The sequence below is a fragment of the Lontra canadensis genome, unplaced genomic scaffold (genome assembly GCF_010015895.1).
Source record: "Lontra canadensis isolate GAN:19392208 unplaced genomic scaffold, GSC_riverotter_1.0 scaffold44, whole genome shotgun sequence".
Taxonomy (NCBI): Eukaryota; Metazoa; Chordata; class Mammalia; order Carnivora; family Mustelidae; genus Lontra; species Lontra canadensis.
Window position 1 is genome coordinate 7496257 of NW_022631038.1, and position 60948 is coordinate 7557204.

Sequence of the window (60948 nt, forward strand, 5' to 3'; positions counted from 1 at the left end):
ACTTCAAGATCTATTACAAAGCTGTCATCATCAAGACTGTATGGTACTGGCACAAAAACAGACACATAGATCAATGGAACGGAATAGAGAGCCCAGAAATAGACCCTCAACTCTATGGTCAACTAATCTCCGACAAAGCAGGAAAGAATGTCCAAAGGAAAAATGTCTCCTAAACCAATGGTGCTGGGAAAATTGGACAGCCACATGCAGAGGAATGGAACTGGACCATTTCCTTAAACCACACACGAAAATAGACTCAAAATGGATGAAAGACCTCAATGTGAGACAGGAATCCATCAAAATCCTTGAGGCGCACACAGGCAGCAACCTCTTCGACCTCAGCTGCAGCAACTTCTTCCTAGGAACATCGCCAAAGGCAAGGGAAGCCAGGGCAAAATGAACTGTTGGGACTCCATCAAGATCAAAAGCTTTTGCACAGCAAAGGAAACAGTCAACAAAACCAAAAGACAACTGACAGAATGGGAGAAGGTATTTGCAAATGATATATCAGATAAAGGGCTAGTATTCAGAATCTATAAAGAACTTACCAAACTCAACAGCCAAAGAACAACTAATCTAATCAAAGAATGGGCACAGGACATGAACAGACATTTCTGCAAAGAACACATCCAGAGGGCCATCAGACACATGAAAAAGTGTTCCACATCACTCAGCATCAGGGAAATACACATCAAAACCTCAAAGAGATACCACCTCACACCAGTCAGAATGGCTAAAATTAGTAAGTCAGGAAATGACAGATGCTGGCGAGGATGTGGAGAAAGGGGAACCCTCCTACACTGTTGATGGGAATGCAAGATGGGGAAGCCACTCTGGAAAATAGCACGGAGGTTCCTCAGAAAGTTGAAAATAGAGCTACCTTATGACCCAGCAATAGCACTGGGTATTTACCGTAAAGATACAAATGTAAAGATACAAATGTAAAGGTACAAATGTAATCATCCAAAGAGGCATGTGCACCCGTATGTTTATAGCAGCAATGTCCACAATAGCCAAACTATGTAAAGAACCTAGATGTTCATCAACAGATGAATAGATAAAGATGTGGTGTATATATACAATGGAATACTATGCAGCCATCAAAAGATATGAAATCTTGCCATTTGCATCGATGTGGATGGAACTAGAGGGTAATGCTGAGTGAAATAAGTCAATCAGAGAAAGATAATTATCATATGATCTCCCTGATATGAGGAATTTGAGAGGCAGAGTGGGGGGTTGTAGGGGGTAGGGAAGGAAAATATGAAACAAGATGGGATTGGGAGGGAGAGTAAGAGACTCCTAATCTCACAGAACTGAGGGTTGCCGGGGGGAGGGGGTATGTGTGGAGAGGGTGGTTGGGTTATTGACATTGGGGAAGGTATGTCCTATGGTGAGTGCTGTGAAGTGTGTAAGGCTGATCATTCACAAACCTGTACCCCTGGGGCAAATAATACATTATATGTTAATAAAAATAATTAATTCAAAAATTACCAGGAATGCTTAAAAACAACAAACAACAAAAATAGGGCCAAAGGACTACAAGTCAGGCAATAAGGAAAAAACCCAATAGAAATGGATACAGATGAAGAAAATCTCAGCTGAAAAATGGAAACTATCAAATAGAACCAAATAGAAAGTGGAATCAAAGAATACCATTAAAAATTTACTAGCTAGGCATAACCAACAAACTGGAAATTGCAGATGGGAGGATTAGGTAACTCAAAGATAGATCAATGAAAATGATACAATATGAAGAGGTGAGAGAATGGTTGAAAAAATAAAGAGTTTCGATGATATTTAGGAAAGTATCACTCTAATACACATGAAATTGGAAGTCTACCAGGAAAGAACAAGAAAGGGATAGAAAAAGAAGTTAAAGAAATAATGATGAAAAATTTCCTGAGGTTAGCAAAAGAAAAAAAAAAAAAAAGATTTAGAGATCCAAGAAACACACAAAATCCAAGTAGGATAAATACAAAGAGAACCACACCTCAGCGAATCAATAATTGGACTACTGAAAAATAAAGACAAAGAAAAACTAAAATATAAAAAGAAGTAAGAAACAAAAGGAAAAATCTTAAAAGTGTGTGGTGGTCGGTAGTAAAAGAATTACACATAATTTACAGAGAAAGAACAGTGCAAATGGCAGCTAATTTATCATCAGCAAGAACAGGGTCCAGAAGAGAATGGTATGACATTTTAAAAGTAGTTACAGAGCAAAGGAAAAGGTCAACCTAGAATTCTATACCCAGTGAAAATATCTTTCAAAAACAAAGGGTAAAATGAAGATAGTTCTGTTAAACAAACATTGAGAGAATTCATTGCCTTCAGATTTACACCATTGGAAACATTGAAATGCAATTTTTTAAAAGATTTATTTATCTATTTTAGAGAGTCGTGGGAGGGGCAAAGGAAGAGAATCTTCAAGCCGACTCCCCCTGAGCACAGAACCCAATGCAGGACTTGATCTCAGGACCCTGAGATCACAACATGAGCCGAAACCAAGAGTCGACACTTAACCGTCTGAGTGACACAGGCACCCCTGAAATGCCTTTTAAATAGGATTTAGCTATTTTCAGTTTCAGTTAATTGTCCTAAACTTGCCAGGCTAGTCATATGTGCTGATAAGGTTTAGGACAACTATTCAAAGTTTATAACAAAGAGATTATTTCTGTTTTAATGATACTGGGCTAGGTATAATATAAATGGCTATTTTCCAGAAGTGGGGAAGGGAATTGACCTTGAATTCATCATAACGATTACCATAGGAACAGAGATGGTGACTTTTTTCCTATCCATTTAGGTGCAGGCCAAGAAGTTAGAATGTAGAGTGTAAGTATAGTTACAACTACTTCCAGAAGGAAGTTCCTGTTCAGGATGTGCTTACTACAAAATGACAGGAAGTTTAAGAGAAATGGCTGAGCATGGGTATATGAAATAAGAAAGAGAGGGTGGATGGTTTCTTTTGTCTGTTAGAAAGCATAAAACTGTGGCTCCTTGCACAACAGGGCATAACAAGTGTCTCAGGCAATCTGATCAAACACATAAGCAAAAAAGAAGTAACATTTTCCTTTATGCACCAAACATGTGGAGAAGTCCTCCCAAGAGTTACAATTCAACTTTACCTAATCGTGTTCCTATATTAGCATATCAGACAGTTTTCTCTTAAGTGAACCTTTCCAAGGCCATGCAAGGGAAAGCCATGTTCCCTTCCTCAGGATTAAAAGGCGAAGCCCATAAGATACACAAGTCAAGTCCCATAAATGGTTACCTGCCAGTGCCCGGACAGAACATCTTTGTTTAAGCTAAAGTAGTCCCCTGGAGAAGAAAGCAGTAAGCAATTCATTTGCTTCTGCTAAGGTTTCCCCCTGACAATCAGAAATAAATATTCTAAACAACAGAAAACACCAAGTAGAGGAAGTATATCATACTGCATGACAGCATGGATTTTGGAACCAAACGGCGATAAGTTTGTAAGCCGGTTCCATCACTTGGTATCTTTGTGACCTTCCAAGGTTCACCTTTGCATCAGTTTTCTTTTTTTATGATGCTAAGGTGCCTGCCTCACAGTGGGCTGTTTCAAGGATATAAAATATATGTTAAGTAAGAGTTAGTAGTACATACATTAGCACAGTTTAAGTTCACTATTATTTTACTAAGATAAACGATGTAAAATCCAGGTCTCCATTTTCACCTATTGATTCCAGGAGATTCCAAAACCCATATATTGCAGAGCAATGGATTCTTCTGTATTACAAGATATACATCCCTTTGTTTTCTAGGCAATTGTTACACCCCACAGCACTATGAGGATGGTGATTTTCTGGGGCAAATGGTGCTCACCACCTGGCAGCCACAAGAAAACAAGAATGCCAAGGTCTACAGTGAGGAGAGGGAAATGGTTTGTGGCAAATGCAGGAGGTAAACAAGTGGCTTGATAATGAGTTCTCAGTGGAAGAAGAGATGCCACCTCTTAAATTTGCTAGGGGTGTGCACCTGGATGGCTCAGTCAGTTAAGTGTCTGACTCTTGATCTCAGCTCAGTATTTCATCTGAGGGTTGTGAGTTCTAGCCATGCATTGGGCTCCAAGCTAGGCATGGAGCCTACTTAAAAAATTGTTAGGGGTAAGGTGGGGCCAGAGAGCAGATTATCTGCACAAAGGAAGAGACTTTCTCTAGTAAGAACCTTGGGTATATTTCCACACACATATATGGAAAATACGTACATACATACATACGTGTGTGTGTATATTTTTTTGAACGAGCGCACACACACGAGTGTGAGAGCAGGGGAGGGTCAGAGGGAGAGATCTTAAGCAGACTCCACACTCAGCACAGAGCCTATCATGGGGCTCGAAATCCCAACCCTGAGATCATGACCTGAGCTAAAGTCAAGAGTTGGATGCTTAACCCAGCGAGCCACCCAGGCACCCTTAATTCCATGTACTTAAGAAAACATTTTATAAATTCACTTGTGACCTAGGCCCAGGGCAGGATTTGATGGCCCAAAGTGACCTCTAGGCAAGACAGCTGGCCCTGTTGATAAACCATATAGAAATAACCCCTGCTCCGGCCAACCACTCTTTGGCTTTTCACTCTTAAGGAAGCCTTTCCCAAGAGGACGTCTAACTCCTTAGAGGAGGTGGCAAAGCTGCCTGGTACTAAGTAGGGAAAATGCAGTTGAAGACGAAAAGTGTAACCCCCGGAGTTTGGGTGCAAAGCCGGCTGTATTCAGAAACATACTTACTCAGATGCCACTACGACTGGGTTCTCTGCCGGCGTCAGGCCCAGGCGTTACTGCGCCATGGACTTTGGGGAGAAGGCTTCGGGGGGAGGGAGAGTGGGAACAGACGAACTGGTGTACATCACCCATTAGCAAGACAAGTCATGCAAAAGAAGAAAACAAGAGTCAAAATTTTTAAAAGATATTTCAGCACAACCTTCTTCCAGTGAAGTTTTATTACTGCACTCATTTTAAGTAGTCTTGGTCTCACAGATGTTCTGCCTGCTTACTCCCAGCTCTATGTTGAAGGCTTTCAGGACAGTAATTAACATTAGCTGATTACTAATTCATTTCACGTCTCCCACGAGCAAAGCTATTTCACTTTTTCCTAATTTTTTTTTTTTACTAATTTTGCTGGTCCCTACCCTCCAGTCTCTGCCCAGCTTATGGGGCATCCAGAAACTAACTAGTTAACCTGATTTAATTAAACTTCAGATTCTGTATCCAGGTTATTAAGTAGACTACAAGGCAGATCTTGTGAACGAAATTTTTATTTACACACTGTATCTAGAAGCAGATACATAAATTCTTATACAATTAATTTCCAAAAATGTGCAAGAAATTACTATAATTTGTTTACAAACCAAAACACATATTAAAATCAATGGACTTTGGATAATTCATTCTGTGGTGTTCTCAGTACAAATGGTACACACCTGATTTGAAACATACAGAAAAAGTGTAAACTACAGCAATCTGGATTGCAAGTATTAATTTCATGGCACTCCAACGACTATAAAATTTCTTTAATCCAACATGTATACTTATTACAAAATTCTATAAGAATTTTTCATCATCTCTGGATGTAGAGTTTGGATCACTTTTCAGAAACAGCAACTACACATTCACCATATTATGACTGATCAATAAAAAGAATGTTTATTTAAAAAACCCTTAATAGGATTTTTAAAAGTAGCAAAAGGAACCAAATTTGTGATTACTAACGTACCAATACTTTATTTTGGAACTTTAAAGTTATTTATGGAGCTGGTAACTGCTCCTTATTAGAGTTTTCAACAAAACTATCTATTGCTGGTAGTGTGATTTCATTTTCAAATTGACTTCACATTCGATGACAAGCCATTAGGATTTAATATATATTATTCTGAATCATTCATGAAACAAATTATCTCTCATATATAACGTGAAATGTACAATGATTAAAACTGGCATTTCTGAAAGCATTGTTAAGATATTTAGATTTGTAGCACTAGCAGGGGCACTGCGTATAACCTATTTAAGATTTTAGTAATTTTTATCCCGTTTCATTAATACTGGCTCAGAAATTATAATGTATACTTTGTGTTTATTTCCTATATGCCAATGACTTTTGTCTTTTGGCACACGATTTTCTTCAACAGCAAGATGGTTACCCTTGTAGCCGGTTTCCTTAAAAACTATTCTTAGTTCTATGATCATTTCCTGTGATATGTTTTTGACCTTCTAGATTTTCAGATTATTGCACCAAGTAGAAAGAGAACAGTTTTCCTTAGAAAGAGAAAGAGTGAGATATTTTTCAAGTACTTTCTATGTTTTCTTATTATTTATAAAAATGCCTAATAGTGTCCTAGTAAGCCTAGAATTAGCTTCTGGCCTCCATCGTGTTTTGTGACGAAATGTTCGATTAAAAAAAACGACTCTGATTCATTTACTATGGCAAAAGGATACAGCTTTCCTGTTTTCTCTTTCTTGCCTTGAGCTCAGATTTTTTAGAAGCACATATTTTAAAAATCACTTATAGGTTTTTTCCACGCCATCTAAACTGCTATTCAGTAGAATCCAGAAATTTACCCAAATGGTATCTAAGCCAAACTACAGGACAGAGATTTCTCTCTTTTCCCCTTTCCATTTTTAAAGACTATTTTATTTTAGGATCCTATAAAGCCAGTATCTCACATTATGTTGTGCTGCCTACGCCAAATGGTTCTCTCTACACAAAAGCAGAAAATATTCCAATACTCCTTTGTTGGTAAATAATTTCTTGGCAAATACTTTTATTTTTATCGGTACACTATCAGACCGTAGCAATTTCAAACTGGATTAGAATAGGGAATTTCACCTTGAAGTATTTTATATTACGACTACACAAAAGCACATAAAAAACTGGCTTTCTGAATTAGAACAGCATCAAGACTTGCCCTCCCTAAAACACAAAATACAATTTTAAAAACATTTAGATGAAAATCAAACTAATCTTAACTTGAAACTAAATAGCTAGATCTTGAACACGTGGTATCATGAGGAAAACATGGGGGGCAGGCTTTGCCCACATGACAAGATAGGGTTCAGGGCAGTCCAAAGACCTCTGTGCACCATGATCTCACAAAGAGTACATGTAAATGCTTCTAGAAACACGGAGAAGCCATTTCAACATTTATTATTAATACACAGTGACTCTGTGACAATACCTGCCATCTAATATAGATGCACAGGGACTTTTAACTCACCCTAGATATATTTTAAATTGTTTAAAAATAAATAGTTTTGCAAAAAAATAGTTTAAATGTCTTGCATTAATTTGATAAGTTTACAACTCTGTTATAGTTCTTAATCCAAATAGCTTATAGTGAACACTTAAATTATATTATTACAGTATACTCCATATTCCATCTTATTAGGTGAAAACGTATCAGAAAATGAAAGAGGAGTCTTTGCAACAAGGTACAATCAACATTCCACCAAAATTAAGTACCTTTTCCCCTTTAAGTCAAAATACCATAACACGGTATTATTGTGCCTTTTCTTGGTATTTCTCAGTTCTGACCCTAAAAAACAGAAACAACAATAAGAGCAACAAAAAACAGGGACACTGGCGTGTCTGAATGACAAAGCCATTAAGGGTGACCTAAGACCTTTACTCTTACTTTTAATTGAGGGGTAAGAGATAGGAAAACTGAGTGGCAAAGGAAGAAATGTCTTAAATTATATATTTCATCGGAGGTGGAAACATTTTCTAGATGGGGTGCTTCCAAAACACTCACTGAAGCGAATAAACACTGCATTTCAAAATAACCAAAGTACTGGGGATAACACACTCCTTTCTGTGCCCCAACCCAAGCAACTGAATCAGAGATAGAACAACTAATGCTGGCTGCCAATTTACTTAAGACTTAGCTAAATTTAAAACAAGACAAAACAAAAAACCGATTTTTAAATGGCAGTATATACGATGGGCAACAAGACTTCCATATACCTGATATGGTTTTAATATTCTTCTCACAGGAGGCTCCACAAGTTCCACAATTTTTCAACTAAAGTCATCAGGTTTTTTGGTTTTGTTTGGTGGAGAGAAGGAAGGGTCAAATCTAGCACATCTTAACAGTGACTACATAAAAGAAGAATATAAACCCAAATCTAAAACAAGGTTTTCTACTCAAATCAATTTAAAACTTTATATAAACTTAAATGTCGCAAGAGAATCTAGTCCTTTACGAAGGTCTGTTCTACATCAAGTTCACCCAAAGAAAATGTTGGCTAAACTAAAGAAATCACAGATAAAACACTTTACCAAAGGAAAGTATAATTAACACAACAAAATTACTATCACAGGAAACTATGATCATCTAGTATCTCTTCAATAATAGTTCTAGTCCCATAGGTCTTATGTTATTCCAATTTGTACCAGAGCTTAATGACAGAAAAGGCAACAATTTCTAAATTGGTGGTATACACTTATGATTTTTTTTTTCATGTAAGGCCATTTATTAAAATAGACAAACCACAAGATGAAAATGAAGGCAACAGAAAAATTCAACTTTTCACAACCAAAAAACAGCACAACCTCAAAAACAATTTGGAAATAAGTGTTGTAGAAGTTATGTTGCAGATCTGCATTCCAATACCCAAGATTATGTCAAATCATAGTTCTAAATAAATCCTTCTGAAGTACGAGATTAAAAATCATTTTCAGCGTATGTGAAAATTCTGCGTTTTTTCATATGGGTATGTTTATTCAACACGATCTTTGAAAACGGGCCATTTAAAGAGACATAACAATATTCATTCTGTAAGTTTCATTCAACTTTACTTAGGGTTGAATACACATGAAATGTGCTTTTAATGCATAAAAATCACAGTGGATAGCAGCAAAGGACTGGGGGGGGGTGGCTAAGGAGAATCTGATCATTCACATTGTGATTATTCTGCACATTTATGAAAGATAATTCACACTTCCAAAACCGCAAGACTTCCCTTTTTAAAGAACCAAAATAAACCCAAGACACCTTGCTGACACTTCCCCACCCCTGAACAAATTGATTACTTTTACACATAAAACTGAAATAGTATGGCAGCAAAAGATTTTGATAGCAATGTAAGTTTGTAAACTGTATTTCAATCTCTTTTTCTTATTCCCAAAGTGCAAGATGCAGGGTTCTTGTAATCTTTCAGTAGTGCTTCTCCTGTAAGTAATCCTTCATTTTGTTTGGCAAAGGCAGTTTCTGAATCAAGTCTATCCTAGTATACTGACGTATAACAAAACGACACAGGTACTGCAAAGAACGCACCTGCATGAACCGTGACACGGGATTGGTCAGTCTGACCGGGTAAGTTGCAGATCCAGGCAACCGAGACCTTGAATAACAAAAAGCTCCATTTTCAGAGTCCCTGATTGAATGCTCAATTAGATCAACGATGGACGTATGTCCTTCTACGTCCGGCTGTTCATAAAAGCTAAACCTACCATTGGAGTGTTCGATTCTCGTGTGAAGTGTTTTGCCATGCGAGCGGAAGCTCAAGCTCAAAAGGTAACGGTCGTCAGAACTGTCCCGAACAAGGAAAGAGCCATCTGGCACATTCGCCAGCTTCCCTTCTGCCTCCCAGCGCGTGATGGGCCCCCAGTACCATCCTTGTTTCGCCAGTTTTTTCAGCTCCTCTGTAAGGCTCGTCACAACCATGGGACCGCTACTCTGCACCGAGTCATACACTCTCGCCACCCCAGGGGCAGAGTTCGGGTCAAAATTCAAATGGCAGCGCATGCTTTCGGCCACGTGGGCGTCTGTGGCGGCCAGCGCACCGAAGTTCCTTTGGACTGGATTGGTCTGCATCGGAGGTAGCAACGGTGAGAGTGGGGGGGCGTCGTCGTGACCGGCTCGGGGGCTCTGCAGCATGACTCCGGTGGTGCCGATCAACAGGCCGTTCACCGCCTGGTCCACGAAGATCTCCGGGGCCACCACGAGGTCCCGGTCTACCTGATTCTCGTCTTCGGCGAAGGAGCCGCCTCCCACCTGCGGAGGGACCGCGGAGACCTCCATGGGCGAAGAGGTGTCCAGACAGTAGCCGCGCGGCCCCTCCAGCGGGTACATCCCCTCGTCTAAAGGCACGGTGTACTGAATGTAGTCCTGAGGCACAAGTCCGATAACGACAGGCACGTGGTCCTCGAGGTGCAGGTGCAGGTCCCCGTGCTGGGACTCGGAACCCTTGAGGGAGCTGCTCTGCTCCGGGCACACGGTCTCCGCCTGCAGGTCGTGAAAATCCTTCCGCACGCCGTTCAGGGCCGGGCTCGGGCTGGACGTGTGAACCAAGGCCTTGACCCTCACCTCCATCTTGATGCACGTCTCCTCCGAGGCGGTGGGCCGCAGGGGCCACGGCGTGGGGCTGTAGTGGTGGCTGCGGAGCGACGTGGAGCGGATGGGCCGCTGCGCGCGCACGTCCTTGAAAACCAGCGGCGCCGACGAGGAGGAGAAGGTGTCCTCGTCGGCCGAGCCGCCGGACGCCGCGCCGCCCTTGCCCTTCTGCTTCTGCTTCGCCGACAGCCGCCGTTTCAACGTACCCATGAGGCTCTCGCTCTTGGAGCGGCCCTTCCCGCCCTTCTCGTCGTCGCCGCTCAGGTCGCAGCCCGCCAGCTCCTTCCCGTAGCAGCCGCCGAACAAGGGCTCGTCCTTCCCGAAGTCGCCGGCGAGCGCCGGCTGCTGCACCACCATGAAATCCGTCTCCTCCTTACTCTTGCTCAGGCTGAACGACTTCCGGAAGGTCTTGAGGCTGATCTTCTTCATGGTGACTCGCTCCCGCTCGAGGCTCACCCGCTCTCCGCAAAGCTCTCCTCACACATCCGGAGACGCCGCGATGCCGCATCTACAGCCTCGTCCGGCCTCGCAGACCCTCCGGAGCCGTCCTCTAGAAGAATGAAACGTAAAATTGTTAACAAGTCTCATTACGGAGTATTTCCACACACGTTTTATTTTACTGTTTCAAGCCTTTAGCTTGTGGAGGAGGACGCGCGTGTGGCCCCCCCCCCCCCCCCCCCCCCCCCCCCCCCCCCCCCCCGCGGTCGCCCCCCCGCCCCCCGCCCCGCGGTCTCGGCCACGGCCCCGGAAGAGCCCGCGGTCCTCCGGCCGGTCCGCGTCTGACAAACACCTCGGGATGCCTCAAGAACAAACCCTACTCTTCCTCTCGCCTTTCCGCACCTCGCTTTTGAGAAGAGAGTCCAGGTTCCCGCCTTTCCTAACAACGCTCTGCCCGAGCGACGCTCGGCTGCTGTCCCCTGTGTCCCCGGCAGCACAGGCTCAGTGACGATGACACCAGGTCCAACTGGCAGAGTAACAAGCCTGGCTGATTCCTCAATGGTTTATACACACTTTCAAGTATTTAATCATCTGTAGGGACACATAAAAAGAATCCTATCATCCGCGAGAACCTGCAGAAAGTCTGGAGATGTCCCCGCATGCCTGCGAGTTCCCCAAGAAGGCTCCTGCACCCCAGCTTCCTGGCGCCCAGCACAGCCTGAGCCCCGCTCGCTCCGGGGCACACCCAGCCGAAGCCACGCAGGTCTAAGTGTCGGTCTATTTTGAAGAAGATTAGGAAGCATATTTCCAGAATTATTATTTCTTCCTCCTCTTCTCCTCCTCCTCCTCCCCACCCACCCCCGGCAAATTTTTACTTCTGTATCCAAAAATATGTTTTCTAAACTATCGTATAAAACATTCCATCATAGAAAAGACAGGATTTTAATTCTTTGTAAAGACCTTCTGAATATCATTTTATAGGGAAAATTTTGGGCCCCAGAAGTGATACTGGTAACAGTAGTACCTGCCTTGCAAAGACATTCTGTTTTAAGCTACACATGTTTTATTTCCTCTCTGTCCAAGCTCTGCAGTTTCTGCAACCATCAAAGTATAATATCCTAAAATAAGATGATTAGCTTGACTTGAGCAAAATGCTAATAAAACTAAGAGCAAGATTCTCCCCACCCATCAGTTTAGCACCACTCTGTTTCTTGGCAAAAGAAAAAAAGCTCTAAGCTTGATGACATTCACAAATTCACTACGCATTTGCTAAGTCCCTGCTACACACCCAGCACTGTATGGTCATACACAGATTAATAAATCGTTTATGGCCTCATAATCTAGTAGCACAGAGAGATGTATGAATGTATGTATGAATGGACAATTTTTAAGACAAACCTATTAGTAATATACTGATGATAACACAAAGGGAACTAAGAGGAGAGATATTACAAACGTTTACAGATAGACAGGATTTGGTTACTGTGTGCATAGAATCTGAATGAAATCATTTTTAATAAAAGCCACTCATATCAGACAATCTATCAGGGGATCAGCAATATCATCTCCATAAAGGAAAAAGCAATTTTAAAAAGCCTTACTGTCATGTACTATGTTTTCGAGCAATTTGTAAAATTAAAATGCATATATGTACTTAGAGGGCCAGTTACTTTTAAACATACTAAATTGTCTATTAGATGAACTCACTATCCAAGTACCATTATCTTCCACCTAAGCATAAACATGTAATATTTAAGTTATTAACAATTTTAATTTAACAAAAATATGACCACTCATAAAATGAAATGGAGAGTGTAACAATATACTTTAGTTGGCAAGTCACTCCTTCTGAGTAGACCACATAGGTTTTGTAGCCAAAGACAGATTCCAACATGTAATCTTTTCTGATAATAATAATAATCCAACTGTGGTTGTGATAGGTACATCTCTAAGTATAACACCGCCACGCAGCAGAATTTAGAGATTTTGTTGCTATATGATAAAGATGAATTACAACCACTAGAAAGAAGCGGATATGAAACACAAGTTAAGTAAAATAAGCTCTTCTCTTACACAATACGTGTAAATTATGTTGAAATTTTAAAAGGTCAACAAGAAAAAAGAACAACAGAAAGGAGCCGATATCCTATGTATCATAGAAATAATAAATAGTAAGTAAAAATGTACAAAGTGGCTTTCTGGTAAAAATCAGTATTGTGTGTTTGCATCAGATGAGCCCAATCTCATGGGCTTGTGGATGAGCAAGTCCTGGGCCAGGACCGTGACACCCTGCACCCCCAACTATGCAACCGCTCCGGGGGTCATCGACCAATGATGTCACAAAACCTACCACACTTAGAATTTCCATAGTAATTATCATATCAACTTGCCTTGCTACAGAAATATTTTAGGAAGGCAAGTGTATGTAGCTCCATGAAAATCTGTACGCTGCACGTACACATCCTTCATAACAGTATGAAGTTTTAAAAATGCCTGAAAGTCAGTCATACATTCTGCTGTAACTAAATACCACTCCAGAGTAACATAAAGTAATGTTGTAATACTACATATGAATGTGCCATGGAAATATCTGGAGAAATCTTTGCAAATAAAGAAACACTATCACATACAGAAGCAGGTCCATGCATACATGGAAACAGGGCACATGACAGAAGGCAAACCGATGGCAAAGGACACAATTCAGTCCTCAGCACGAAGACAACTGGTTATACATCTGGAAAAACGAGAAAACTGGATTCCATACCTCACACCAGCAGTGGAAATAAATTATGAGCAGATTAAAGATCTAACAGTGAAAATCTCATTTTAGTTGGAACAAAATATAAAATATCTTTAAGACTTTGAGATAGGAATAAAATGTCTAAGTGCTCGCTTTGGCAGCACATATACTAAAAATAGGAATAAAATGTCTTAAGGCACAAAAAAGGATAAAGAATAAAATCGGGCACCTGGCTGGCTCAGTGGGAAGAGCATGTGACTCTTGATCTTGGGGTCTCACATCAGTTTGAGCCCCATGTCAGAGATAGAGATTACTTTAAAAAATAAAAGCTTTAAAAAAATAATAAAACTTGTTCAAAAGATACCACAAAGGGACTGAGATGTCATCTGTCAAATTCTTTTGTGAAGCTAAGAAAAACAGGACAACGTAAGTATACCAAAGCATCCACTAACTTCTCTTAATCAGAGAGAACTTTTTTTTTTTTAAAGATTTTATCTATTTGATAGAGAGCGAGCATGAACAGGAGCGGCAAGCAGAGGCAGAGGGAGAGGCAAGTTCCCCACTGAGCAGGGAGCCCGATGTGGGGCTTGATCCCAGGACCCTGGGATCACAACCTGAGCTGGAGGCAGATGCCTAACGAATAAGCCACTCAGGCATCTTCAGAGACAACTTTTTTTTAAGATTTTTTTTTTTTTTTAATTTATTTGACACAGAGAGAGAGAGAGAGAGGTCACAAGCAGATAGAGAGGCAGGCAGAGAGAGAGGGGGGAAGCAGATTCCCTGCTGAGCAGGGAGCCCGATGTGGGGCTCGATCCCAGGACCCTGGGATCATGACCTGAGCCAAAGGCAGAGGATTAACCTGAGCCACCCAGGTGCCCCCCCACCCCCATAGAGAACTTTAAAGTACAATTCTTCATAGCAGTAGAAATTGCATTTATTTGTCTTAACGGACTGAAATGGTGACCTGAAGACTGATAAAACCTTCTGTGTTCGTGATCATTTTCTGGCTCACTAGCACAATGAATCCAATTTTGTTCATAAAAGAACTGGGCATCAATTCACACAGAGATTAAGAAAACTTAATTACCAATAGCTATAAAACATAAAACTAAAGGATGCAAACATGAGACAAAACAAACATGTTCAACCCCAGTAACAGGGATGTTGCAAAGAAAGTACTGTTTGCATTAATTCTTTAACCCTCTCAGCCACCCAGGCATCCCATGTTTGCATTAATTCTTGAAAATCAGCAAATTCTCCACGAACTAGGTAGGTCAACAGATCAACAACCAGAATGGCTTATATATGGTCTGTCTGGACTGTCCCTTCAACGTCTCTCAAAGCCAAACATGTACATCAACCTAAAATCTGACCCACAGGCTCAAGCCCAGTTCATTTTCTAGGAGTAGTATAAAGTGTCAGCTCAGTTTCGGTCTGAATAACAAAGGTTTTTGTTTTCCTGTTTTTGTGCCTGGTTATGCTATTCCCTCCTCCTGGCGAAAGTTCTCTTTATTTTTCCTAGTCCACCTTTCAGAGAATTCCTTAAGAAAATATTCCTCTTCCTGAAATCTGCTCTGATCACCCTCCAGAAGGGAGTTCTCTCTCCCTTCTCGGAACACAACCTGCATTTGCTTAATAGTATGTCACACGGTGACCTAGAACTGCTTGCATTCTATTCCTATCTTACTCCCCAGATGGTAGTGCTTGAAGAAAGAGACCATGTCTCATTCATTTTTCTATTCCTAACCGGGAACTACCACTACATATTTATTATAATCTGTTTAAAATCTTTGATACCAAATAAATATCCCTTCACTATTAAGTAAATGACAGGAATGATGGGATAGGGAAATCATAGTGTACAAAACTGGCTAAATCTCCTCTTATCAAAATGGAGCAACTGATCTACAAAATCAAAAGTCGTTATTACAAATGATGCAGGACTGGCAATTCCATCTAAAAAGGCCACACGGAAAATACCTGCCGACCGTGACAAGAGCCACCACACAGAATCCAGTCCCATACTTCCACATGGCATGTGTTCTGTGTCCCGTCATGTAAAGGCTACTGAAGAAATGCTACCAAATATACTAGTTAAGAGAAAGAAGTAAAAATACTAAATGCCACCCCCCCGTTACTTACTTCCACCCAGTTACAGAAGTACATCTGTAAAATAAAAAATTTGTTTTTGAAAACTGAGCATCCGCGGCAATATCAATACACTGAATTATGCTATCATCAGGAAATAAAAGTTGTACGAAGTAACCGAATCTTCCAGTAGGCACTTCGGACTTCCTTTTTGTCGTACGCTGTTATTCATGAAGCTCTCTATGGTCCTTCCCCCCACCTGCCATGTGTAAGATACTCTATCAGATCGAAGAGAAGTTCAACTGATACAAAACTAAGAGAGGACATCTGTGAGCTCCAAGAGAGGTCAAAGAAATGATAGGAAAAGGTTGGCTTGAGACAGTGTGATACAGTATCCTCAAGCAGTACACTTTGAACGTGACCAACAATTAAAAGCTGTCAGTCAGACTAGACTGTAAACAAAGAGACGGCGAGAGTATATGGTGACTCTTAACTTTGCTTCCCAGCTGCTCCCTGACTGCCCTATGTAGAGATGCGGGTGAAAGCCACCAAGCAGGTCTTAGTGGCTCTGAGATGCCCCTGAACTTGGACTAAACATTCTGTCCTTGTTCTTTTCATCACTATCATCAGATCCTCAGAGGAGTCTTGACCCACAAAAAGTCTGTCTTCAGCAGAAGGAACAGCCTCTGATAGCCACAGAGCCCAGTCCATCACGGTGGCCACTATATGGGGAGAGGCTGTCTGGGCAGCACAGACAGGAAACAAGTAAACCAAGGGAGACGTGACAATTAGAAACTGTGAGAGATACCCTGAAGGAAAGGAAGCAATCAGAGAATACCGGGGGTTCCTACTCTAGGTTCCAAAAACACTGAAGACCTCCAAGGCCTCTCTAACAAGCCAATATTTACGCCGATGCCAGTCACGCAAAGGAAGGTTGAGGCGGAGAGAACAACTTTCCAGACTGAGGGAGGGGCAAGCTCTGGGCTGAAGTAGGAACTGCAGATGCAAACACAGAATCTAGCTGCGCCTCAAGTGTACGGTGTGGAGTGGGGCATAAGATGGCACATCAAGGTATTTGGGTCTGACTCTAAGTGTGTTCAGAGGAATGAAAAGGTTTCCGGGGCGCCTGGGTAGCTCAGTCAGATAATGGCCTCACTCTCGATTTTGGCTCAAGTCATGATCTCAGGGTTGTTAAGACTGAGTGCCAGGTGGGGCTCCATGGTCAGCGGAAAGTCTGCTTGAGATTCTCTCTTTCCCTCTCTCTTTGCTCCTTCCTGCACCGTGTGCACGTGCAACCACGCTAAAAATAAATAAATCTTTAAAAAAAAAAGGTTTCAAGTATCAACATGTTCTAGTTTAAGTATGCATTTCCCAGTTGTGAGCCCACATATCATCCTCCTCAAAATACATGCATATACAAACCCACTAGGACTGTAACTCGGGATGGCAAAAACAAAATCAAAAACAAAACCCAGGGTCTCCCACTACCTTACCCAAAAAATGAATGAACACTTTCTTCATAAAATGCAGATGCTAAAACAATCAGTTGGGACTACTTGCGTAGTTCTAGGAGAACTACAGGGCCTCCCCTGGTAGACCACACGCTCCCATTTCTCATCAATAGTTGGGCTGAGAGAATTTCAGGTTCAACATATGAACACTGGAGAGAATCAAACATGAGTCAACTGCATACAAAGGTTTTATTAGTATCTAATTTCCATTTACAAGCCATTCTTGATAATGCCTCACTTTGTGATGTAATTTTAGTGACATTAACATTCAACTTCATTAAAAATTGCTAATCACTTGAAACATGATCTCTGACAGGAAACACTCAGAGCTGCAAACCCTTCTGGGTCCGCAGTTATGAATACACTAGTCATCGTGCGAGAAACATGCGTCCGTGTGTGCGTGAAGGTGTGCAGACACAGATGATACAGTAGAAATACATACAGACTCATCTCGGGGCTGGGTGGAAAATATCTGGAGGACATGCCACGTGCTATAAGCCTACACTTTAGAGATCCATAATTAGGTAAGTTTTGAAAAGTAGGTATAGAAGCCAAAGAAAGCTCCAGACCTGATTGGAAAAGTAGGCCTGAACAGGAAAGAGTACGGTGGAGGATCGGGGCAGCCAGTATGGAGGCGATATATACGCCAACCTGCCCACAGACACTCTGCTTTTTCTGGAATTCAATGGACAAACTACAAGAAGAGTAACACCCCAAATGCTTTCCATTTGCCTCACAAAAAAGCGCAAGTCTTGACAGCCGTAAGCCTGCCATAATGTGCCTCTCCCATTCTCACACTTGCCCTCTCCCCCACCTGCCACTCTGAGATCACCACCACCACGCAGCCGTTTGGGGAACTGGTGCTGCTGCGGCCACCACCCTGCGAACCCCTCACTTCCCCCAAGTCTTTGCTCTGCTGTCACCTTCTCCGTGAGACCTGGCCCGACCAGGCAGGTGAACGGCAGTACAGCCCCTCGCACTGCGTCGCGGTACTTTGCCCCAGCATACAGACACTCCTCGTTTATTGTGCTTTCTCCCCCCGCAGACGCTGGAGAATGAAAGCTTCACAGAAGCGGGGATTTCAACTCCGCGTTACCCGCTGCTGCCCCCCAAGAGTCTAGGACCATACCAAGGGCGCAGGAGACGCTCCGTCACTATGAGTAAGCCGATGTCAGACACGCAAACCTCATCCGGCATGGCGATCAGGTACCCTGCCCACCTTGACCTCAAGCCATAATTCGCCATTATTTACGAAAAAGTCACTTAACTCCTTAACACGGCGGGGCCGTTCTTTCCTTGATTTCTGCTCCAGTCACGCTGAAAGCATTCGTACTCACCGCATTCTCGCTCAACACAGAACTTGACATACCGCCTCTTTGATTGGAAATGTTTCCTTCCTCCTCCTCACCAACTAATTCCTTCACGCCTCAGCTGTTCCAGCAGTTCCTCAAGGAACCACATTCTGCTCTTCCTGAGGGTGAAACCCCCCCAGGTCCAGGACTGCAGAATACTGCATACCTCTCCGGCCTAGAATTTTCATCTGGGATGTGTACTCAGATTTGTCTGTATGAACAAGTGATTAATGACTCTCACCGCAGCAGACGATCTATACTCAATATGAAAGCAAAGAAGATGTTAATTTTTTTTTTTGACATTTTTATCCTCCACACCTAGCACACACCTGGCCCCAAAAAGGCACTCAAAAAAATGGGCTGAGTGAACACGGCAGTGAAATGAAGAACACTGGTCCACAGTGAGAGGCAACATGACGGACACAGCTGCCCCAGCAGCAGAACTGGTAACTGATTCTGAGGGGCTACGTAGTCCCGTTTAAATTAACCTCACTAAACTTAGGGTTCAAATGGCTCTGATTCCCATTACTGCATCCCTTTTGTACAAAAAAAGACTGACAACCAGAGTAAAAGTGCTTGGTAATTATCTACTTGATAATTATTCCTTTTCCAACTACCAATCCATATGCAACTCAACATTAACATTAAATAAACAAAAATCAATCCTGGACACTAAAATACTATAAAAAGTTCTGTTGGGCCATATGGCCTTTATCTCTTCCTTTCATTTTCTAGGCAAAGATCACTCTGGAAGTTTTAAGAGTATCTGTTTTTCTGTTTGCACCTCCAAAAATATATGCCATCTTTTTATAGGATTACCATCTGCCTCATCATGCCTAAGTAAATGTTCTGAATTAGTTTTATTGCTTTTTAATTATAAAATTTTAAGTTTACACATACACTTGAAAATGTGTCTAAAGGTTCAAAGGAAAAGGTTTTAGACATGAATACTTGATTCATATGGGCAAAAGCTAACCTCTTCAAATAATTTCCCAGCCTGTTTTCAAAGGAGATAGTCAAGCCTGACATTAAAACACCTAATGAAAACATTTAAAATAAAACATCAACTATTTAACATTCAACAAGTAATACAGCTTTATTATTGCCGGTTTACAAGGGAGGAAACCAGGTCTCAGAGAGATTAAAACTTGCCCAACCAAGTTAAGTAATGTGTCACGAGGAGAGATGTGGAATGTGATCGTGGCACATCGAAGCTCCCATTCTCCCCCCGTGACAGGCTGCCACGCAGCCAGCCCGCTGCTAACTCAGCAGTTCCCAACTTCCCAGTCTGGGGACCCCTTCATCCTCTTACAAATTACTTAAGACCACCAAAAGCTCGTCTATGTGGCTTTTATCTACTGAAACTTTCCCTGCTAGAAACTAAAACTGAGACTTTAAAATATTTATTCATTTTTCAATGACAATATACTCATTACATGTTAACATAAATAACATTTTCCTGAAAAATAAATATATTTACCCAAACAATAAAAATTCAGTGAGACAAGCGGCACTGTTTTACATTACTGTAAATTGTTTTTCTGTCTGACTTAAGACAGCTGGACTCTCATGTTTCCATCTGCATTCAATCTGCTACAATATGTTGTTCCAGTTAAAGCATAATTAGAAAATCCAACCTCCTACAGATACATAGCTGGGAAAGGGAGAAATATTTTCTTTAATAATCTTTTCATATAACCGTGGGTATTCTTTCCTGTGATATTATACCAAAAATCAACAAGTGATAGTTTCTTAAAAAGTCAGTTGCACTGGGAAATCTGGAACCCTTTAGATAACTTCTTTATTACATTCAAATCCAATGGTCTAAGCTTGCATTTTGAATCAATCATCCAGGTATGTATTATTTTGTAGTATCATAGTGATTTCATTATGCAATCTCCAAAAATCCCATTTATTAACATTACCATTGGCTGATCCCATCAGGAAAGTCTAAGCACTGGGAAGCAGTAAACTAACAGTGGGAGACACAAGCTCTCCACAATTCTGATTTTTGCTTAAAAGCTTGGATTTATCACTGACACCAAGACTGTCTGTAAATTTATGAAACTGTATTTACCGAAACCTGAAGCTGAAAAACCGTAGTTGGTCAATAGGTCTCTTGTTAATTTATTTAGTTTAGTTTTTTGGTTTTTTTTTAAGTTCAGTTCTTTGCCCAATGTGGGGCTTGAACTCACGACCCTGAGATCAAGAGTCACATGCACTACCGACTGAGCCAGCCAGGTGCCCCTGTCAACAGTTCTTTCAGGTAAAAGTGATATCTCCTGACAGATTTCATGAAAGAGGAGCTGTAGTGCAGCATCTCCAACAACAGCACAAATGCTTCCCCTGAGACCCCTTCTTCCATTAGTCTGTGGGAGAAACCATGCTCTATACACTTGCATTTCATCACAAGGATTTTGAAAAGGTGTGTACTCAGGGTCAAGATTTAATAAATGTAACAATTTTTACAGCTTCCTCAGGGACTTTTTTTTTTTTTTTTTTTTTAAGATTTACTTATTTACCAGAGACAGCACACAAGCAGGGGGAGCAGCAGGCAGAGCAGGCAGAGGGAGAAGCAGGCTCCCCACTGAGCAGGGAGCCTGATGGGGGACTCGATCCCAGGACCCAGGGATCTTGACCTGAGCTGAAGGCAGACACTCAACCCAGGAGTCCCTCCTCAATAACATTCTTAAACGTAACTGTGACTTGCTTTTTACTGCAAGTGCTTAGAGGTGAAGAACAGGAGACTGCTATGAATGCTCAAATCACAGCTGGGGCCACAGCCGTGGCCATGGGAGGGCACCACCAATTGTATCCACCATTGCTTCTGCACCCTCAGAGAATGGCAAATAATGTTTCAGCCTCATTATCAAAGGGGATCCACAGACCATACTTAGAACTACCAGCTTAAACTATCTGTGAAGACAGTTTAAAAGAACAAAGACAAAGAATTTAAGATAAGCAAGGCATCCACATAAGTTAGGAAGACAAGGAGTTTCACTATCCTCTCTGCCCTAAAGGTGGCCAATTTCTTAGCAAGCCATGGTTCGTGCCCTTCCATTTCAGCTCCTCAGTTTCTATTCCGTTGTTCCTGACTCTGCCAGTATATAACTTGCCATTAACTTTATAAAAAATGAAAAATAAAGAACAGATAATAAAATCCTTCCAGAAAGGGAGGAGAAAGGAGAGAAAGTAGACCATATGATAAAAAGGAAAATAAAGGCAATGGCCAATATTACATGAAATGCAACAGAATTAGGTCCCAATGTTTGTTATACCAATATATATAACTGGGATAAACTCAACTATTAGAAAAAGATTTTCAGTCTGGTCTTAAAAATCCCATCATATACGAAACACACTAAAATCAGTGGTCTCAGAAAGCTTCAAAACACCATAAAATCTCTGCTAGCCACTATCAGACTATCCTCTTCTTCAGCATACCTGCGATTATCCTATTCTATCAAGTGAATCAAGTTTACTTGTATTCTACTTGAGATCAGGAATGTTATCAGTCGCTGGTTCTATCCCCATTACATAAAATACCTCCTGGGTTTGACTGAGGTTCATCCAAACTTTTTTTTTGAATTTAAATTCCCCGCATGTTTTAAGCATGCAAACAAGTAATTTTTAAGTTCTTCCTACAAAAATAATAGATTCATAAACACCAAATAAATGCAGATGGCTAAAAATTTTCTGTGGAATTAAGTGTAAACAAAACCATTCTAAAAGCCAACAACACAGTACTTAAAAAAAAAGTAGGCTTTTGTACAAAGATTGCTTTGTAAATATGATTAACTTCTACTTAAAAGAAATGTCAAAATGGAAATCACATATAATATATCATTTAAGGACAGATTTTACATAATTCAGACTGATAGAATTTAGTCAATGGATATTTAAAGAAAGACACTGGTCCTACATATGGAAATTACGAAAGAGTGCATACTTACTTGTTTCAATTAAAAATGAAATGTTTAAAAATATGTGAGTCCATACTTAAGTGAAGTTTTTCAATTAACTGACAAACACCAATCTTAATCCTCTAACAGAAAAGAATGAAAAAAGGAATATGCGAACAAGAAAGCTAGGGTAACAGTAACAAGATAGTGAAAATGGTCATAACAAAGGGGCACATTACATAAGGTATAACCCACACAGAAAATAAAAATGCCAAAAATCTTTACACACAAGGAGGCCCGGATGGCACAGTCGGTTAACCATCCAACTCTTGGTTTCGGCTGAGGTCATAATCTCAGGTCGTGAGATTAAGCCCGAGACAGGCTCCACACTAAGCGCAGAGTCCACTCGAAATTCTTTCTCTCCCTCAGCCTCTCCCACATATGCTCTTTCCCTCTCTAAAATAAATAAATCAATCTTAAAAAAAAAAAAATCTTTGCACACAAAATGGAACATTAAAATATCTTTTTCAGCCCAAGAAAATAATGAAAATGAAGATTACAGATTTAAATTACATAATTACTTTATTTCATTAATATATGGATTCTGTACTCTAAAAAGTAAGAAAGCATCTGCTTTTTAAGAACTTATGGTATAGTTACCAAATGTGCCAATATATGAGGTCACAATGGAAATATCGGTAAACTGAAAAATCAGAAATATCTCATTGGGGCACCTGGATGGCTCAGTTAGGCATCGGACTCTTGGCTTCGGCTTAGGTCATAATCTCAGGAGGAGGGGATGGAGCCCCACACTGGGCTCCACTGGCAAGGAGTCTGCTTGGGATTCTCTCTCCCCGACTCCTCCTGTCCCTCTCCCATCTCTTTAAAAAAAAGGAAAAAAAGAAAACTCCTCAAATGACAAGACAATAAAAACGTAAAAAGGAAAACAGAAAAATAAAAATGACCAAACATCCTCTTGAATCAAAGAGGAAATCTCAAAGAGAAGAAAAATGGTATACTCTTTATAAACTAAAATCATGGAAATGCGACAGATCGAAAACTATGTGATTCTGCAAGACCCTATTAACTGCGCTCCCAGAAAACTTCTAAGCCTATAAAGGCTTACAAAACTAAACATTAAGGAATTTTAAAATAAATAAATAAAAATAAATAGTAAGGAATTAAAAGAAACAAAGTATACATTCAATTCCAGAAGTCAGCAATGAGAACCACCCCCCACCCCCGCAAAACATGAAAACACAAACTAATGAATCAGAAAACAAAAAATAGTAGTGGTAAACATTATAAGAGTTGATTCTTCGGTCAAACGACAAAAAACTTAGTTGATGAGCAACTGGCTGTTGTAAGAAAAAGGAAAACTGTATTTATATGAATTAGAAATGAAGTAATTACAAAATATGTAAGAGTAGTGTGTAAATTCAATAAAAATTTGAAATTTAGATGAAATGGGCAATTCTAAGGCAAAATATGTATTACCAAAATTTGCCTTACAAGAGGCAGGAATCCAAAAGAGACTAATAGTTGTCAAACAACTTGAGGAAGTCCTGAAAGAACTACCACAACCCCTCTTCCTTTGGGGAGAAAAAGGGACTAATTACTAAAAACACAAAATACAAAACTCACTAAACTACTTCAGGACATAGAAAAAGCAGCCTCCCAAAATTACTTCTGAAGCTAAAAAATATTGATACCACCACTGGACAAAGACAATACATTAAATACAAAACAAAACAAAAAACCCCACAGATCTCACCTATGAATACTGAAATACAAATTTTAAACACCAGAGTGGTGAGGGGAAACAATTCAGCTATGTAAGGTACATCTCAGGATTGCCTGCACAGCTGATTATTTATAAATTCATTATAATTTACCATAGAGCAAAGGAGCAAAATCATATAACAGCCATAAATCTCTCTCTCTCTCTCTCACACACACACACCAGAAAAAAATATCAATCCTAACCCTTCAAAATAGAAGCAGATGGACATTTAACACACAATTTATATAACAAAATTAAGAATCAGATGAATAAAGAAATGATAAAAAGTCAGCAACAAAGATGTGGATTATCAAGTATTAATTAACATTATTTTCAACATGCTAACTAATTAATCAGACAAGGGTAAGGAGTATAAATATTGGAAAGGAGAAGGCAAACTGTCATTATTTACAGATGGCATGAGTGAGTACCTAGAATACAACAGATGCAGCTGAACAACTATTAGGGAAAAAAAGAAAACAAAAAAAAATTCCCTCTAGTGACTACTTACAAAATTTACATGTAAAAATCACTAGTAATTACTTTTAAAAAGCTGGTGGGGGGGTGCCTGGGTGGCTCAGTAGTTAAGCCTCTGCCTTCGGCTCAGGTCATGATCTCAGGGTCCTGGGATGGAGCCCCGCATCAGGCTCCCTGCTCCGCGGGAAGCCTGCTTCTCCCTCTCCCACTCCCCCTGCTTGTGTTCTCTCTCTCTGTATCTCTCTCTCTGTCAAATAAATAAATAAAATCGTAAAAAAAAAAAAAAAGGCTGGTAGGCAAATATAGCAAAAGATTAGATTTGATTTATAATAGTTTCAAAAAAGATGAAATTATTTTTTTCAAGATTTTATTTATCTGACAAAGAGAGAGAGAGTGAGCAAGCACACAAGTAGGGGGAGCAGCAGGCAGAGGGAGGAGCAGACTCCCCACTAATCAAGGAGCCCAACCGGTTCTCAGTCCCAGGACCCTGGGATCAAAACCTGAGCCAAAGGCAGATGCTTAACTGACTGAGCCACCTAGGCACCCCAGATGAAATTAATTTTTCAAAAATGTCCAGAAATACATGAAAAACTTTAAAACTCCTCAAGAGGATCATAACCGATTTAGATATATAGAAAGACACATCTTATTCTTAGATAAAACAATTAAATCCTGTCAAAACATTCCTCAAGACCCCAAGAAAACATCAATGGTATTTGCAAGAAACCAGATAAAATTATATTGAAATTGGACCTATAAACAAGGAAAAGAGGAAAAAAACTAAAAGATAAAATGAGCTACACAAGATATTAAAACATACACCTTAGGGCACCTGGGAGGCTCAGTCAGTTAAGCGACTGCCTTCCGCTCAGGTCATGATCCCAGAGCCCCCGTATCGAGTCCCACATCAGGCTCCCTGATCAGGAGGGAGTCTGCTTCTCCCTCTGATGATCCCCTCTCTCATGCTCTCACTTTCTCTCTCTCTCTCAAATTAAAAAAAAAAAAAAAATTAAAAATTAAAACAAAACATACAGCTTAAAACTGGAGGGGGGAAAAAAGACTAGAAAGTCAAGAAACAGACCAAACACACATCGAAAGAGTATGTGCCCAACAGGACACGTGACACTACTGGGGGAAGGAGAGATTCTTCAAGAAATGATGATGAGCAGGCTGCATGACCATTTGGGAGTGGTGGAGAAAGCAAAGCTTTTACTTTCTTATGTAAAAGTACTGTGCAGAAGGATCAAATACACAAACATAGAAGAAAATACAAAAGTTGTAGAAAAATCTTTTAAAAAAATCTTAGCACTGCAGAAAGCTTTTCTATGCATAACATAAAACCATGAAACCATAGAGGAAAAGAATGACAACCCAACAATGCAAAAGTTATAAATCTCTGGATAGCTAAAAGAATGGCATAACTAAAGCCAAAAGATAAACCAGAGGAAAACTGTGAGCACATGACAAAGGACTAATTTCTGTAGCACAGACTGTGCTCTTAGAAATCAGTACGAGAAAGGCAAAAAATCCCATAAGCAAACGGGCACAACATACAAAAGAACAGTTCACAGAGAAATAACGGAAGGAAAGAAAAAAGAAAGGCAAGAAAACAAGAGAAACCAAGCAAGTGAGAGAGGGAGAAAACAAATTCAAGTAGCCAATCATCACCCTAGAAGATTTTCAATTCATTCATAACAATGAAATTAAAGGAATCTGAGGTGCTAGAAACTGTTCTATATCTTGATTGTGGTAGTGGTTACACAATCGAATATATTTGTTAAAAATCAACAGATGGTACGCTATAAAGGCTGACTTTTACTCTAAGTATATTCTAAAATTTTTACTTATTTGAGAGAGAAAGAGAGCGAGCACACATGCACATACACGCAGAGTGGGGGGTAGAGGGAGAGGGACAGACCACTCCACGCTGAGCGCAAGCCCAACAGAGAACTCAATCTCATGACCCTGAGATCATGACCTGAGCTGAAATCAAGGAGTCAGATGCTTAACTGACTGAACCCCCCCGGCGGCCCTCCCTGGAGGACATTCTATCTCAACTTTAAAAATGCACTGAAAGGAAAAGCAAAATGGTAGTGTCTCTCACCTATGAGTTTGAAAAAGTTAAATCAGTAACAATGTTGGCAAGGGTATGAAAAACGGATAAAAAACTTAATACAAATTGGTACAATTTATGGAGAATTATTTGAAAATATTTATCAAAATTTTAAATTCACATATGCTTTAAAGAAGTTAATTATGTGATCAGGAATTTGTGTTTTGGATATATACTCATGCCAAAAACAATGACATACGGAAAATGATGTTCCCTAAAGCATTAAAATTTTTAAAAGCTACTATTACTTGATCATTTACCTTAGTACTGGTAAATATAGGCCACACATTAGCTCAATGCATGCCAGGCTCTGGTTTAAGCCTTCCGAATACACAACATCTCACTTAACCCTTAGAACCCTGTGTACTCAGTACTGCACACAAGGCAGTCTAACACAGTGGAAAGCCCTCTGGAACCACAAACCAGGAGTTCATGTATTTCCTGGGTCTACGATTTAACAGTTGTGTGATCTTCAAAATAACGGAACCTACCATTCAAGTCAGTTGTGAGGTTTAAACGTGTTAATATATGGCGCACCTGGGTGGCTCAGTGGGTTAAGCCTCTGCCTTCAGCTGAAGTCATGATCCCAGGGTCCTGAGATGGAGCCACGCATCAGGCTCCCTGCTCCGTGGGGAGCCTGCTTCCTCCTCTCTCTCTGCCTGCCTCTTTGCCTACTTGTGATCTCTGTCAAATAAATGAATAAAATCTTAAAAAAAAAAAAAAGCGTTAATATATGCGGTGTCCTCACAACATGGCCTAGTGTTTATTAGGCTGATATGTGTCTGCAGCTAATAGTAGTAGTCAAAACAGTAATATCCCCACTGTAGAAATGGGGAAGCCGAGGCAGAGATTAATGGTATGCTTAAGGTCAAAGAACTGATTCTACAGAATGAGCCCATTTATTCACTCTACAGACATATACTGAAAAATTTATTTTGGCAAAAATGCAGAGTTAACCTAAATATCTGAAACAATAATAGTGGACTACTTTAATAAACTATAATCCACCAATACGACAGGATATCATGCAGATAAACCAAGAGGTCCAAAATACATCGTTGGTAAAGGGCGAGCTACAAAACAAAACGCAAACATGATCCCATTTGTGTACGTATTTATATGCCTACACGTACAGAGTAAATGTCTCAAAGACTATCCGGCATCGATGACTGCAGCTCTAGCGACGAGGGCAAGGGGTCAGGAAGCCCGACAGACTGCTCTTTTCCTATACAGGTATCGTCCGCTTTTTGAATTGCGCCTTACACCATATTAACTTTTACAAAAAGAGCTCCATCTGTACCCGGTTTGGCTGACCAAAAGAAATCCACAGAGGGTTTTGGCTTTTGCAGAAACAGCATTCCCTGTGTTTGGCAGTGAGCAGGATGGGAGGCTGCGCTCCCTCAAGCCGCGAACGTGGCGCCCCCCAGCTCCTGCCCGGGGAACTGCACTCGAGTGTCCAGGCTTCCAGCCACGGGAGCTTGGAACTGGGCCCGTGAGCATGTGCGCTTTTCCTGATTCACTCTGTGCTTCCACTGGCAAGACGTGTTCTGAGGTACCAGAAAAACCTCAAAGAGATTATTTTGGGGGGTGTGGAAATGCTCAAAACATATCCCATGTAATTTATGATAACTGCTTCTTCACTTTACATACCATTTTGGCTCATAAAAGGTTTCACAGGAACGCCCTACTTTCAGATAGTGGGGGAATCCTGTATTAGATCTTTCGGAGGCCAGGAAGCACGTCTCACTTTACTACAAAACAAACACCCCCACCACACCCTGAGAAAAGAAAACAGGCAGGCTAGGTAAAATATGTATGTGTGTTTTCGGTCACCTCTTATCCAGAAAAGCAGGACACTGATGCCCTCAGGGTCAAAGGTCTCAATACTTTTCCTAAATCCATCTTTCCCTAAACCTTCCCACACCATTCCCAGTTCTCCCTCGCTGTTCAGCTCAAGGATGCAAACTCTTCCCCTCCATGCCCTGTGTCATTTCAGGTCCCTCACTCTCATCTTTCGCTCCCCTGTTCACAAGCGGGCCTCTTCCTGTGGCGCCCCTCCCTCTGCATACCAGGAATGAGCACCTTATCCAGCCCAAATCCCTGACGCCGGACAACCTTGGCACCCTGGGGTTCGCCCCATATGGCAAGTGCTTCTCACCACATTCACTATGATTTCTGTTTAACTTACACCCCTCACCTCTGTGAGTCCCTCTCCCACCTTGTTCATCATTTCAGGTGACATCCTGGTCTTGACACTGTAAGACACTGCACTTCCTTGAAAAGTTTAAGGAGATGCTGCCAGACCTACACAGGGAAGAAAGGCCTTACCCTCAAGGACCGTAGACTCAAGTACAGACTATAAACAAGCAGCATTTGCAGAAGACAGGGAGGGGCTGCACAGGCAGAGTTCGGGGGCTATCCCCATTCACAGGAGATACCCAGGAAGAAGAAGGAGGGGGTCCTGCCACCCGTTACTACCTCTACACCATACAACTTCCTTTACTAATACCAGCACTACCACTGCCCAGTCGGAGGGGACTACATCCTAAAAAACGTACATTCATCTTCTTGGATCCTCAAAAGAACTCTATCGAAGGTATTGTCTTTATATCTTTATCTCCATTTTATAGAAGAGGAAGCTAAAGCTTAGAAAGTTTGAGTCTGGGACACCTGGGTGGCTCAGTCGGTTAAGCATCTGACTCTTGGTTTGGGCCCAAATCATGATCTCAGGGTCCTGAGAGAGAGCCGGCATCAGGCTCTGTGCTCTGGGCAGAGTCTGCTTGAAATCCTTTCCCTCTCCCTCTCCTCTTCCCCAACTCGAGCGCATTTCTCGCTCTCTCTCACAAATAAATAAATAAATAAAATCTTTAAAAAGTTTAAAAAAAAAAAAAAAAAAAGGAGGGGCGCCTGGGTGGCTCAGTGGGTTAAAGCCTCTGCCTTCGGCTCAGGTCATGATCCCAGGTCCTGGAATCGAGTCCCACATCAGGCTCTCTCTTCTGCAGAGAGCCTGCTTCCTCCTCTCTCTCCCTACCTGCCTCTCTGCCGACTTGTGATCTGTCAAATAAATAAATAAAAATCTTTAAAAAAAAAAAAGGAAAGAAAGTTTAACAATCTGTCCAAAGTCACAAGGGAAGGGGCCAAGTAACCGACCCGAGTGCCAACCCGCGGTGCATGGTCTAGAAACTACCACCTTTTCAGACGGTTTAGAATGGGAGAGCAGAGCCTAGTGACTAAGAGCACAGACCCTGGAACCACGCCACTTGAACTCAGATCACAGGCAGCATTTCCTAATGAGCGTGCGCACCCAGGCCTCAGTTTCGTCATCTAGAACAGACATCAAGCAAGCGTCTACCCAGGGGAACTCGCTTCTGGCGTGATGGCAGGAGGAAGCTGACAAACCCTCTCTGCAAGAAGCAACCATACAGTTGGGTCAAACTGTAGAAAGCAACCACTGCAGCACTCTGGAGATGAACTAACAGCATGCGAGAACGGAGAACCTTATTCGTGAAAACCACTCAACTCTGGGACTGCATTAAAATTACAGACTTTTATGCTCCAAAACACATTGAGAGAGAGCAGGTCACAGACTAGGAAAAAATATTTGTACATCACATATCTGATATAGCATCTTTATGCAGAACAAATAAAAAACCTTTACAACTGAATTAAGATAACCCAAGTTTTTAAATTGGCAGAGGACATGGACAGATCTTTTAATAAAGAAGACAGAAGACGTGCAAATGGCTAATAAGCACACGTTATTATTAAGGTGCTTAATATTACTGGTCGTTAATATAAATTAAAAGCCACAATGATAGCAGCACACACACAGCCACCTGAAATGACCAGACCTAGTGTTAACAAGTACGTGGGGAAACTGCAACCTTCATGCATTGTTGGTGGAAATGCAGAACAGCTTGACTTTTGAACCTTTCTCTGTTTTCCTTAGTGTGAGAAAAATGTTAAAGTGCGTGGCTAAATATATGTAACAAAAAGATTTTAGATAGAGCAGGTATATTTTAGACCCCCAGAAATCAGTGCCTATCAGTTCATAGGGACCCTGTATTTCCTTTTTCCTACAGCTGTAGAGTGCTTGTGTATTGACTTCATTCTTTTTGTGGCACCTTGAGGAAGTTTCTCATTTTATTTTAGTTGATTTTGTCAGTTTTCTTTTATTGTTTGCTCCTTTTGTTGTCTTAAGAAATCCTCCTGATGCTGAAGTCCTATACTCTTCCGTATTTCCTATACAAGTACTGAAGTTTTGTTTTTCACCTGTAAGTCCTTGATTAATCTAGTATTGATTTATATAATGTAAGGATAAATTTACAGTTTCCCACATGGACAACCAAGTGGCTCAACACATAAAAAAAAATACTGACCCCTGGCACCTGGGTGGCTCAGTCGGTTAAGCCTCCAACTCTTGGTTTTGGTTTCAGATCTCAGGGACCATAAGATCAAGTCCTGAATGAGGCTCTCCGCTCAGTGGGGAGTCTGCTTCAAAGATTCTCACCCTGTGTTCCTCCCTCGACTCACAGGAACACTCTCCTCTCCTCTCCCCTTCTCCCTAAAACAAGTAAGTAAATCTAAATAAAATTAAAAAAAAAAAAACAAAAACTGACCCTGATAAGATCAAAGAAACAAAATTAAAATAGAAATTACTTTCCACAACCCAAATTAGTAAAGATTTTTTAAATGATAATATTCATTACTTGAAAATGTCTTAACATAGCTGTTTAAAAAAAACTTGGTTCTATGCAACTCTTAGAAAAATATTCATACTCTTTGATCCAATAATGCTGTTCTTATAACTCTTAAAGAAATATCACAAAACCAAAGCATGACAACATCCCCTACATTATTATATATGATAAAAAAAATAAATTTTAAGAATCAGAAACATTCTAATTTCCAACAGTCTGAGAACTGTAAACAAAATTCTAGCACATCTACACACTGGAGCTTTAGGGAAACACTAAAACTGATATTTATACAGGGTTATAAATAACATGAGGGAAAAGTTCATATTGTTCATTTGTTAAGTGCAAAAACACAGGAAACAAAATCGTATGTACAGTGTGGTCTCGATTATGTAGAAAGAATAGGGAGGCACACCAGACCAGAAAGAAATACAGCAGAACTGCCATCTGGACCACAGAATGCTCCGTAAATACTATTTTCAATACTTTATTTTCAAAATATCCTATAAATACAGAGTTTTTATAAGAAGAAGGTCTGTAAGTTTTCTAAAGGCAGTGGCTGAGTAAATCCATCAGGTTCAAGCAAAATGCAAGGCCTTTTCTTGGCTTTCAGTTCTACCACGAATGAACAAAAATATAAATCAACAGATAAGAATACTGTATTTTTTAAATGAGAGCCTAGGCAGCCTTCTCTTTCTCTTCACCCCACCCAAAACAAATTTTTGCCAATGTGACACTTGATTTTGATTTGTGTATAGTTAGGTCTGGCCTGAAATATTCAGTCTAATGAGTATCATATCAATATAGAGTTAATACAGACTTAATATATAAATACTAACTCAGAATAATAAACTCATCAGCTTTTCAGTGACCCTTTTAACTCCTTACTCAGTTTATATTCCACACTCAATCATAATCATTCCCTAGCATGTACCCTCAATTACCTTTCTCACTTTACTCTGACACACTCTCTTGGCAAAACATCACTGCTTCAATCCAACTCTGCCCATGCCATGTCTACACCCTTACAGGAAAATGTAGCTGGAGAAACACATGTGACTCTGCCTGATCTCACTTAACGTCATGACCATGAACCTCAGCTGGAAACTTAATGCTGCCTGGAAATCAAACTACACTTCCCTGATCCATTCACTCTCTCCTGTTTCTTGCCAACCAACCCACATCTTTCTTCGCACCTGTAACATGTACTCCCCCATCTTTAATCTCAGCTGATGGCCCAGCTTCCTATCTCACTGAGAAAATTAGGACATGAGAAGAAAACTTCGGACAAAACCATCCTGTTACTTTACCTATCCGTGCACCTCTCTCTCAAGGCCCTCCCCTCCATTTGTCTACTGGATCTCCTTCACGTCCCAACAAGCTCCCCTCTCTACTGGATTCCTCCTAAAAACATCATTTATCATGTATACTAACTTGTCTTTAGCCTACCTTCCCCACCAGCTATGGTTCTTCTCTTTAATTCCCTCTGCAACAAAACACCTTGGGAGAAACATACATACTAGAGATCTACTAATCCTTTTCTCCCGTTTTCCCTCTACGCACATCAGACACCTTCTCTACCACATCAAACAAACTGCTCTGGTCAAGGTCACCAATGACGTCCCACTGCCAATCCAGCATCAGTGCTCAGTTCTTACCCGCTCTGTCGACAGCACCTCCCACAGCTGATCAGTCCTTCTCAGACTACCGTGTCTCCAATCTGTCACGCTGGATACCCGAGCACTCATGCTGGGTCACTTTTCCTCACACCCCAGTGACTTCACTCGGTCTCATGCCTGAAATAGCACTGATGTCTCCTCCACTCCCAGATCCACATCCTTCACTAGCCTCGTTTTAGTCAACTCCCTTCTTGACACTGCCATGCACTGTCTTAGGAATATCTGAGACTAAATGTGTTCAAAACTAAACTCTGGATCTCTCCATCGCAGCCCCACACCTGCTCTACTTGCAGCCTTTCCCGCTTCGGTCTATGGTTACCCCATCCTTCCAACTGCTCAGATCGAAACCTCCACAATCATCCATGGTTCCTCTCTCTCTCCCTCACCACATTCGGGGTCATGGTTCAACTACTTTCAAAATACATGCAGAATCCAATCACCCGCTGCCACTTAACTGCCTGTGCTCTCAGCCGCAGTAGTTAACTGCCTCCCAGTTCATTTCCTTGCTTTCTCCTCGGGCCTCTACATTCTTTTCTCACATGCTGACAGTGCCCTGAGTAATGAAGTCCTTTATCTCTGACCCAGGAGTGTCATGTCTTCTGGCAGCAATCATGAAACGGCCAGGCTAAGGTGACAGCTTGAGCACAAGGTGCAATCTCCTACTCGTCACAGTTCTGGACGACTACATGCAAATAAAAATAAATGAAAAATAGTAAATGGAATAGAATTCCTTTGACTTCTTTCAGGGCCTCCAGATCTTACACGACAGGCTTTATTTTACAAAGTAATATGATTATTTGCATGATTACAAAGGTATATAAAGAAATTTAAAGATAACAAAGTTAAGAAAAATGGACTTAAAACTGCCAAGTAATTTCAAATTTAATTAAGAATAAATTTAAGGGCGCCTGGATGGCTCAGTCAGCTAAGCATCTGCCTTCAGCTCAGGCCATGATCCAGGGTCCTGGGATCAAGCCCCACACATCAGACTCCCTCTCCCCACTGCCCACGCTCTCTCTCTAATAAATAAAATCTTTTAAAAAAATAAATAAATTTATAATTACAACAAAAGCTCTAATAAATTTTCAAGTGATTCTCTCCCACACTGTAGGCTACTGACAGAAAAATATGGGGTAGCACTAGTTTGCTCTGTGACACTGAATCAATCTCTCCTTGTTGAGTCTGTTTTCCCATATAAAATAGGTTGATCTCTAAAGCATGCCCAGTTCTGTAAGTACCTGACTCAGGGCAAAGAAAAATATGCAGAGACTAAGGAATTTAACCTGCAGAACAAAATTTTACACGAGCATCTCTAAGCATCTTTTTAACTGTGTTCAATACATTTCTATTAAGTTAAATATAAAAATGTTCACAAATCCAATCATTTAAAATGTTAAGGGAGCTGGCTTAAATAAGAATTGATTAATGAGCTAAATTCACTCCTCTTTAACTTTTTAAGTCAGACTTTAACATTTAAAATTTAAAAAGCAGAACACTTGGGGTGACTAGCTGGCTTGGTCGGTGGAACACGCAACTGTTGATCTTGGGTCATGAGGTCAAGCCCCACGCTGGATGTGGACGTTATCTAAAATATAAAATCTTAAGGGTGCCTGGGTGGCTCAGTTGGTTAAGCAACTGCCTTCAGCTCAGGTCATGATCCTGGAGTCCCAGGATAGAGTCCCACATCAGGCTCCCTGCTAGGCAAATAAATAAATAAAATCTCTCTCTCTCAAATACATAAATAAAATCTTTAAGAAAAAATATCTTAAAAAAAGAAGGTAGCACACCTATATACCAGTTCATCACCATCTATGAAGTATACACATATTAAATGTTTAATGTATACGTTTTTATACCTGTGTAAACACTTACCAATGTACTAGCTAAAAACTCCACAAGTTCCCTAAACAACTGTACCGCTTTCATTGCCGATGACCAAGTACAACCTCACTGGTTAAGTACCCAGTAGATAAGGCCCTTTGAGAAGTTTTTTTTACAAACTGGTTAAAAGTAAGGTCCCAAGATCTATGTTTGCTGCTTTTGTTTTTATTCTGGCTTTAAAAGTTGAGGAAAAAACTAAAAAAATTAAGATACTGATCCACGAAGTCCAACATCTGGTGAAGAAGAACTTCTGTCAAGACAAGAAAATGAAAGGGAAGAAATTACAGAAGAAAGCGGAAATTTTCCTGTAAAGGAACGACACAAGCTCACAGACTGAAAGGATCCATGTACGCTCAGTACAAAGAAGAACAATAACCAGGCACACCGTGATGAAATTTATAGGAGATAACAAAATGAAACTAAAAGCTTCCCCCAAAATGAGGGGAACATGACGTGCAACTGATGGGAAACAGCAACTATGTCAGTAACGCTGCAAACTGCTGGTCCAACATCTTCAAAATTCCAAGAGCAAATTTCTTTTCAGTGCGGAATGCATTCCCAGTCAGTGACTTCTTGTGCGTGTGCACACTTCTCGGCACCCGTGCAGGGCCACGGCTTCTGATAAATGGACTGTGAGGAACATGACATGTGTCACTTCTGGGCCAAATAGTTCAGGGCCAGCGTGACCTGTGAGCTCTCCCCTGCACCTGCTGTGGTAACGCAGAGCCGTCGGGGGACGGTGACGAGGACCTGCGGGTGAAAGCAGACTGGGCCCAAAGAAGACGCAGGAAGAGCCCAGGCGCAGTGCAGACTTGGGGAAAGCAAGAAAGAACTTCCATTTACCCGCGAAAATTTCAGAGTTCATCTGTCACTGCATCATCACCTACTCCATCCTGACTACAGCAATAACCGAGGGGCGCCAGGGTGGCTCAGCTGGTTAAGCATCTGTCTACAGCTCAGGTCATGATCTCGGGGTCCTGGGATCAAGCCCCACACTGGGCTTCCTGCTCAGCGGGGAGCCTGCTTCTCCCTCCGCCTGTCGCTCCCCCTGCTTGTGTGCTACACATGTTCTCTCTGCCTCTGACACATAAATAAAATCTTTAAAAAAAAACAACAAATAAATAAAACAATAACCTAGAATTCTACACACAGCCAGACTGTAAATTAGATATTTGGAACATACATGCTTTTGACAAAGACTAAGCAAAACACAACAACCCCACCTTTCTCAGGAAGTTACCAGAACGAGCGCCATTAAATCAAGGAAGTAAAGTAAGAAACACAGCACAGGTAGCGTCAGTCCGGAAGGGGGAGGAGAGAAAGTCCAGGCTGCTACTATCCTGCTGCTCAGCCTCTTTAAGGTAATGTCCCTGCCGCTTACGGCTCTTCCCAAACACAGCTCACCCTCCAAGAGCCAGCTCAACTGTTACCTCCTCCACCAGGACACAGGTTCAAGTTCCCCACCTCCCAGGAGTGAATGAAAAACATCGCGCATCCACAGGACGCGCCCTCCAGTTGAGACTCCGCTAGCGCTGTGGTCTATGACTTGGGGCTGACTGCTTCACCTTAGTCTCCCTTTCCCCAGGATCTATGCAAGGATGAAGCTGGCCAACAATCAGAAGCTTCCTTTTAATCCTCAAATGCAGTAATTCTCCAAATGCACAAAACTAGTAAAATCTTAAAATAATTCTACGCGTGTTAAGTGCTTACCTACTTCCACAGTCTGTGACACTTGGTAATAATATTACTCCCTAAGTATAATTTTTTCACTTTCAAAAGCAACTGTCAACAGATAAATATGATTATTGTCATAGGGATGATATTTCCTTTAAAACCAAAATTAAGCTTTAATAAGAAACATCTCATTACTATAAACACCAAAACAAAATTCGCAAAGGGAAAATCATACTAAGTAACCATACAGCAGTGAGAATTCACCTTGCTTTACCGGGGAATTAACCCTGTTGCTTCAACGATCCAGTGTTGCTGGGGCGCCCAAAGTAACACCTATTCCCTACAAGGACAGCCATTAGCAGTTCCAAATAATAGGCTATCTAGAGCACGTGATGAATTCACCTTTCCTAAATCATTCTAAAGAATAACATCAAATTCTTAAAATTGTTCTTGATGGACATTTTTCCCACTGGGAGCCACAGAGTCCTCTGTTCTCCTCAAAGGGAAACCTTAAACACAAGCACGCACACCAAATATAATCTCGTGCAGTCACTGAAGTGCTGTACATAGACAGGTGCCTCTTCGGATGACCACATTTACCTGCTGCAAAACTTCAGGATGGCATAGTGACATCTTCAGGTTCACTGATGCTGAGATAACGGTTTGTCTCCCAGGCCTTCAGTGATCTCCGTCTTTTCTTCTTTCTTTCTTCTCTATTTCTCAACAGTCTGCTCCCAAGGACAATGGGACAGCCACTGCTCCCCAAACATAGTCTCCAAGTGTGATGCCCTTTTAATAATTTTAAAAAAAATTTCAGTGTGATGGCTGTTAACAGTGATAAAAATATACGTATATATATTGCACCAGTATGAACAAGAGCCTGGAGCCCTGCAGAAGGCCAAGTGCCGTACCTTTGTTGGTCTACATCTCCCACCAGCTGCTTGCAGTGACCCAGTGCCTAGCAACTCGGTAGCTGCCCACATCTGTAACCCTCACGATCCTAGTAGCTGGCACCATCAATACTTCCATGGGCTCCCACTGTCTTTCCTTTTATTTTCATTTTTCTTGTTCCTTTGGTCTTACATCCTGTCCCACACAGGGCTTCCTTAAGAAAAACCAAGTCTTGGGGTGCCCGGGTGGCTTAGTTGGTTAAGTGTCTGGCTTTGGCCCCGGTCACGATCTCACAGTCCTGGGATGGAGCCCCACATCTGGCTCCCTGCTCAGCGGGAAGCCTGCTTCTCCCTCTGCTGCTCCCCCTGCTTGTGCTCACACACACTCTCTCAAATAAACTAAATGCAAAAAAAAGAAAGAAAGAAAGAAAGAAAGACAAAGTCTTGCATACACGTTACTACTGATCACCCAGAATGCTCCTTTTAGTAATCACAGTATATTTTAAACTGGTTATTTTTTTTAAAGATTTTATTTATTTGACGGAGAGAAAGCACGCAAGCAGGGGGAGCAGGAGAGGGAGAAGCAGGCTCCCCAGTGAGCAGGGAGCCTAATGCAGGGCTCAATCCCTAGGATCATGACCTAAGCTGAGGGCAGATGCTTAACTGACTGAGCCACCCAGGTACCCCTAAAGCGATTATTAATATTAGCATGTTATATTCTGCACTGAATCCATACATTTCTGTGCATTTTCTCATTTAATCTCCACAATCTCAACAATGCTGAGAAAGGCACTATTACTATTTTACAGATAAAACAAGTAAGACCGAATTTATTTTAAAAACCTACCCTAGGGCGCCTGGGTGGCTCAGTGGGTTAAAGCCTCTGCCTTCGGCTCAGGTCATGATCCCAGGGTCCTGGGATCGAGCCCCACATTGGGCTCTCTGCTCAGCGGGGAGCCTGCTTCCCCTCCCACCCCCCTGTCTGCCTGCCTCTCTGCCTACTTGTGATCTCTGTCAAATAAATAAATCTTTTTAAAAATAAATAAATAGAAATAAAAACCTACCCTATAAAGTCACAGAGCTGAAATTCAAACCTAGATCCGGATCCCTATGAAAGACCGCCTTCCCCAACCAGTTAGTCATCTAGGCCTTATGCTGGTCTGATTCCAAATGAGGTTTTTTCCCTCCCGCTGAATTCTGCATCACAAAACTGAAAATGCCAGAGGTGCCGGATAACCATGGGTTTACCTTATCAAGGTACGTGAGCCAACATTAAGAGAAATGTGCCCTGGAGTTGTTACTCTCCATACACTCTAGAGAACTACACTTCCAGAAGTGATGAAAGCCTGTGCATCTTCATGAGTGGCCGGCTGGACACCTGAATAAGCTCTGCACTGAATCCACACATTTCTGTGCATTTTATTTTCATTTTTCTGTTCCTTTGGTCTTACATCCTGTCTCTCTCAAGAGAGAGAGACCCCACATTATGGGTCTACAGCTAAAGACAGTTCCTGGGGTATCTGCCTGGCTCAGTCAGCAGAGCATGTAACTCTTGATCTTGGGGTCATGAGTTTGGGACCCATGTTAGGAGTAGAGCTGACTTAAAAAAACATAAACAGACCAAAAAAAACCCAAAAAACAAAACGGTTCTCTCTGTGTAGGGTGAGTTGGGCCCTAAAGTTACGTTGGTCTTATTAGTGTTATGATTTATTCAGCTAAGCAGATCAGATGGGGATAATAAGCAACACAAAAGCCAACAGATTTCTACAATCTACACCGTACACCCTTGCCTTTAATGTGTACACAACAGAAAAACTACAAGCACTTTCTGAAAGCCATGTTCCTACGGGATGTGTCAGGGAGACACACAAACACAGAGCACATTCTGCCCACGTGGACTTTGAGGAGGAGAAAGACCAAAAGAAATAAAATAGTTATACGCTGCAGTAAATGTTATGATGAAAACATACAAACTGGTAAGACAGGACTCCTGAAGGGCCTAGAAGGAAGAGTAGTCGGGAAAGACTTCCCTGATGCCATGAACCAGGGATTGAGAGAGAATGAACTGACCATAACAACAACACTCTAGGCAAAAGAACGACCACGTCACAGATGAGGAGGCCAGAAGCAGCCTGGAACGCAAGAGAACAGAAAGGCTAGAGGGTTAACTTCATGGTGAGGAAGACAGGGTTGTTTGAGATTAATGGAAGAACTGGGCAGAAATCTTGTAGCCCATTGTAGAGAGTTTGGAGTTTACTTTAAATAAAAGATATATTCACAATAACTCTGTCAGGTGGATTTATTAACCTCACTTGAGCCCCACAGGAGGAGGACATGGAGGGGATATAAAAGGTGTTCGAGGTCACAAAGCTAGTAATGTATATTAAAGATCAAACACCACCAAAAGGTACTCATGACCCTTTGCAACATGAGAATTCAAATCTTAAATGACTTTATCTAAGTACATCCTTTCTCGAAACATCAGTAAGTCCACGGGCACCTAAAAATAATTGTCCCATTAAGTAAAATTTAATGTTTGTATGCATTAAAGTCAGTTTAAAATGTGCCCTTAGTTCTAACACCTTCACTACTTACCTGCTAAACCAACATACTATACAGAATAACAAATTAACCACAAAAATATTAATGACAATTTCACCGTAGATGCAATTTAAAACATGTCCCAATGCTCTTTCGTTTTTACTCCCCGAACTACTCTCTCAATCTAGTCATAGAACAAAGATCCCCCTCTTTATGGCATACACTAGTATTATAAATTTCTCCCTTGTAAAAGGAGTAAATTTTACAGAAACACTCAGGCATCACAGATGTGCCATTTCTAAAACTGGAAAAAGATTAGGGATGGGGACCAAGAACTGAAATAATCTTCACTTCCCATAAAAGAGCCAACAAACAAAATAGCAAACAGTGATCCTAGCTTAGGTAATTTACTTACCTACCTGACACTATTGAGTATTAAAATCTATGTGCACACATCCATTAGTTATACTATATATAAATAACACGGGGTATCTGACCTCACATTCAACGTATTTGTGTAACAACCCATTCCACATGGCTGTGTATTTTTGAGAGAACAGTAATTGCCATAAATTGAAAAATGGACATAACATTTCCATTTTTCAGACTCTATTGTGACTTTTAAATAAGATCACACAATTACTTCTATGAGCAAAGTAAAGGACACTTGCTATTTTTTTTTTAAAGATTTTATTTGACACACAGAGAGAGAGTGAGAGAGAGAGAGAGCACAAGCAGGGGAAGCTGAAGGCAGAGGGCAAGGGAAAAGCAGGCTCCCAGCTGAGCAGGGTGACCGATGTGGGGCTTGATCCCAGGACCCTGGGCGGAAGGCAGACCCCCAAAGACTGGCGCCACCCAGGCGCCCCAAAGATACTTGCTATTAATAACACAAGTTTCCTGAAAACCAACCACAGTGGAGAAAAACTACCAGAGTTTTCTCTGAGGAGTGAAGTTACATAACAAGACAGTCTTAAGCAGTCACTTGCTTCTGTTCCCCCCAAAAGAGGGGCGTTAAAAGGAATACTCCGGATGGCAAAATGGGTAGGAATCCAGTCAGCACAGCTTTTCCTCCCAGGTCATGGCACTGCCCAGGTAGGCTACAGCCCAGGTCAAGGTCACCCAAACCCCTTCCCTGCCACTCCCTATAAGGTGCTGCCTTGGGACGATTCCACATGACACCCGAGGGTGTGCCCCTCAGGTTCTGAGGAGGCCATGTTTAAGGCCTGCCCTATCTTCCCACTAAAAGAAGGCAAAGGGGCAGTGCCAGGTACCTCCGATCAATTTAGAAGGCATTTAAAGATCATAATAAAGGAAAAAATATTTCCAAAGAGATGCTGAATGGAGACCCAAAAAGGGTAAAGGCTCATCCTTAACCAGATCAAAGAGTGGAAAGCACTTGACCCACCCCAGATATTAAGTTCTTCTGAGATTCGTTATCACGTGGACAGTCTGTGAGCCAGCTTCCCCAAAGGCAAGGAGAAAACATTTCAGAAGGTACTGGAACCAAAGGGTTGAGGCGACAGACTATGTTTCCAACACAGACAGATTCTGAAAGTTACGGCACCCGCATAGAAGATGCAGCAGTGAGGAAAAATTAGAAAGCCCACAGGAAAAGAGAAATATCATGGGCTACATTTTCCCGCTTTATCTGTGAAACTCGGTAAACAATACCATTGATGTTTTTAAATAACGAGGATTCTCCACAGCACTGAGTATTCCACTTAACATTCATTCGTTCAAATAAGCTAAGTGGATTTCACGCTATCTGTTGGGTTTTTTAAAGCCAAGATAAATGTGCGCCCGCCATGGCTGAGAACACCTCCGACATCTCGTCCTGAAGTCGATGGCAGTTTACTTTTGTTTGATTACAAATATCTGTATTCCAAGAAACCCCGGCAATTAAAAACGTATTGGGGAAACGTGTGATGTCTCGTTCACATTTTTATTGTGATTACTACATTCTCCGTCCTCGCACCCAGGAGCATGTTGCCTCACCCAGGACAGACATTCAAGAAACATCTGCTAACTGAATCCAACATGGTCCATTTCGTTACCGGCAGCCTGAGCTTTGTCACCCATTCCCACCTGGCCCTTAATTCCAAAAAGTGGGGACGGGAACCCCAAATTCCACTTTCCGACTAACTGTGAAGTTGGCATCCAGCCTGCTGCGCACATTCCAAGTTTTGTGCCAGGACCTGCCACCGAGAAATGTCAATAGTTGTGCTACATAATGAGCCACAATGGTGTCCCTGAAGTTGCCAACTCCTGAAGCAAATTGAAAATTAAGGCCTGTCTCGCTTCCAGGGGCCGTTGAAAAGCCCACAGCCCCCACACCCGTGAGAGTAAATCCCATCCAGCAGCACCGTCACGCGCGGCACACGCTGGGGGGGGACGGGTGGCCGGCGCGACCTCCCGGCGGGCGGGGGGCGGCGGCGGCACAGACGCGGCCTGGGCCTTCCCGAGCCCGCGCGCCCTCCGGCCCCTGGACCGCAGCCCGAGCCCGAGGACCGGCCGAACCGGCCGGGCGGCGGGCTGCGAGCCGCGCAGGCCCCGCGCCGCCGCCCCAGGCCTTCGCCAAGCCCCGGCCTCTCGCCGGCGGGGCTGCGGGCAACAAAGGCGGAGGCCCGGCCCGGCGCGCCGCGGACGGGGAGGCCGAGGGGTCGCACCGGCGCTCGGCGGAAGCAGGCCTCGGCCCTCCCCCGCCCGGCTCCCCGCCCGGCCCGGCTTCCCGGACGCCGCTTCCCCGCCGGCCGCCCCCCCTCCCTCCCCGCCCGCGGACCCGCCGAGGCGGCCCGGGCCTCGCGCCGCCCGGACCCTCGGCTGCAGGCGCGCCGGGCGGCCTCCCCAGCCCCGCGCGCGCCGGATCCGCCCCCGCCGCCCCGAGGGGAGCAGCAGCCCCCGCGGCCAGTTTCCCGGGTTACGGAGAAAAGGGCGCAGACAGCAAAGCCCGGACCCAGCCCGCGACTCGGCTCCGCAGACGCTCACCCGGCGGCGGCCCGCTCCGCTTCCTCGCCCAGCGCCGGCGCGACTGCCGCGCTCGTCCCTCCTCTCCCGCAACTCCTCCCTCCTCCTCCTTCCTCCTCCTCCTCCTCCAGGAGGGGCGCGCGGCGGCGCCTGGGCCCGAGCGCCGAGCCGGAGCGGAGGAGCCGAGCGGGCCGCCCCGCGCCCTCTCCTCGGCCCGCAGCGCAGGCGGGCGTCCCGGCGCGGGGGGCGGGCCGGGCGGGGGGGGGCGTCCGGGGCGGGGGGCGGGGACGCGCGGGGTCGCCGGCGTCCCTGAAGGGGGAGCCGGGGCGCGCGGAGGGAGCCGGGGGCACGGGCGCGTCGGGGGACGCCAGGGGCAGAAAGGCGCGCGAGGGGCGTCTGAGGGCCGGGGGCGCGCGGGGTCTGGGCGCGTGCGGGAGCCGTGCGGGCGGGGTGGGGTGCCGCGGGTCGAGGAGGGGTGTTCGGCGGCCGGAGTGGGGCGGGGGGTGGTCCGAGCCGCGTCCCGACCGGCGTCCCCCCAGCCCTGGGGGCTGCTCTGGCCGCTCGTCCCGCGCTAGTTCTTCGGCCCTGCCTCCCCTCTTGGGGTGGCCGGCGCAGAGAAGAAAATCGCGGCCCTTTGGCGCCGGCCCTCCCTTTGCCTCTGCGGTGGGGGTGGCGGCCGAGGGGCGCCCACCTGGCGCGGCGACCCGGGCCCGGTGTCCGCCGGGAGCGAGGGACCGAGGACGGCCGAGCACGCCTTCCGGAGCAGGGCCCCTGTGGGGCCCTTTCCCCACCCCTTCTCCGGCTTCCTCGTCAGATGTGTTTGCTGACCGAAAACTTACTGCTTGCTTTAAGCCATCTACTGCTCCATGTAGTACTTTTTAATGTTTTATACCATAGTTCGCTATTGTTTGTGCCGCTGAATTTCACGGTAGTGTGATGTAAAAAGTTTCCTGTTTGTAACTTGATTTCTTTGGAAATCGGCTGAATGTGCCACCGACGTGTAGCAATACCAGCGGATTTTATTTTTGTCAATGAGCAGCCACAGGAAAAAAAAATTCATTTCTCTTTTGATGAAAAGCTATTAAAGCTAAGTGTCGCTAAAAGAAGTATTTTTTACTTTAAACGTTGTATTTCTTTAATAGGACCTTTTAAAAGAGAAACATAAGTTCATGTTCAAGTGTGAATTTATGTCTGAATTACATCTCAAAGCTGTTAGTTTAAAAAAAGCTCAAGTAATTGATCTTAATTACTATAAATGTCTAATTACAATATTCATCTAAACAAAATCTAGATTAGTAATTTAAAAATTGAATTATCAGGTAATTCGATTGGTTTTTATGACTGAAGAGTATGTATGAGGCTGATGTCCTCTAGTGTGTGTGATTCACTAGACCCAGTGTTCTTTTCAGTTCTTACCTGTATTTACGAATAAACCTGCACTGTTATTGTTATCCCGATGTAAATGCTACTCAATTCTCAAATGTCTACTTGGAGTGAATGTAAACTAAATAGAATGGCCAGAGAGGTTAACAGTAATAACAAGGAATAAGAAGCAAACTTTTCAACCCCCCCCCACCTCTTGTTTTAAGCCCCCTCAGAAGGAGAGTGTGTGGTATGGATTAGTGGGGTCTATCATCTGATCCAAAGAACCCAGTAGCCCCCAGGGGCCATGGGCCTGATGAGCACTTAGCCAAGCAATGCACACTGACTCCTCCAGCAGATAGGATCAAACCCTGGGCTTCTGAGTCTGTCCGAGCTAGTCAGCATCTTGGCTTTGATAGTTCATACAGTTGTGACCTTAACCAAGGTTCTCAGCTGTAATTTCAGATTCTAGTTGTAAAGAAGCAGGGTGGGGATGGGGGAGTGGCTTTAGAGGTGAACTATGTCAGATAGCTGTGAAGATTACATGAAATAATGCACAAAAACCACTTAATTTGGTGCCTGGTCCGGAAGGATTATCATTACTAGGTAATGTATATTTTATGAGCCAGGCATTGCATTAAGTGCTTTTGAATATATAATCTGCTTTAATTTTAACAAGTATCTTTAAGTTGAGTATTATCATCTCCACATTACAGATAATGAAAATGAGCCTTCTTGTGTATAAGTAGGAAATAACTTTGACACAGTTATTATGGGGCAGAGCTGAAATTCAGACTTCGGTCTCTCTGACTCCAGAATATGAGCTTTTAACCACTAGATTAAAATAGTATTAGTAATGCAGCAACAACTTTAGTGTAGAGTTGCTAGTGGCTGAATACACTATTAAAATCTTCCTGTTTGCCTGAATTCCAAACACTTCTTGGCAGTAGACACGTGCTCTCATCCAAGCCTTCCTCTATCAGCAGCTCAATCACCCTTTAGGGGAAATCTTATCTTTGCTTATACTCAGCACTGCTGAGAGGCAGGCCCAGGACTAAGACTGCTGTTTACACTCTTGCCCAGGATTCTCACCCTGCAGCAAGGGATGCAAACTAGGAGAGTGGAGGGGAGAAAGGGATTGACCCACCCTAGTAGGGTCCCTGGACCAGATGGTTCCTTGTGCCCGCCCCCTAAAGCCTTCTAATAAACTCCCGTTTTGCTCCTGCTAACCAATTTCCATTTTCTGCAACCAAAAAGGCTGTATGATAGATACATGTACTTGCTAAAAGATAATAATAGCAAAGGGTCTTATTGAAACTCTCCTATTGAGGGAGCATGGTTCCACCTTTTCCTCCTAAAATCATAGCTTCTACAGCCAGAAAGACCTTTCTTGGTCAACAACATCAATATCACCATTTTACGGAGGAAGAAAGAGACTCAGAGATGGTATGATGGGTCCAAGATGACAAAGTTAAAAGCAGCTGAGTCATGACTTGGCTGCCATCCCCGGACTTCCAGTCTGGTTTGATTTCTAGTATTAAATAAATGTCTTACCTTCCCCTAGAAGGGGAAAAAAAGGAGCCCAGACTTGAGAAAATTGGGTGGAAGCAGGATGGGATACAGTGGCAGCCTTCCACCCTCTGGGCCCCTGGGGAAAGCTGCCCAAGTGAGAATTCCACACCCTTAATTTTCCTTTCTCCTTCCCATGGCCCTTCTGCTGCCTCCCACCTTCCCGTCTTTGAGAATCCTGAGCTATCCCCCACTCATTCAAGTTCCTCATTTGGTACTTACACTGTATCGAAGAGGGCCCCTCAAGATCCATGTCCTTCCCAGAGGCTCGGAATGTGACTTGGTTTGGAAGTGGCATCTTTGCAGATGTAGTTGATTTTAGTATGAGGTCATTTTGGAGAAGGCTGAGACCCTGGTCTAACATAATTGGTGTCTTTATGAGAGACACAGAGGCAGATGCATGGGGAAGACAAGGTAAAGACACAGGGAGAATGCTAGGAAGGTAGAGATGGCAGTGAAGACAATCAAGGAAGCTGAGGAACTCCAAGGATAAGCGACAGCCAGCAGAAGCTAGGAAAAGGCAAGAAAGGATTCTCCTGTGCCTTCATAGCCAGCAAGGCCCTACCAACACCTTGGTTTTATACTTCAAGCTCTCAGAACCATGAAAGAATATATGTCTGCTGTGTTAAGCATCCAGTTTGTGGGGGCGCTTGGGTGGCTCAGTGGGTTAAGCCTCTGCCTCCAGCTCAGGTCATGATCTCAGGGTCTTGGGATCGAGCCCCGCCTCAGGCTCTCTGCTCAGCAGGGAGCCTGCTTCCCCCACTCCCCCTGCCTGCCTCTCTGTCTACTTGGGATCTCTCTCTCTGTCCAATAAATAAATAAAATCTTAAAAAAAAGAAAAAAAAGCCCCCAGTTTGTCGTACTTTGGGGTGGTACATGGGGAATGCATCCAGGACTCCTAGGTCCACCCACCCCAGGTGGCTGTTTGCTGGAAGTCTCCTCCCAATTCAAGCTTCTCTTTGCAGAATCTCCCGGTTACCAGTGTTGACCATAGGTCCCAGTGTGCCCAGACCAGTACCACATTATAACTGTTTTGTCATCTCAAAATTGTTCCAGCTCAGATAATAAATTCTGTGTTCACCTGGCCTCCATCCTAATGTGTAAAATAGTGACTCAGTTACACAGCATCAAAGCTCCTTGAGAACTGGACCCAAACTGCTTCTCCAGCCTCACGGTCCACTTCTTTATATCATACTTTGCTAGGCCACACTGGGCGACTTCACTTCCAGAAAGTTCCAGCTCTGTGCCTTAACTCATGCTCTTCTCTCTGCCAAGAATGTTCTTCCATTTCACCCACCCCTACCTTCTGATTATTTCTGTTTATTGAAAATCTTATCATCAGTCAAGTTCAGATCTGCCCAGTCAGAAGTGACATCATTCTATTCAGAACCCCCACCTTGGGTTCAACCTCTTTTAGAGCATTTTGCCCTAAATTGCAACAATTCTCTCTCCTCCTTTGAATGCAGATTTTTTTTTAAGGTTTTATGTATTCACTTGACACAGAGAGAGAGCACAAGCAGGGGGAGCAACAAGCAGAGGGAGATGGGAGAAGTAGGCTCCCCGCTGAGCAGGGAGTCCCATGTGGGGCTCAATCCTAGGACTCCAGGATCATGACCTGAGCCAAAGGCAGACGCTTAACCAACTGAGCCCCCCCAGGCGCCCCTGCAGATGCTTTGTCTTACTCATCACTGCATTATACTACTAGTGCCTTGAGTAAAGACTTTTCACACAGTAAAGACTCAAATGTTTGGTAAATAAATATGAATATTCCATTCCTCTCTCCATCTCTTTGGGGATGGCTCAGTGACAAATGGGCTTTCAAAATCCCTTTTAAAGATCCACTTCCAGATGTAGGGTGGCTCGTTAGACCTTTGGGAAGGGACCAACACCTGCTTTCTGGGGGAATGTCTGTGCTATTTTGATCAGCAGCTAGACTCTGCTCGCTGGCTGAAGTCAAAGGAGTGATGCCCACCTCCCAGATCAATGAGCTCTGAGGATTTTTTAAGACCAGCGGAAGGTCTGTGGACACCTGTTGAGTCAGAAAGGCGGCACTGCGACAGAACACTGTTCCTGTGTAACGAGTCCGCGGTGCTGCAGGCCTAGCTTCACGTGATTCTATTTCAGATCAAAGATTCCTATTTGTAGACAATTTAAAGAAATACCTCACTCTTTCCTGTCCTCTCCACTTCCACGATCCAGGGCCCTTCTGACTGCTTAGGAATGTTTCACTGTGTAAGGTAATCCTGTTGATTTAGTGCAAAAAAAATTTAGCAAATACCCATTTCCGATGAGAAGCTGATGGCATGAATTTGTCTTCCCAGAAATGTAGGAGGTATGTTCTGTTACAGAAAATCACCCTGTATTACCCTCGCCCCCACTAAGCCAACAATGCAAGAATGTGCTAGAATTCTTCCCTACAGTAGGCAGAGAGCCAGAGCTCCTATGGCCTGCTCAGGATAGTCTGAAACTGCCATCACAGCTCGGGGTGACGTGCTAGCTGTGCAGAATCCCATCTCTTTGGGTCGCCTGGATGGCTCAGTTGTTAAACATCTGCCTTGGGCTCAAGTCATGATCTCAGGGTCCTGGGATCAAGCCCTGCATCGGACTGTCTGCTTGGTGGGAGTCTGCTTCTCCCTCTCTGCACGCTCTCTCTCTCAAATAAATAAATAAAATCTTAAAAAAAAAAAATCCCATCTCTTAGAGAACCCCTATCTATGGCAAGGCAGAGTGAGTGGTTGGCTCGCTCACTGGATTCAAAAGCTAGAGCCAACACTTACAGAAAAATAAACTTCTACCTATGTTCGTGATTCTAAAGCATTAGAAAGTCCTGGCAAACCATAAGAAAGGAAAAAAAAAAACTGTGCCTCCTATGGCATTGACTAATATTCTGTATTAGAATTTTGTTCCTTTAGATTTGAAGGTCTTAAAGTACAAATACCTTCCCAGAAGCAATAGCACTTTCAGGTATCATTACCCTGTGATCCATGTATTACTATCATATTGTTATTTGATTCTCGCGTCATTTTCAACATTTTACGTCTAGGTGTTCCCCAATTTACCTATACAATTCCATTCTATGAGCTTCTTCGTAATTTATAAATTCATTTTACAATTCAGTGTTTCTAAGGAAAAAATGCAATGTCATAAATTGTCATTAGATTCCCAAATTATCTCCTCTACCCAACAAAAAAGCTTGTAATACAATTCAACTATATGACTAGAATGAATATTAAATCTTCCTGGTTATCCAATATGCTATACGTTATTCGAAAGCTACCCTCGTCTATCAGCAGCAGGCTCTTGAGGAATGAGTAGCAACTGGGAACCACATGGTTCAGTGAACACATCAGGACTCAGCCCCCAGGAGGAAGGGCTTTGCAGGACCCACATGCTGGCTTCCAGTCTACGCAGGAAAACTAAAGTAGGGGTCAGAGAAAAGTCAAAATTGCAAGGAAAATGTCCCCAGTGTAAGTATGGTGTTAGGTACTGGTGTGGTAGTGGGTACTGGGAGTGTGTTAGGTACTGGGAGCCCCTCGTATAAGTATGGTGTTAGGTACTGATGTGGGTTGAATTGTATCCCCCAAGAGATATGACTGATGCCCTAACCCCCATACCTGTGAATGTAACTTTATTTGAATATAGAGTCTTTGTAGACATAATCGATTTAGAACGAAATCATACTGGATTCGGGTGGGCCCTATGCCACTGACAGATTCTTGCATGAGGGAAATCTGAGGATGTGCACATGCTCTCATTCAGGAAGGCAGAGACCCAATCACGGAGACCTGTGAGCTGTAAGGAGCCAGAAGGCAGCTTCCACTCATTCCATATCCAATAAGTAGTTCCTGAGCATCTAAGTCCTAGGACATAACTACGTTCCAGGGGTAGCTCTCAGCTCAGGGGGTGTTTCTGCAGAGGTTAGCTGAGCACCCACTGTATTCTAGGCATAGTTCTTCTTGTGGTCGATAAGGAATAAGGACGTGAAAGTGCTCTTAAAGGGTTTAATTTAGTGGGAATGGGGGAGGAGAGGGGAGGGAAGAGTTGACACTAAATAATTAAGCAAATAAACAGAAAAGTCTAGATTATAAATGTGCTACAAAGGCAATAAAATGGGTGATGAGAAAGACAGTAACTGGGGGAGGGTTGGCGGCACTTGTGTAAGAGTCAATCCAGGAGGGCTGCTCCGAGGAAGTCATCCTCACTCTGAAACTTGAAGGATGAGGATGAGAAAAAAATGTGAAGGTCTCAGCAGGGAAGCCTTCTGGGAAAACCTCCAAGGTCTGACAGAATTTGGCATATTTGAGGAAGAAAGAAGACTGGTGTGGCTAGAACATGGTAACGGGTAGGTGGGAGATAAAGGCGGAATGGGGGGGGGGGGGCGTTGAAAATCATTTCAGTCTTATAGGTAGGGAGCTTTAGTTTTATTCTAAGAGTGATGAGAAGTAACGAGGGGATTTAATCAGGGGTTGGTGCAAACTGTCTCCTTGCTGCACGGAGAACGGATTTTTCTCCGGACAAGGTTAGAAGTAGGAAGAGTAGGAGCCCAGGTGAAGGGTGATGGCAGTTGGGACGGGGTTGGAGGTCACGGAAGTCAACTGCATTGATGTGGTTGGCCTTAGGAATTTAACAGGAGAGTACAACTAAGCGAAGAGCTAGATGAAGGGGTTTTGGTGATTATAAAACATATCCAGAAATTCTTTGACACTCTCCTCCCCTTGAATTCGGGCTAGTATGACTCCCTTTAAACCAGCAAGGCAAATTTATTTAATATAAAGTTTAGGCAACATGGCATCTTCACAAAATGACGATGGGAAGAATTGGTGAAACCTACGTGTTTCCATACTAGGTATGAGGGACAGTGAAAAGTCGTGGCAAGACACCAGAAGACGAAGAGTTTGAGCGTAGCAAACTGGAGGAGACTTAGCAAGGTGTTCAGACTCCTCGAAGTGTCCCTTTATCTTTGGAGATAACGATGCTCCTTTCCTCTGGGATACGGAGGACACCTCTGACCTGCTTCACATGTAGGTCAGAAAGTCTTTCCTGTGTTTTATGACCTGCTTTGGGCAAAGAAAATTCTTCCTGCTTATGCCATTTCTCAAATTCCTTCAGCTTCAAATCTTCAGTATGTCAAGGTGCCATATTTTGGGGTAGGATGTCCTGAACCCATCAAGAAAAGCCTAATTCCATCGGGCACCTGGGTGGCTCAATCACTGGGCGTCTGCCTTTGGCTCGGGTTGTGATCACGGGGTCCTGGGATTGAGCCCCGCATGGGGCTTCCTTCTCCGAGGGAAGCCTGCTTCTCCCCCTCCTGCTCCCCCTGCTTCTGCTCCCTCTCTCGCTGTGTCTCTCTCTGTCAAATAAACAAATTAAATCTTAAAAGAAAAGAAAAGCCTAATTCTTTACCAGAACTTTTGTGTCTCTGCTGCTATCTCTTCAAAGGATATAAGCCCAAAGGGTAAAACAAGAAAAACTTCTCTACTGACCTCTTAAGTTATAATCCTGTAAATTAAACTGACAAAAGACAGAATAACAGGCAAAAAGGCATGTACATTTTTTAAATTAATGTTAATATTTTTATGGGCATAAGAGCTTCATGGAAAAGAAGTAGAAACCCAGGGGCACCTGGGTGGCTCTGTTGGTTAAGCAACCGACTGTTGATTTCATCTCAGGTCATGATGTCAGGGTCTTGAGATGGAGCCCCCAGTAGGGCTCTGCACTGGGCGTGGTGCCTGCTTGGGATTCTATCTCTCCCTCTCCTTCTTCCCCTCCTCCTTCCTCCCCACTCATGTGACCCCCTACATGCTCTCTCTCTCTAAAAAAAAAAAAAAAAAAAAGAGTAAAAACCCAAAGAAGCATTTAGAGTTGGGCTTACATATAATTTTTTTTTTAAGATTTTATTTATTTATTTGACAGACAGAGATCACAAGTAGGCAGAAAGGCAGGCAGAGAGAGAGGAAGGGAAAGCAGGCTCCCTGCTGAGCAGAGAGCCCGATGCGGGAATCGATCCCAGGACCCTGAGATCATGACCTGAGCCGAAGGCAGCGGCTTAACCCACTGAGCCACCCAGGTGCCCTACATATAATTTTTTAAAAGGGCAATAAATTGTAGAGAAATAACCAGGCAGAGGAAGAGGGACTGGGCTCAAGGGCAATAAATTGTGGGAAGGGGACCAAGAAAGGCATAGTTATTAAGATTATTAAGGATTTTTACCCAGACTCCTCTCCTGCCCTCCACTCCCTTCCCATACTCTCCCAGCTCCCCTCTCCTCTCAGTGCCTCTTTGATCCTTCTGGGAAGAACATCCTACAAATGGAAATGTATATCACCTTCACAGAGGGAACACGCACCCTGCTTTTAGGCAGAAAAAAACGAAGGCAAAGAGCTCCTCCTGTGTCTGCCATTTCGGACTACCTTCAGCTCAGAAGCATCTATCGATACGCCTAAGTGGCATATCGTGGGGTGCCATATACTGACCACCTCCCAAAGTTAAAGCTGCTGCACTGGCAACAATTTTCCTGTCTTAGAATTTACTATGCAGCTAGATTCTTGAGAATGAGACTAGTCACAGATTACAGAATACCTTAAATGTGCTGAAAGTCAGATTTGTCTCAGAGAAAATACTGCAAGGGGCAGACATTGGAACTGTAAAAAAAAAAAAAAGGAGTCTTATATCCCTTAGCAGGCAACCAAAGACAAACACATAGAATGTCAGTAGTAATACATAAGGCCACCAGTCAATGACTAGTAAAGCATTCATGCCAATTATAACTTACATGGAAGTAATTTTACTCTTTTCAGCTAACGGCAGACCTGTTTGAAAGGGAGGAGATGTGTGCTCAGGCAGGGGAAAATATTGGTCATGCAAACATCTTGTTGCGTAACAATAAGGAACATACCTTTGGTATTGGTATGTGTAAAATTTCCTATCCCGAGTCACATCTCAGCAGTGGCGGGACTTGAGATCAAAAGGCACTCTCTTTGAAGGAAGTGTAGAAATGTTTTCAGTGAATGGTTTCCCCACCAGGATCCATTTTCATGGCCCTTTGGTCCTGAGTTTTGGCAGAGGTTGGGAACAATGGGTGCTAAGTACCCTCACACCGAGTGCTAATCTATGCCAGGCTTGCAAGAGGAGTGGCTCTGAACCTGTTTTGCCTGAATTAACCAACCTACCCAGCTTCAGGGTACAAAAGAAAAGAGGCTGTGTGTCTGTCCTTCCACAAGAGAAAAAGGAGTTGTTTCCTCCCCCATTTAAAGCCAAATGGTGACAAGCTTCAAGAAAACCAGAGAGTCTGATCTGGGGCCTTGGTAGGGGTTGTTGGGGTCCTGATGTTACGTTCACACATGAAAATGCTGAAGGATATGGACACACTAGGGTTGCCAGACCCAGTAGCAAAACAGAACAAAAGACTCACAACACCTCTGCAGTGTGGCAGGCCAAGGCTATGGGAACCACCTGTGGGCTTTGCGGGCCTGTAGACAGAGCTGGAATCAGGTGACTTACAAAGGACTCTGCCCCAGAGGGTGTTAAAGAGAAAAATTATTGTGATGCTTGTTAAGACAGTAAGGGAGACTTTCTTGTGATCTATGTAAAGACAGCTGGAACAGCGGAGAGAGACTGGCTTCACTCTGAACACAGCAAAGACCGCTGAGGCTTTACAGCCCACAAGCAGAGCGAAGGCGGCCAGTGGATGGAAAATTACTCAGTGGAAATAGGACTAAGTGGAGGGAGTCTTAGAGAGTCTTGCTAAATCATCACCATCTTGTGAGGAGACCCAAGCTACCCACAAAGAAGCCTAAGTAGGCAAGAACTGAGGCCTCCAGCCGACAGCAAGCACCACATGAGTGCACCATCTTGGAAACCCTCGCCCCACATCAGCCTTCAAAGGGCCCGCAGCCCAGCCCATGTCTTGCCTTCAAAATCAGAAGAGACTCCACACCAGACCCACCCAACCAAACTACTTCTGAGTTCTTGGCTCAAAGAAACTGAAATAAAATGTGTTTATTGTTTTAAATCACTAAGTTTTGGGGTGATTTGTTATGTAGGAGAGAAGTAATATACCCCATTTTACAAATAAGGAAAATAAGGCACAGAGAGGTTAAATAACTTGTTGGTGTCATTCAGCTCTAAGTGACAAAATCAGGATTTGAACTCACATCATCTGGTTTAGTGTGCCTCCTTGACATACCTATGCCTTTGCCATGGAAAGAAAGTGAGTTGTGACGCTCAGCATGGAGATGGATGGGACCTCCAGGTGGCCAACAGGTATGTGAGTGTGCCCATGGATATTTGACCATGTTCGTAGTCTTTTAGTTTTCAGAATTTTGAATGGATTTTTATTTTTAGAGGAGTTTTGGGTTCACAGCAACATCAAGCAGAAAATACTGATCATTATTTTTTAACCATCAAACCTTTGCACGTATGTGAACTTATTCGGTAGCCAATAATAATTGAGCATTTTATAATAAAGATTAGTCTGTGCTGTTTACACTAAAACTATTTTTGTGAAGGAAATGTTTTCTTTTACCTGATTTACCTCTCCATTCATTTTCACCTGGCTTTTATGATTTAATTTGTAATAGGCAGGATGTTTGATTGATTTTTTTTTTTTTTAGATTTTATATATTTATTTGACAGACAGAGATCACAAGTAGGCAGACAGGCAGGCAGAGAGAGAGGAGGAAGCAGGCTCCCTGCTGAGCAGAAAGCCCTATTCCAGGACCCTGGGATCATGACCTGAGCCGAAGGCAGAGGCTTTAACCCACTGAGCCAGCCAGGTGCCCCAGGATGTTTGATTTAAATAACTGAATGAAGTACTAACATTTTAAGAAAATAATATTCAACATCCACTTGTGAGGGTTCAAAATATATAAACTGCTTAATCTTTCAACCTTACTTATGTCCTCATAAAAGGTGCTGCACACCCTGGTCATGTTCTTGGTCTCATCTATCTTCCACATTCTCTCTTTCCGGTTGACTTCAGGGTAATCACCTTGCCATGTCCGTGGTAACCGTACTTTGCAAAGAAGAAAGTATGTATAATTACATGGGAAAGGGAGTGAGGGGAGCAAACCAGTTTCCAGCACTATCTCATTCCTAAACTTTTGATCAAGAGGAGCTGGGAAGGTAGAGTTAACTTCTAACTATCTATTAATAAGTATCACAAGACAAATGCTAAGTCAGCCAACTGCATACATCTTTCCCCTTTCCCTTCATTACCCCTAGGTTGTCAACTTGAAAAAGTATGACTTCAAATGAGACCCAGAAATAGAAGAGGCTGTGCACCAGCTTAGGAAAAGCACTCGGCAAAAGACAAGTCTTTGTTACATAAGGAAATAAATGAGCACTGATCAAGAAACACCGATTTAAATAATATCTTTCCATCGGGACATAGTGTATACTTCATTACAAGAGCAAACCAACATCTATTAAAAATAAGTAACTTGGGGGTACCTGGGTGGCTCAGTCGCTAAGCGTCTGCCTTCCGCTCAGGTCATGATCCCAGGGTCCCTGCTTGGCAGAAAGCCTGCTTCTCCCACTCCCCCCACTTGGGTTCCCTCTCTCGCTGTGTCTTTCTCTGTCAAATAAATAAATAAATAAAATCTTTTAAAAAAGTAATTTTGACTGAGCTTTTGAAATGGTTTTCTAACAGATCCTCCCTCTACAATGTTGCGTAAACTCAGGAAAAATCTGGCAACTCCGGGGTTTAATTTGGAAAGAAAAGCCACCGAAGACCTGGGGAGCTATTAAGGAAACATCAGTGTGATTCAGATTTCCTTCTGTCATTGACTGTTTACAGGTTCGGCTGTGTTTGAAAACAGTTCTGTAGGGATGGGGGTTGGGCGGGACAATAGCAGCCCAAGCTCTCAGCTCTCCTTCGGCGGGTCTCAGTGAGCTCCCGACAGGTGTCCCCTGCATACAGATGCCCCCGCACACAGAGCATCTCTGGGCTGAGTCGAGGCTGAATGTTGAGTGGCAGCGGGATGAACATGTTATTCCCAACAAATGGCTGGTGGGGGGGGCGGTGGGTTTTACTTAAGTCTTTATTTCTCGGTGGTACAGAGAAATAGGCTTCACTTTTAGATAGGCTGAGGACAGACCAGCCACACACACACATAAAAAATGTTGAGGAAGCAGAAAAGGATAGATCCAGATAGAAGGTCTTCCTACGTGGGCCCATGGGTTGTCCCAGGGCGTTCCCGAGGAAAAGGCCAAAATGCCCCTCAACAACTGACTTTCGCTCTGTCAAACCTTCCTGGTTTCAGGTTCCAGGTTCCTTGGGAGTCCCTCAGTGAAGTTGTGACATCCTTGGGTAGGGGCGTTGGGGCCCCTGGGCAGGAGAGATGCTGCCTCGACTTCTCTGCAAAGCATGTGAGGCTTGCTGGCTTGATGTGGGCGGAGAGATCCGGGGGAGGAAGAGGGCAGCGGACAGCTGCTGAGATGGACACGCTCAAGGGAAATGGGGGGCACCTGCCGCGGTCTGCACGTGCTCTCCAAGTGTCCTGGTGCCTTAGGGAGCGTGACATTAAACAAGCAAATAAAATGCATCACAACAGGTAGAAAGACCCCGAGGGACATCTACCTATTGAGTCATTTGGCATTTCCCCCAAATGTGTCACCCTGAGCAATAATCACAGGATTCTATGACTGACTGCTAACTTCTTCGGTATGGTCTGCAAGAGTCGTTTAAAAACACATCCTTAAAAAATTAAAATAAATAAATAAATAAAAATTAAAAAATTGAAAATTAAAAAATAAAAAAATAAAAACACATCCTGCAGGACACCTGGGTGGCTCAGTTGGTTAAGCCGCTGCCTTGGGCTCAGGTCATGATCCCAGAGCCCTGGGATGGAGTCCAGTCCCACATTGGGCTCCTTGCGTGGCAGGGAGCCTGCTTCTCTCGCTGCCTCTGCCTGCCTCTCTAGAGGCCTGCTTGTGTGTACTCTCTCTCTCTTTCTGGCAAATAAATAAAATCTTAAAAAAAAAAAAAATAACACATCCTGCTTATGAAGAGCCTCATTTACAACGACAACTTGCGCCGCCGAGCCGTCCTCCTGGAGATGCAGCCTCCAGCCTTCTGTGTCCTGCGCTGTGCGCAGAGAGGCTGCGGTCTGCGATGGCATCGCTCGCGCTTCCTCGCCCGCTGCTGTCCTGGCAGATTTGGAAACCTGCTGCGCTTGGAGACCCAGAGCGGAGGGCAGCCGGGGTGCGTGCTCCCTGCCCCCTCCTCGCGGCTCTGCGGTTTCAGCCGGGACCACCTTCCTTGGCTCTAGGTTTTGGGAGATACTTCTAGGCCCCTTCATCTCACACCCGGGCTGTTCCCTCCTCTTGCCTCGCCTGAGCAGCTGTGGGTGGTAATGGCTCTGTGTGGCCACTGGGTCCTGGGTGTCATCGTCCCCTGTGAGTCCTGATCTCTGCTCACCACACCACTCCATGCACTGTCTCTTTCTTAAGCTTTTTTTTTTTTTTGGTTAAAGCCTTTAGGTCCGCCTTCTGTTCTGCCAGAGCTCTGCTATAGCACCTCTTTTTTGCACAGCATGCAAATGGATGCAATTCAGGTCTGGAGCTTGGAGGAGTCGTATTGGAGCACACATTCCAGAACCAGGCTGTCGTTCCATTTTCAGGATAAGCCCTAAGCATACTCTGCTGGCCTGGCAATATGCTCACTTGGCGAGGCTGGACATTTCTCAGAATTCTGGGCCCTATATATTTCTGGTTGGTGGGAGGAGGTTGGGGGAGCCACAGAGACATCTGCAAACGGGAAGTGAAGTGGCGGTTAGATTATTCTGATGCTCAGGAGATCAGTGGAGAGGCCCAGGCTTCGGGGCAGCTCACCCATTTGGTTGCATTTTCCTGCCGGGCTCGCCTTGTTGGTCCAGGGGTTCTTCCACATCCTCCCCGTGCTGCTCTGATGCCTGGGTCAGGTGTGGGTTTAGCTTGGAGGCAGAAAGTGCCAGCTTCCCCTGAAGGACACGGCATCACCAGCATAAAGCGATGGGCACTTAGCAGGTTCCAGTCCGTCTCTGTGGGCTCCAGCTCCTGCCCCCCGACTTCCAGATTCCCTGACACTTTTCCGGGTCTGGTCTTCCCTTCCTGCCTATGGCCCTGAGACTGAAGACCACATAGCAGATAGAAAGACCTGACAGAGACCCCATGACTGTGCTAGGTCAAGCCATACAATACAACCATGCTTCTTTCTTTCTTTTTTTTTTTTTTAAAGATTTTATTTATCTATTTGACAGAGAGAGAGAGATCACAAGTAGGCAGAGCAGAAGGCAGAGAGAGAGGGGGAAGCAGGCTCCCTGCTGAGCAGAGAGCCTGATGTGGGGCTCGATCCCAAGACCCTGAGATCATGACCTGAGCCGAAGGCAGAGGCTTAACCCACCGAGCCACCTAGGTGCCCCTACACCCATGTTTCTATAACAAAGAATATATATAGTGGTTTTGCGTCTCTAGTAAAACCCCCACATAGTTATACCACCATTCTTTTATCTGCCCTATTTAGCTTCCCTTTTATCTCCACTACATGTTAAAATACTTCCTGTTACTTTCTTCTTTATTAATGCCATTTCAACTACAATTTCAGAGCCTCATTACCTTCTAAAATATCTTAGAAATAACACTGTGCAATGGTATTCTCTCTGAGAACATAATTAACTAATTAATGTCAATCCGAATGCCTGTTTTGAGGCCATTAGCATCCTCACAGAGGCTAAGATTTGGAAATTGAAATAAAATTCAAATTAGCTATTTTTGTTATTTCTCAAGCCATTTTATGGTCGTTATCAGGTTTTATGAAAATACTTAAAAAATCATTAACTTATAAATTTTAAATGACCTGTGTATTTTGCTTATCCATATTAATGCCATCCTCTCTCTCTCTCTCTCTCTCTTTCTCTTTAGTTTATGAATGTCTAAATTGGTCAGAAAATTGGTGTTATCTATCCATCTATTAAACTACTTCTAGTAAGCAACCTGCTGTGATTCCAGTATTTTATCAGTGGAAGGTAAAGACCTTTTATTGGGCCAGTGAAAATCTCTCCGCAGGAGCTCATTTCTGATTGTGACATTCATTGCAAACACAGACAAATTTCCTTCTCCCCGTATAGAATCTCTTCCACATATTTGAAACTCATTATTATGTCACACATGTCCTTCATGTGTGTGCATGTGAAACAAAGGGTCTTAATTAGTTTTTTTTTTTTTTTTTGACATTTTAGAAGTGGCTACATTCTTATTTTCTTTCTCTTTTTGGAATTTATTCTTCGAAGTTCCAACTCTAATGGATAGAGTATGTTCATTGTCTGATATCCATCTCAGACAGAAAACGTGACAATGCATCAGGTAATAACATTCAGAACAAATTATGTCAGAATTTTCTTTCCTATGAATACCTTTGCTTTTTTTAATTATTATTTTTATTAGTATATAATGTATTACTTGCCCCAGGGGTACAGGTCTGTGAATCGTCAGGCTTACACATTTCACAGCACTCACCACAGCACAGACACTCCCCAACGTCCAGAACCCAACCACTCTCTCCACACCCCAATACCTTTGCTTTTATGGACCACGTGCTATTGAGGTCCATAAAATATTTTGTGTTTATTTGTGTAAAATATTTGAATATTTTTATATCAGAAAAGAAAAAAATATTTTTGGAAAGATAAGTACGATAAACATGACCAACATAGATCTAAGAATCACAAGACATTTCATTCATGTCAGAAAGGAGTAAAAGAGAAAAAAAGGTTGAATTTTAATCCATCAGTGTGTGAAATGAACTGCGTGTAACACAGTATTTGGAAGCCAGTTATACCTCAAAAGCTTTTTATATTTCCCAACCTGAAAGACATTATTTAATGTTAACAATTAAAATGTGACTTTCTTTACTATGCGAACTCCCTCTTAAGAGATAAATAAGAACATTCATATTAATAAGATATGCATTCTCTTATTTAATTAAATGTCATCCACAATGGAACTCATCAATTTGAAGAGGATAATGGACTTGGGTAATGTTAGAATGTTAGACCACCGCAGAAACGAAGCCCCCAGAAACCAAGAAGAAAGCCAACACTTTCTTCTAATTTTAAAAATCATTTTCTAAATCATATACATAAATTGTCACAATGCTCATTTTAGTTCAAAGATGTTTATTTTAAAAGTAATTGGCACAGAAACAGGGCAATGTTCTATCCCACTAATTTTATAGTCCTGGAGAGCTCACTACAAACAGATGAAAAGCATGGTCAGTAACTTCCTGAGCCAGAGCTAAATTTGTAATTAACAGAATTTGTTTAGATGGGGTGAGAGAAAGGGAGAGAAATAAGTGCATAAGAAAGTGACCTTGAACCTTCCATAGTAAGATGTACTTTTAACAAATTGACTTCATTTTATTATGATTTTTATGATTAATTTTAACAAATTGACTTCATTAGTATGAGACATATTCCATAATTCCATAAAATATGGGCTAGCTTAATAAACACTAACGTTAATAATCATAGTGATTACCAAGATTTTTAAAAATCACTGGAATTTCTGTTTTCAATGTGGATAGAAATGAAGGAATCATTCATCTTATGAATTTTATTCCTTGCCTAATGCGACAATTATTGGATATTTCAAGGAAAAGAAATCAGTATTTCAAGAGAAGATGAAAATTAAAAATTACGAAGTAATACTTAGATCTGGAATTCCCAGTGAAATTCAAATTAATTAAAGGCAAAATGCTAATTATCTCTTCAGGAAAAGAAAGTAATTAAATTATCCTTTTAAAAACTAGGATTATTTTTCTATTCCATTTGAAATGGACTTCAGTATTTTCTATTTTTAAAAAAGATTTATTTATTTATTTTAGGGGGGTGATGGAGGCAGAGGGAGAGGGAGGGGGAGTCTTTAGCAGACTCTGTGACCAGCCCAGAGCCTGTCCCAGGGC

At 42.9% G+C, this 60948-nt stretch overlaps 1 protein-coding gene across 2 annotated transcripts; it reads right to left on the reverse strand.

Annotated features, from left to right (window-relative positions):
- Positions 1 to 5258: 5258 nt before the first annotated feature.
- Positions 5259 to 43233, reverse strand: SOCS6 (suppressor of cytokine signaling 6). Of its 2 annotated transcripts, none has more exons than XM_032872246.1 (3): positions 43101 to 43233; positions 37285 to 37473; positions 5259 to 10899 (listed from the first exon to the last, which is right to left on the reverse strand). In XM_032872246.1, exon 3 carries the CDS (start codon positions 10776 to 10778, stop codon positions 9171 to 9173), a length of 1608 nt encoding a protein of 535 aa, XP_032728137.1. In that variant the 5' UTR covers positions 10779 to 10899; positions 37285 to 37473; positions 43101 to 43233; the 3' UTR covers positions 5259 to 9170. The 2 variants fall into 2 exon arrangements, with proteins under 2 accessions (XP_032728137.1, XP_032728138.1); XM_032872247.1 differs by lacking the exon at positions 43101 to 43233 and adding an exon at positions 37596 to 37846.
- Between the last annotated feature and the right edge of the window lie 17715 nt (positions 43234 to 60948).

Coding starts and splice junctions, on each gene's coding strand:
- SOCS6 (XM_032872246.1), bottom strand. CDS start 10,778: ATGAAGAAGATCAGCCTCAAGACCTTCCGGAAGTCGTTCAGCCTGAGC.